Raw genomic sequence first — 72,089 nt, 5'->3', positions numbered from 1 at the left:
TTACTTAATTAGCTAGCTGACAGAAATTGGAAATGCAACACCTCGCCTAACCACCAACCACCATGTTTCTCAAAATTTCAAAGGAACTAGTCCAGTGGTTACGTGACTTGTATCTGCTCTGTGATTGGACAATACAGACTGCAATGCTGTACGTCAGGGTTCTTCAATTCTGGTCCTGGAGGGCCGAAACACTTCTGTTTTTTATTTCTACCTGGTAGTTAATTGCACTCACCTGGTGTCCCAGGTCTGAATTAGCCCCTGATTAGAATGAGAGGATGAAAAACAGAGGTGTTTCGGCCCTCCAGGACCGGAATTGAAGAACCCTGCTGTATGGGATGAGTAGTTTTTTTGCCCACAGTCTTGTACCCTTGACTCTTTTTAAATCTTTCACAGTTTTTTAAAATCCATTTCTAATCTTTTGAATGAATGGTTCACCCCGGAGATCTTTGTACCTATTCAATGTTTGGAACCACGATTCTCCAAGTGGGTAGCTGCAGCCCAATATGGCAACTGGAGTATGGGCGAGTGGGTGTGTCGAAAGGAGTGGGTGTATGGAAAGCGAATCAGACAATTGGGCAGGTTTGTTGCCACTCAAGACAGTTTGGCGTGGCTGATTGGGCTGCACGACGAAATAAGCCGGTGACCAGTGCACTGGTGTTGTATAGACGTGCCTGCCGACTTGAAGTGCTTCTTACTGGGTATCAGGGTCGTGTCGCTGGCGGTAGCTAACGTGGCCATTTATTTTTCTCTCACATGATTTTATTTCAAGTAGGATAGCAGCCTACACAATAAATAACTAATATTGGTAACCAAGGTGATAGTCACCTTGATCCATACAGTCTACTACTCAATGGGGAGGGTATGAAAGGCAACAACACCAGGACACTGTGCCCTTCGCTCACGCTTGACAAGCACTACTGTCCGGCAACGGCGTGGGAAATAGCTACCTAGTAGCCAATATCAGGGTGACAGTCACAGTAAGCATACGCATACAACGCATGAAGCAACAGTACACCCATCATAAATACTTTTAATCAAAACAAACAATCGTCAGTTTTATAACAGAAAATGTACAATTATTTGTGTAAAACTAACAGTGAAATTTGACTCAAGATTCATCCTCTCGCTTAAAAACAGAAGTACAAACTCTCGCGGTATGGTAGCTCAATGTACGGTAGTTGCCAGGTAAGAAATTGAAGAAAAACAACACCACTCAATAAAAACTGCCTAACCTACAGCAGAGCGCTTTCGACACACCCACTCCTTTCCACACGCCTACTACTTTCCTTACGACACACCCCGGTCGCCATATTGGGATGCAGCCTCCGATTACCAGCGTGTTCTTCTTTGTCTTCAGTGAGGTTTATCGGCGGTTGGCATCCAACGTTATGGTGCATTACCGCCACCTACTGTACTGGAGTGTGGGCCAGAGACAGGGAGAAACTAAATCCTACCTGCCAGCCCCGTTTCTCTTAAAAAAATAACAAAATATTTGACGTTTTACTCAATATACTCTTTAAACTAATTGCCTGTATCCCCTTCTCCCTCATACTCGATCTCATCCTCTCTCTTTCCCTCTGATACTGCCCACACTGTAGCAATACATGCTCCACGGTCTCTGTTTCCTGACAATAATCACACTTTCCTGTTGGATGCTTTCCTATCACATTTAATGTTTTATTCAACTGGCTGTGTCCCACCCTTAATCTTGTAAAAATAGCCTCCTCTCTTCTTTTTATTTATTTTTTATTTCACCTTTATTTAACCAGGTAAGCCAGTTGAGAACAAGTTCTCATTTACAACTACGACCTGGCCAAGATAAAGCAAAGCAGTGCGATAAAAACAACACAGAGTTACATATGGGGTAAAACAAAACAAAGTCAAAAATACAACAGAAAATAAATATACAGTGTGTGCAAATGTAGCAAGTTATGGAGGTAAGGCAATAAATAGGCCATAGTAAAAAATAATTACAATTAGTATTAACACTGGAATGATAGATGTGCAAGAGATGATGTGCAAATAGAGATACTGGGGTGCAAATGAGCAAATAACAATATGGGGATGAGGTAGTTGGGTGGGCTAATTTCAGATGGGCTGTGTACAGGTGCAGTGATCAGTAAGGTGCTCTGACAACTGACACTTAAAGTTAGTGAGGGAGATAAGAGTCTCCAGCTTCAGAGATTTTTGCAGTTCGTTCCAGTCATTGACAGCAGAGAACTGGAAGGAATGGCGGCCAAAGGTGGTGTTGGCTTTGGGGATGACCAGTGAGATATACCCGCTGGAGCGCATACTACGGGTGGGTGTTGCTATGGTGACCAATGAGCTAAGATAAGGCGGGGATTTGCCTAGCAGTGATTTATAGATGGCCTGGAGCCAGTGGGTTTGGCGACGAATATGTAGTGAGGACCAGCCAACAAGAGCGTACAGGTCACAGTGGTGGGTAGTATATGGGGCTTTGGTGACAAAACGGATGGCACTGTGATAGACTACATCCAATTTGCTGAGTAGAGTGTTGGAGGCTATTTTGTAAATGACATCGCCGAAGTCAAGGATCGGTAGGATAGTCAGTTTTACGAGGGCATGTTTGGCAGCATGAGTGAAGGAGGCTTTGTTGCGAAATAGGAAGCAGATTCTAGATTTAACTTTGGATTGGAGATGCTTAATGTGAGTCTGGAAGGAGAGTTTACAGTCTAACCAGACACCTAGGTATTTGTAGTTGTCCACATACTCTAGGTCAGACCCGTGGAGAGTAGTGATTCTAGTCGGGTGGGCGGGTGCCAGCAGCGTTCGATTGAAGAGCATGCATTTAGCTTTACTAGTGTTTAAGAGCAGTTGGAGGCTACGGAAGGAGTGTTGTATGGCATTGAAACTCGTTTGGAGGTTTGTTAACACAGTGTCCAATGAAGGGCCAGATGTATACAAAATGGTGTCGTCTGCGTAGAGGTGGATCTGAAAGTCACCAGCAGCAAGAGCGACATCATTGATATACACGGAGAAAAGAGTTGGCCCAAGAATTGAACCCTGTGGCACCCCCATAGAGACTGCCATAGGTCCAGACAACAGGCCCTCCGATTTGACACATTGAACTCTATCTGAGAAGTAGTTGGTGAACCAGGCGAGGCAGTCATTTGAGAAAGCAAGGCTATTTAGTCTGCCAATAAGAATGCGGTGGTTGACAGAGTCGAATGCCTTGGCCAGGTCGATGAAGACGGCTGCACAGTCCTGTCTTTTATCGATTGCGGTTATAATATCATTTAGGACCTTGAGCGTGGCTGAGGTGCACGCATGACCAGCTCGGAAACCGGATTGCATAGCGGAGAAGGTACGGTGTGATTCAAAATGGTCAGTGATCTGTTGGTTAACTTGGCTTTCAAATACTTTCGAAAGGCAGGGCAGGATGGATATAGGTTTGTAACAGTTTGGATCTAGAGTGTCACCCCCTTTGAAGAGGGGGATGACCGCAGCAGCTTTCCAATCTCTGGGGATCTCAGACGTTCCGAAAGAGATGTTGAACAGGCTAGTAATAGGGGTTGCGACAATTTCGGCGGCTATTTTTAGAAGGAAAGGGTCCAGATTGTCTAGCCCAGATGATTTGTAGGGGTCCAGATTTTGCAGCTCTTTCAGAACATCAGCTGTCTGAATTTGTGTGAAGGAGAAGCGGGGGGGGGGGCATGGGCAAGTTGCAGCGGAGGGTGCAGAGCTGGTGGCTGGGGTAGTGGTAGCCAGGTGGAAAGCATGGCCAGCCGTAGCAAAATGCTTGTTGAAATTCTTGATTATTGTAGATTTATCGGTGGTGATAGTGTTTCCCAGCCTCATTGCAGTGGGCAGCTGGGAGGAGGTGCTCTTATTCTCCATGGACTTTACAGTGTCCCAAAACTTTTTGGAGTTAGTGCTACAGGATGCACATTTCTGTTTGAAAAAGCTAGCCTTTGCTTTCCTAACTGCTTGTGTAAATTGGTTCCTAACTTCCCTGAAAAGTTGCATATCGCGGGGGCTATTCGATGCTAATGCAGTACGCCACAGGATGTTTTTGTGCTGGTCAAGGGCAGTCAAGTCTGAGGAGAACCAGGGGCTATATCTGTTCTTAGTTCTGAATTTTTTGAATGGGGCATGCTTATTTAAGATTGAGAGGAAAGCACTTTTAAAGAACAACCAGGCATCCTCTACTGACGGAATGAGATCGATATCCATCCAGGATACCTGGGCCAGGTCAATTAGGAAGGCCTGCTCTCTAAAGTGTTTTAGGGAGCGTTTGACAGTGATGAGGGGTGGTCGTTTGACCGCGGACCCGTTACGGACACAGGCAATAAGGCAGTGATCGCTGAGATCCTAGTTGAAGACAGCGGAGGTGTATTTAGAGGGTATGTTAGTCAGGATGATATCTATGAGGGTGCCCATGTTTACGGATTTAGGGTTGTACCTGGTAGGTTCCTTGATAATTTGTGTGAGATTGAGGGCATCTAGTTTGGATTGTAGGATGGCCGGGGTGTTAAGCATATCCCAGTTTAGGTCACCAAGCAGTACGAAATCTGAGGATAGATGGGGAGCAATCAATTCACATATGGTGTCCAGGGCACAGCTGGGGGCTGAGGGGGGGCTGTAGCAAGCGGCAACAGTGAGAGACTTATTTCTGGAAAGGTGGATTTTTAGAAGTAGGAGCTCAAACTGTTTGGGCACAGACCTGGATAGTATGATAGAGCTCTGCAGGCTCTCTACAGTAGATTGCAACTCCACCCCCTTTGGCAGTTCTATCTAGACGGAAAAAAGTTGTAGTTGGGTATGGACATTTCTGAATTTTTGGTGGCCTTCCTAAGCCAGGATTCAGACACTGCTAGAACATCAGGGTTGGCGGAGTGTGCTAACGCAGTGAATAACTAAAACTTAGGAAGGAGGCTTCTGATGTTAACGTTCAGAAAACCAAGGCTTTTACGGTTACAGAAGTCAACAAATGATAGCTCCTGGGGAGTAGGAGTGATACTGGGGGCTGCAGGGCCTGGGTTAGCCTCTACATCACCAGAGGAACAGAGGAGGACTAGAATAAGGATACGGCTAAAGAACTGGTCTTCTAGTGCGTTGGGTACAGAGAATAAAGGGGGCAGATTTCCGGGCATTGTAGAATAGATTCAGGGATATAATAATAATAATAATAATAAGCCATTTAGCAGACGCTTTTATAATATGGAAGGATATGAGTACAGTGGAGGTAAACCTAAGCGATGGGCAACATTGAAAGAGATAGCATCACTGGAGGCACCGATTGAGCCGGTCTCGGTGTGTATGGGGGGTGGAACAAAGGAGCTATTTGAGGCAGTTTGAGAGGGACTTGGGGTTCTACAGTGAAATTGTATAATAAGAACTAACTGGAACAGCAATAGGCAAGGCATATTGACATAGGAGAGAGGCATAAAGCAATCACAGGTGTGATTAGAGAGAGCTAAGACAACAACTGGTAATGGCGATGAAAGTTTGGGCTGAGGCTAAACAGATAAACAGGACAGGGTACCGTGTAAAGGAACAGTCCAGCAGGCATCAGCTGTGCAGCTGAGTGATCATAAGGTCCAGTGAACAGCAATATGTGAGTCCGAGAGCAGTTCGAATTGGTGCTACAGCACAGCGAGCAGGAAGTACGGCTGTTGTTTGCGTGTGCTAGCGGTCTGGGGCTAGCAGATGGATCTTCGTGGTCGTCGCAACGGGAAGCCTGTTGAAACCACAGACGATTACGTCGGCAGACCAGTCGTGATGGATCCGCGGGGCTCCGTGTCGACTCTAGGAGGTCCCGTCCGGTTGACAGAGAGGTAGATAGCCGGGAGATGTGCCTGACTCGAGGCTAGCTCAAGGCTGATTAGCCAACAACAACATCCATTTGGTTGCAGCTAGCTAGTTGCGATGATCCAGTGTTAAAGGTCCAGTGATTCAGTGATTCCGGCAGAAAATCCGATATGTTCTGGGTCGATAACGCGCTGTGCAGACAGTGCAGACTGGCCGATAATAGTCCAGGCTAGAGCTGGCTGGTAGGTAGTGCAGGCCACGGACAATGGTGAAAAACCGCTAACGGTAGCTAATAGCAAGTAGCTAGTTAGCTGGCTACTCCCGTCCGGTAGACAAAGAGGTAGATAGCCGGGATATGGGCCTGGCTCGAGGCTAGCTCAAGGCTAACTGGTGCTTGCTTCGGGGGCAGTGGTGATTAGCCTACAGCAACATCCATTCGGTTGCGGCTAGCTAGTTGCGATCCGGTGAGCTAGTTGATGTCCAGTGATTCAGTTATTCCGGCAGAAAATCCGATGTTCTGGGTGAAAACCGCCAACAGTGGCTAATAGCAAGTAGCTAGTTATCTAGTTAGCTGGCTAGCTATTTTCAACTGGAGATTCTAGATTCAGTGATTCCGGCAGAAAATCCTAAATGCTCTGGGTCGATAGCACGCTGTGCAGACTGGCCGATAATTGTCCAGGCTAAAGCTGGCTGGTAGGTAGTGCAGGCCACGGACAGTGGTGAAGACCGCTAACGGTGGCTAATAGCAATAGCTAATAGCAAGTAGTTAGTTAGCTGGCTAGTTTCAGCCGTGGGTTCTTGATAAAAGGTATGAAGAAATAATAGAATCTGTTCCACATTGGGTGAGGCGGGTTGCAGGAAAGTATATTTAGTTAAGGATGGAAAGTGAGAGAGGATGGAAAGCAAGGAAGCAAGGAAGCAAGGAATTCCCTACAAGATGATAGGCAAAGGTATTGAACAGGAATATATGATGGTGGAGGTGTGGCTGAGAGGAGGGGTGCTAGTGGTTGTGAACTACTATAATCCGTGTCAGATATTGGACATGGAAGTGCTGGAGAGGGTGGAGGGCCAGGAAAGAAGTAAGGTAATGTGGTGTGGGTATTTTAACGCCCACAACACGCTTTGGGGGTGGAAATGGGTGGATGGAAATGGCCAAGTGATGGAAAATTTGATAGAAAATAAAGATCTGGTGTGCCTGAATGATGGCAGAGGGACCAGGATTGATGTAGCCACAGGGAAAGAGTCTGCCCTGGACCTCACTTTGGTATCTAGTGCGATGGCAGGAAATGTGTGTGGGAGGTATGAGAGGAGTCGAAAGTAGGGAGTGATCATTACCCCATAGTATGCACAGTATGCTGGAGGGAGGAGGAGGTGTCAGTGGATGGAGTAGGCAGGTGGGTGTTTGGAAGGGCAAAGTGGGATCAGTTTCAGGAGCTGAGTGAGCAGGTGATGGCTTGGGTGGATATAAGAGGGGATGCGGATAGTATGAATAACTGGGTGAGAACAGCGTTAGTGGGGGCAGCTACTGAGGCTATACCTAAGAGTTCAGGGAGGAGGAGGAAAGCAGTCCCATGGTGGATGGAGGAATGTGGGGCAATGGTGAGGAGTAGGAACAGGGCATTTAGAGTACTGAAAAGGACACATAACTTCCAACATCTGATTCAGTATAAGCAGGCCCAGGCCATAGTGAGGAGAACTATCCGTCGACCTCCACAAGTCTGGTTCAGAACCAAGTCTGGTTCATCCTTGGGAGCAATTTCCAAATGCCTGAAGGTACCACGTTCATCTGTACAAACAATAGTATGCAAGTATAAACACCATGGGACCATGCAGCCGTCATACGCTCAGGAAGGAGACACGTTCAGTCTCCTAGAGATGAACGTACTTTGGTGCGAAAAGTGCAAATCAATCTCAGAACAACAGCAAAGGACCTTGTGAAGATGCTGGAGGAAACAGGTACTAAAGTATCTATATCCACAGTAAAACAAGTCCTATATCGACATAACCTGAAAGGCCGCTCAGCAAGGAAGAAGCCACTGCCTTAAAACCGCCATAAAAAAGCCAGACTACGGTTTGCAACTGCACATTGGGACAAAGATCGTACTTTTTGGAGAAATGTCCTCTGGTCTGATGAAACAAAAATAGAACTGTTTGCCATAATGACCATCGTTATGTTTGGAGGAAAAAGGGGGTTGCTTGCAAGCAGAAGAACACCATCCCAACCGTGAAACACGGGGGTGGCAGCATCATGCTGTGGGGGTGCTTTGCTGCAGGAGGGACTGGTGCACTTCACAGAATAGATGGCATCATGAGGAAGGAAAATTATGTGGATATATGAAGCAACATCTCAAGACATCAGTCAGGAAGTTAAAGCTTGGTCGCAAATGGGTCTTCCAAATGGACAATGACCCCAAGCATACTTCCAATGTTGTGGCAAAATGGCTTAAGGACAACAATGTCAAGGTATTGGAGTGGCCATCACAAAGCCCTGACCTCAATCCTATAGCAAATTTGTGGGCAGAACTGAAAAAGCGTGTGCGATCAAGGAGGCCTTCAAACCTTACTCAGTTACACCAGCTCTGCCAGGAGGAATGTGCCAAAATTCACCCAACTTATTGTGGGAAGCTTGTGGAAGGCTACCCGAAACGTTTGACCCAAGTTAAACAATTTAAAGGCAATGCTACCAAATACTAATTGAGTGTATGTAAACTTCTGACCCACTGGAAATGTGATGAAATAAATAAAAGCTTAAATAAATCACTCTCTAGTATTATTCTGACATTTCACATTCTTAAAATAAAGTGGTGATCCTAACTGACCTAAAACAGGGTATTTTCACTAGGATTAAATGTCAGGAATTGTGAAAAACTTAGTTTAAATGTATTTGGCTAAGGTGTATGTAAACTTCCGACTTCAACTGTACATGACTCCACCATCGGCTGATTGAGGTCATCACGAACCTCTTCCCATGTCAACCCTGTCATACTCTAATGTCTCCCAGCAGCTTTCACTATTAGCTTAATCCTCTGTTTTAGACTACTTTATCAGTGCTACTGATAGTTCCTGCTTTGAACGTCACCAGCTTTCTCTTTTCTTTCTATACCATATCGCTGCCCACCTGCCCCGTAATCCCCGGTCTAGATGCTCCTACCCATCTCTCCCTTGAACCTGTATCTCCCTGGACCTGGACCACCCTCACTGCCTCAGCATATGACACCCTTCTCTCCACTCTCACTTGTTGCACCTCCACTGCCTGCTTCATAGCCTCACACACACTATATGCCACACTATGAGCACCCCCACAGTTGAAGCACTTTGGTTGTACACCATCTCCACACTTCCCATACTCATGCTCCCCTCCACACCTGGCACACCTCTTTTTCTCTTTACAGACTGGTGCCACATGCCCAAACCTCTGGCATTTATAACATCTTAAAGGCTTCTGTACATAAGCCCTCACATAATAACTAATATATCCTATTGTTACTTTATTTGGCAGTACCCGGTCCTTGAAATGTAACAGAATAGACGTGCTATCTACCCTAACTCCACCCCTTGTTGCTTGCAATCTTTGTACATTCACTAGAACGCCTCCTCTCAAATTGTCCCTTACCTCTTTAGTGCTAACACTCACAGACCATCCTGTTATCACCCCTTTAATCCACTGATTCCCTGCTTGATCAGTCCAGCTGCTCGACCTTACACTTCCCTATTTGCTTCACTCAGAGCTTTTTCCCTCTGCGCCATGTCCTTACAGAACACCAACAAGCTCCCATCTCTTAACACTTTAGCATTGACAACTTCCCCAATCAACTCTTTTATCACAGCCGTCAACCTAATCGGACTCATCGCCCCAACTCCACCTTCCTCCCTAAACTTCAGAATCACTTTATGCTCCTCCTCACCTCCATGCTCCCCTTGCATCTTATCTTGCCATTCCTCTGCACATTCTACCTCCGAACTTCCGCTAGCGTTGGAAGCTAAGTTGCGCTCCTCAAACATCCTTTTCTGCCTCCATAGACCTCTCGCTCCCCTTCATACCCCTACTCCCGTTCTCTCCCGCTTTCTTTTTCTCTTTCTTACTCCCTCCTTTATTTGTACCGCTATGTTCCATACTTGCTTCACTTTCTTCTCCATCACTATATCCTACCATCTCTGACCCATTCACAGCACAGCCGTGCCGAACCACCGCCACAGAGTAAAGTTAGTTTGTTTTTCAACGATTTATCCCACCTACTCTTGTAACCTTCTCCAAACACAACCTTCCTCGACCGCGCAAGCTAGCCTGAACCTGAAGTTACGACCTTGTCAACAGCCAGACTGTCTGGTTAGCTGTGCTGTTTTTCAGACAGACAAATACCTCCTAGAAAAATCGACCCTACCAGCATGTTGCAGAAATGTGTATGCTAAAACTGAGTGGGGTGTCAGTTACGGAACCATAACTGTGGGAAGATGGGCGCGGCCCGTCGGAGCCCTATTGGCCATCATTTAATTTGAGCAAATCACACGAATGAGAGGCGTGGCTCCAAATGGAGGCAGGACCCGGGCAAGAACTTGTTGTGTGCTAGCAAAAACATTCTTCCTGACCTCAAAGGGAGAAAAAAACAATACCTTCCAGCTAGCTAATGGCTTCCCGAGAAGAAAAAAGCCTGATACACCTGTAAAATCTGTGGTCGATGTGTGTCGCCCTTTTGGTGAAAACTATCCCATAAGAAGTACAAACGCCATCTCTTTATTGTTGCCAAGACGTCGGCCTGATACGATTATACTATAGGGCACTAAAGGAGATAACTGGTCCCATCGCTGAGGTGGATGATCTCGCTAAATCAGTCTGTGAAAAGTGTTGCACACTTTTAACAAGGCACTACAAAAGTAGTGGCGAGACTTGGGAGTTTATTTCGGGAGAGAGCCAATACTGTGCCGAAAATACGACAGACGAGGTGCTCCCTCACAACGGGCATACAGGAGGAACGTAAACAGAGGTGCACAAGACATGTACGGGGAGGGTCATTTCCGACTTGAAAACTCGTTGTAGGAAAATGAGCTCAGTTGCCCACTTGGAAAATATCAGAAATTACCAATAGGAAGCTCTATGCAAAAAACGTATGTAAATTTTAACTCAGATGTTCCGAGTTGTCTTGAAAGCACCATATGGCAAGTTACACGCTCCTACGTCATATTTCAGTGTTTATGTTCCTGGTCTTTTGGATGGGCTTCAAGATTATTTCAAATTCATGAAAATGCCCTCATAAGATATACACAATTATGTTTGTGTTTGAATTTACTTCTGCCAGATGCCTTTTATTACGTTTTTGCCATTAAAAGCCTACAAAAGTTAAACTACAAGGCTACTTGCCGAGTCACTTGCATGGCGTATTAAACTGGCATACGAAATGCAGTGTATGTAAATTAACGCTCATACGCACATTTCACACTGATGTCTCCTCCCCGTGTAATTTGGGTTTTAGGGGGAAGGTGTTGTGGGAGATGATTGGTTGGTAGATTAAGCCAATGAGGGAATTCTATTAAGCTGCCCTGGGTTGAACCGGGCTATGGCCTGTCACGTGACCAGGCGAAGTCAATGAGGGAGGCGCGCCCTGCTCAAATCGAACTGTAATGAGCGCCGCTCGTTCATATTGGTCTTGTTCCCCTGCTCAGACGTTGCTGACGCATGCCAGATGTTACAACGTTTGGATTTGTATTTTACGTATCAGCTAACAACATGTTATAGCAATGTGGATTATGTGGCACGCAACCATTGGTTGATGCATGGGACAAGACCATCGTCAACAATGCAGCATGGTGCATCATTCAGAAACATCTCTTTTCCATAAAACATGTTTGAATTTTCAAAATAGTTTTCATTAGGGAGGCAGAAAGCGATCACTTTTGCATGTGAAAACACAGATTCCTACGTCACTTTTGTTTTGGGACGACTGCTGTCAGCCAGAACAGGCACCTGACTCACGCCCGGGAGGCAGCCCAGTTCGAAATAGAATACAATCAACGCTAACTCTGTTCACCGGGGGCATTAATAGAATCCCCTCACTGCCTATGCGTCGGGTAGATCCTCACAATCTTTTTTATTGGCTAACGAAGGCCAAGTTTGACACGTTGGTCCACCAGACCTTTCGGGCATTTGGGCAGAATTAGCTGGGAACGAGATTAGTGCATAGTTGGAACTTAAGGTGATCTTCTTGTCAAAAATTGTGCTGAATAGGTTTTGACTCACAATTTTCCAGACCTACAGTACCAGTCAAATGTTTGGACAAACCTATTCATTCCAGGGTTTTTCTTTATTTTTACTATTTTCTACATTGTAGAATAATAGTGAAGACATCAAAACTATGAAATAACACATATGGAATCATGTCGTAACCAAAAAAGTGTTGGCACTCTTGCCATTCTCTTAACCAGCTTCACTTGGAATGCTTTTCCAACAGTCTTGAAGGAGTTCCCACATATATTAGCACTTGTTGGCTGCTTTTCCTTCACTCTGCGTTCCGACTCATCCCAAACCATCTCAATTGGGATAGAGGTCGGGGGATTGTGCAGGCCAGGTCATCTGATGCAGCACTCCATCACTCTCCTTCTTGGTAAAATAGCCCTTACACTAGCCCTTACACAGCCTGGAGGTGTGTTGGGTCAATGTCCTGTTGAAAAACAAATGATAGTCCCACTAAGCCCAAACCAGATGGGATGGCGTATCACTGCAGAATGCTGTGGTAGCCATGCTGGTTAAGTGTGCCTTGAATTCTAAATGAATCACAGTGTCACCAGCAAAGCACCCCCACACCATAACACCACCTCCTCCATGCTTCACGATAGGAAATACACATGCAGAGATCATCCGTTCACCCACACCACGTCTCACAAAGACACGGCGGTTGGAACCAAAAATCTCTCCACCGGTCTAATGTCCATTGCTCGTGTTTCTTGGCCCAAGCAAGTATTTTCCTATTATTGGTGTCCTTTAGTAGTGGTTTCTTTGCAGCAACTCGACCATGAAGGCCTGATTCACACAGTCTCCTCTGAACAGTTGATGTTGAGATGTGTCTGTTACTTGAAATCTGTGAAGCATTTATTTGGGCTGCGATTTCTGAGGCTGGTAACTCTAATGAACTTATCCTCTGCAGCAGAGGTAACTCTCGGTCTTCCATTCCTGTGGCGGTCCTCATGACAGCCAGTTTCATCATAGCGCTTGATGGTTTTTGTGACTGAAATTGAAATGTTCCATATTGACTGCCCTTCATGTCTTAAAGTAATGATGGACGTTTCTCTTTGCTTATTTGAGCTGTTCTTGCCCTAATATGGACTTGGTCTTTTACCAAATAGGGCTATCTTCTGTATACCACCCCTACCTTGTCACAACACAACTGATTGGCTCAAACGCATTAAGGAAAGAAATTCCACAAATTAACTTTTAAGAAGACACACCTGTTAATTGAAATGCATTCCAGGTGACTACCTCATGAAGCTGGTTGAGAGAATGCCAAGAGTGTGCAAAGCTGTCATCAAGGCAAAGGGTGGCTATTTGAAGAATCTCAAATATATTTTGATTTGTTTAACACTTTTTTGGTTACTACATGATTCCATGTGTTATTTCATAGTTTTGATGTCTTCACTATTATTCTATAATGTCAAAAAAATTTAAAATAAAGAAAAACCCTTGAATGAGTAAGTGTGTCCAAACTTTTGACTGGTAGTGTATATTTTCTTTGCGGTTATACTTAAACATTTTTTTATAACAATCTACCACAGGCTGTATGGCAGTCGCAAGTAAAACAAACCTTCGCTCGACAGTGACCCAGGAATACCAGGACCCCCCCAAAATAAGACAACGCCATCTATACCAGTAGTGTTACTTTTATTCAAATTAAACTAGATTAAATCCTTCAGAACATATTTAATGATATGCTGCTTTTTAAAAATGAAACTAGGTGTAACACAGCATTGATTCATAAATATGTAGGAATGCACAACACAATGAAGCATATATATTGCTGGAATGCTTGATCAACTACGGCAGAAACCAAGTTGACTTATAGCACCAGGGTTGTTTAGGTGAACAGACACCTGGGGCGGTTGATTTGTGAGTTGCCCTTCATGCCCGCTTCCATACCCTATAATTCTGTATTTCTTTGTGACTCATTTGTATACAAGTAGGCCAGAAAAGACACATCCCTGATTGGCAGATGAGTGGCAACCCTGATTAGAAGCACCTGCTGCTCATCGTTTGTTCTTTAAAAATGCTGTTTTGAATTAAAAGAAAACTGTACCTACACACTGAAGGATGTAAAGCCGAAACGTCTGTGTACGCTATCCCTGATGCAGTGAAAATAATTTAGAACATCAAATAGTAAGCTTTATGTGAAAAAGATTTGAGTGCGAACCCATTACACCTTTTGTCAGTGGTAACCACTGTTCACATCAGAAGTGGTAAATGGGTGTTATTGAGGTATTCAACTGTTCCATTATCTTGCATTGTTCTCTGTATGTACTGTAAAATAGGTATATGGTTCTGTTGCTAAATCACACTTTAGTGCTACTTGTAACGGAAATGCATGCACAGTTAGGACGTTCTGCCCAGCACAACTCTCCAGACTCCAGTCCCTGTTTGAAAGCTGTGCTCTCTTCTTGCTGTGGGTCTTACAGGGTGTGTTTGTCAAACAGGTATTCTCCCATGGAGCCATGGGTCTCAGAGGAAGTGAGGCGGGTCAGACTGCCCAGATGGTCGCCCAGCTTCTTGATGGTGTCGTGGCTGTCGGACAGGAAGTGCTGCTCTAGGAAGTCAGACAGCTAATGAGGAAGTAAATTAGAAGTAAGATTGTATTGTAATGCCCGGTTGCAACAGACACAGCACAGCATTGATATCATACTGGTAGATGCATCCTGCAGGTATTCCTTCAACATTCGATCTGTTCCTCCTTCTCCATATTTGATCTGTTCAAATCACTAACAGACCAACATAGCTGTTATGAGCTTCAGTTATACATAGCTATCATATACATCTGATCTAATAACACTGTAAACATCCATTAAAATATGCACAGCAGTTAATCACAATGGGATAATTATCATGGACTTACATGGGGGTCAGTGTGAGTATTGGCACCACGGTGCACCTCTAGGAGGGACGTGTTGAGGGTTTTCTGAAACTCCAGGGAGAAGGTGATGGCCTCCAGGCCACTTCGCCAGTCCTCCCTGCTGGGTTTCTGAAACAGAGAGACAGACAGCGCATTTCAAGGAATCAGTTTGAGCAAGGCAAGGCCCAGAACCGCTAATCTAGATCACAGAGTAGTTATTTGGGATGCATCAAGCAAAGTTATTTGTATATTAGTGATTCTTCACAGTTCTCCTGCAATGTAGTCAAACAGGCACAGTGACTTGGGTATCACAATTGCATGTAGGGCCCTGACAAATCCGCGTTGAGGAACACGCTGACGGAATAACGGAATCCAAACATTAAAACGGAATACAGTCAATGCATTCTAGCACCTTCCACATTCCATTCCACTTTATAAGAGGTTTTAAAAATAGGTTATATTTGACTCAACATTCCATTACATACATTAAGGCATTGTTGGCAGAATAGATGGATGCAGCTCAATACATTTCTTGATAGTCCCAAAAATATTGCTATCAGGTTGTAAATCCCAGCTGGCCTGGTACCTTGTTTGCTGCCTCCATTCGGGATGCACTGATCAACAGGACTAAAGTTCCCAAAATGTAAGAGGACTCCTGTGGTATTGACATACATGCAGAAATCCAGTCGCTGCACAGCTATTTTCAGGTCTCTCCAGAGGTGTTCGATCAGGTTCAAGTCCGGGCTCTGGCTGGGCCACTCAAGGACATTCAGAGACTTGTCCCGAAGCCACTCCTGTGTTGTCTTGGCTGTGTGCTTAGGGTCATTGTCCTGTTAGAAGGTGAACCTTTGCCCCAGTCTGAGGTCCTGAGCGCTCTTGAGCAGGTTTTCATCAAGGATCTCTCTATACTTTGCTCCGTTCATCTTTCCCTAGATCCTGACTAGTCTCCCAGTCCCTGCTGCTGAAAAACATCCCCACAACATGATTCTGCCACCACCATGCTTCACCGTAGGGATGGTGCCAGGTTTCCTCCAGATGTGACGCTTTGCATTCAGGCCAAAGAGTTCAATCTTTTGTTTCATCAGACCAAAGAATCTTGTTTCTCATGGTCTGAGAGTCCTTTAGCTGCCTTTTGGCAAACTCCAAGTGGGCTGTCATGTGCCTTTTACTGAGGAGTGGCTTCCGTCTGGCCAATCTACCATAAAGGCCTGATTGGTAAAATGCTGCAAAGATGGTTGTCCTTTTGAAAGATTCTCCCATCGCCACAGAGGAACCCTGGAGCTCTGTCAGTGACCATCGGGTTCTTGGTCACCTCCCTGACCAAGGCCCTTCTCCCCCGATTGCTCAGTTTGGCCGGGCAGACAGCTATAGGAAGTGTCTTGGTGGTTCAAACTTCTTCAATTTAAGAATGATGGAGGCCACTGTGTTCTTGGGGACCTTCAATGCTGCAGAAATGTTTTGAAACTCTTCCCCAGATCTGTGCCTCGACACAATCCTGTCTCTGAGCTCTACGGACAATTCCTTCGACCTCATGGTTTGGTTTTTGTTCTGACATGTACTGTCAACTGTGGGACCTTATATAGACAGGTGTGTGCCTTTCCAAATCATGTCCAATCAATTTAATTTACCACAGGTGGACTTCAAGTTGTAGAAACATCTCAAGGATGATAATTGGAAACAGGATGCACCTGAACTAAATTTCGAGTCTCATAGCAAAGGGTCTGAATAATTATGTTAATAAGTTATTTATTTATTTTTATACATTTGCACACACACATTTCTAAAAAACGGTTTTGGCTGTCATTATGGGGTATTGTGTGTAGATTGAGGACATTTTGATTGAATCCAATTTAGAATAAGGCTTTAACGTAACAAAATGTGGAAAAAGGGAAGGGGTCTGAATACTTTCCGAATGCACTGTATATGGAAAAATACACGTTTTAAAATGTAGACCATTCGATTGGTCGAAAGAACAGACTACTTTCGTACAACCAATATATTTTTGGGTCAGGGAAAGCCCTACAGAGAAGTAACACTAAGCTAGCTAGGATAACATTAGATATTTGCATGTTATGTACTGGACGAGGGCTAGCAAGCGGTTTTCAAAACAACGGGATTACCAACTTGAGCAATAAGATCTCAGCTTGCTAGATAGCAAAGCCAACCGAATATACACCTTAGCAAACAATCATTTTGTAAACTAATGTTAGCTTCAACTAACATGACAAGTACATAGACCTATTTCTTTGTAAAACAATGTTAGACAAAGTCTATGATATTAGCCAGAAGGCTCTGCTGCTAGCTAGCTAACCAGTCAAGTCTTTTGAAGAAGCTAGCTATCTAGCATCATCTTTGTAGTGGTTATAATACATGCTGAAACACTAGTTTTCAAATTTCTAAATTTTCACAAGAGCATTGCTGTAGCGTTTAAATTATGTGAATGCCATTTAGTAATTTTAACGAATTCTATCCATATTTAACGAGATCTCCCTGTTGGCAATGCCTGACAACGCACTGGAAATGGCTCCCCTGATAAGAAGAGGGCTTGGAACATTAGAGCATGAAATTTGCATTGAGGGAATTCGACAATATTCAAAAATGTATTGAACTTAGTAGGAAATCAACTAAATGTATATATAATAAATCATGAAATTTGCCCAAGTTAACCCTATCAGTCCCTAGACCCCAGCAAAATTGGCTTTTGATTTATCTGACTTTCATTTATTTGCATGTCCAGCCCTTATATATTTTTTATTTTACCTTTATTTAACTAGGCAAGTCAGTTAAGAAAAAAGTATTATTTACAATGACGGCCTACACCGGCCAAACCCAGACGACGCTGGGCCAATTGTGCGCCGCCCTATGGGACTCCCAATCACGGCCGGTTGTGATACAGCCTGGAATCGAACCAGGGGGTCTGTAGTGACGCCTCAAGCACCGAGATGCAGTGCCTTAGACCACTGCGCAACTCGGGAGCCTCACAATGAAGTGTTTTAACATTTATTTTCAGGACAACCTGGGCTACAAGTAGAACACAAAACAATGAAAACATTTGCATTCATGAGTTTTACTTGACAAATGTCAATTTTAAAAAACAAGGTCATCCAAAGCAAAAACACGAAAAAAATGAATTTATATGAGTGCTGTATGTATTGAAATTGTTTGCTCACTGGAAAATGAATATCCAACTAGTCAGTGACAACTGTGTGGAGTTTGTGACAGCAACTAAGTGAGCTTATTACAGTATTATAGACACTATGTCCTTGGATTTCCTATGATCTTCTAACGTTTCTTGTGTAGCTTGTGAACGTCAGAGCAAAACATGTTACATGTGCGTGTTTGTGACAGTCTCAGTTTTTCATAGATAGCTACAAACTACTAAAAGAATAAACCATTCGGACTCTGTAGACGTTTTTGTAAAAATACCTGGCCCTGGGCCCCTTCGGGATCCACCCTTGTTTTACAAACACCGCTCTAGCTCAGCCCCCGTTATTTACACGAACTAATGGTTGGTACCAATGGATGCAGAAGATGTTTAAAAGGGGTTAGAAGTCAAAATCGTGCCAGCGTCACAGTGGGACTCATTTGGTTAATAAGACATGAACAGAAAGCATGTGATTCTGTGTGTTGTGTGCGGTGCGAGCATATGCCTAGTCTACGCTTTTCATAGCCATTAGCGATAACGCTAATTGTCTGCTGGCGGATGGAAAGGCTTTCCCAAAAACCTTATCAATTAAATGTTAACTACAAAGTTGCCAATGCCTACCTGGCAGAAGGATATCATGATTATTTTCATTAATCCCGTGGCCATTTGTTCTGCAAACCCTGCAATCACATGAGCACTACAGAAACACTGGTAACCAAACAATGGTCTCTGGCTGGTGGGCATTGCATTTACGTCATTTAGCAGACGCTCTTATCCAGAGCGACTTACAAATTGGTGCATTCACCTTATAGCCAGTGGGATAACCACTTTACAAAATGTTTATTTTTTTTGATATTTTTTTGGGGGGGTGGGGGTAGAAGGATTACTTTATCCTATCCCAGGTATTCCTTAAAGAGGTGGGGTTTCAAGTGTCTCCGGAAGGTGGTGAGTGACTCCGCTGTCCTAGCGTCGTGAGGGAGCTTGTTCCACCATTGGGGTGCCAGAGCAAGGCCAATGCCTACCTGGGTAACTACATTTCTTACATTTTTCTCAGATCTCAAAAGTGGTCTCCTGGTGTGATTTAAGCATTGTTGTAGACTTAGAAAAACAACAAAACTGGATGTTCTATAAAAAACATTGAGATTTTGAGATCAAACCTGAAAACATAAATTGAAAAAATGGTCCTGGGAAAACAAAAATGGAGAAAAGCGGAATTTGGGAAAAAACTTAATCAGGCCAAACATTTAACTGATTTTATAGGGCCCTATACATGGGTAAATTATGATAGTGAGGGAGAGGGCAATTCCAGGACAGTAAATTCAGCTGCCAGTCTCAGGTACAAAGGCCTTAAAAGCAAAATAGGAGTGAGCATGTTTTGTAGTTAACCGGGGAGAAATAGTGACTTACAGCGATGGTCTGAAGGAGAACGTGACCACCTCTCATATTCTGGTATTCCAGCAATTTCTCTGCTTGCACCCTCTCCTTCACGGAGCACTCCAGGAAAAAACTAGAGAAGCTGGGCAAAGCCACGTCGTCCCTGTCGAAATACATCCCCTAGGAGAGAACAGAGAAATAAAACATGAAATACACATTGGATAAAAACAGGTCAGTAACATCAACAGATCACATGTTTTTATAACATGCAGGAGCACAGAGGAGAAAATAGCCAGTGACATCAATAAGGGATCATCGTGTTGGGTTTTAATTTTTTAATTGGATCTGTATGTGATGAATAGCTTGGAAGGAATGCATTAATGAGGAGCACTGTACTGATATGGATTGTTTCACATAACAGGCTGATAAGAACACTCTCTCTTTGTTGTCTGTGAAACTGTCCTTGAACATGGCTACAGTGGATTTGTGTATTTTCGGTGCTGACTCCGCAGGTTATTATCATAGCAACTATGCCTGGCAACAAATGGAACGGATTGGCTGAAATGGAGTCTGGACCACACTCAGTCCTTTGCTCTGGTTGGGCAACAGAAGAGGTGGAGGCTTTCTGTCAGAGTATTTGAAGAAGAGCTTAGAACAATGGATCAGTTCTCTGTCGGCCCTGCGTGGTTTTTCAGTGAGCCCGTATACGAACCTTCATACTTATCATACATACATTTTGCATATAATAAATTAAGCTTGGATTGAAGATATCTTGATTCTTATTCCAATACCAGATTTGAATTACGCAATTTCTAACAATTGGTGACCTCCGACTGTGATCTGGTAGCGGAACTTCACTTCGCTGGAATTCACCCAGCCTATTGGACATCACTGTCATCGAACTGTGTTTCACAAATTGCCCGGGCTTCTATAAAAGGTAAGCAAAACACCTATTGTAATATAACTGAAGTTTTGCACATTGGCTTTATCCAAATAAATTTTGTGAAGCACCTGTTTGATGTAAGTGAACCCTATTGTACTATAAATAACAATTACAGTATACTACTTCGATTTCATAATATACTATGCAAATGTTTGATAATTGTGATGGTTAAACCCATGGGAGTACAAACTATGACTAGAGGTTCATAGGTGGCACTTTAAAGCGAATAAAGTGTGACCTATGGTTAGAGGGTGTGACTCCCATAGGATGTATTTTAAATTAACAGTGTGACCTATGGTTAGAGGGTGTGACTCCCATAGGATGTATTTTAAATAAACAGTGTGACCTATGGTTAGAGGGTGTGACTCCCATAGGATGTATTTTAAATAAACAGTGTGACCTATGGTTAGAGGGTGTGACTCCCATAGGATGTATTTTAAATAAATGGTGTGACCTATGGTTAGAGGGTGTGACTCCCATAGGATGTATTTTAAATAAATGGTGTGACCTATGGTTAGAGGGTGTGACTCCCATAGGAGGTGTTTTAAATAAGTAATGAACTATGGTTAGAGGGGTCTGACTCCCATAGAAGATATTCTACACAAGTGGTGTGACAGTACGGTTTATGACTTAAAAATCATAGGAAGCATGATAAAAGGTTAGACAGTGAGAGTGTGGTCGTATGAATGAGAGTGTGAATGATAAACCAGTATACCTTGATAGAAAACTAATTGGGAATCAAAGACGTCTGTGCCTGTCCAAACTGTATAATTTGGGGATAACTGTTGGGTTTGTGGTTGCTTAAACCATATAACCCGTTAATAACAATTAGGAACATAAAGCTAAAGTGATGAATGACTAGTGTGACTGAACTGAAACGTGTGAGCTGATATGATTGAACTGTGGCGTTTGACCCTGCAAAATACTGGTTAAACAATTAGACTGAAATATTTTGGTTTATCGTTTCAATATAAACATGCACCAGCTTTGACTAATTAGGTGGGAGTGATTTGATTTAAATAAATAGACTAAAATACTTTAAATAACCACAGAATATTGGAAACACTAAAACAGCTCCTCGAAGAAGCCTGCTCCCACCCGAGCACTGGAGAGAGAGTTGCGAGGGGAGGGGCTGGAGAGAGCGAAACTGTGGCTTTTGGAGCGAGGAAAGACTGGAGTTGGCTGGGAACACCACGGGGTGATTATTTGAGAGGTGCATGTGGGTTTCTGACGAGGGATGAGATGGGTGAGAAAGTAGAGAATATTTACATTTGCATTTTTGGTGATTTGGCAGACGCTCTTGTCCAGAGCTAAGTTGAGGGTAATTTGTAATACTGTGCAAATTGTGAAGAAGATTATAATTTGGTAATAATATATTTGATTTGAACCATAAAATAACAGAAGAGAGAGTGGAGGAATGGGAATTGGATAATGAATTACCAATATTAACTAAAGTGATTGTTTAGGTAGGTGGTAATATTGACACATGGCCAAATCATGTGTCAAAAAGGGGGATGGTTGGATTAGATATTAAATATATACGAAGGAGAGGACAAAATACTTTTAAAAAACAAACATGTATGATAGTTTATTAACCACACCTGTATGTCAGAGGTTTTGTGCCCCACAGGTGAACTAAAGGAGAAGGTGACCCACTCTATCTAACCAGGAGACTGAAGCAGGCCTGGCGGGAAGGGCCCTACCAAGTACTGCCTTTGCCAGCAGAATAGCTGAGAGATCCATTTGGGTGCATGTCACTCACTGCAAAAAGGTAAACCCAGCTACACCTGACGAACAAACACAGAGTTAGGAGAAAGATCCGATCACCACAAGGGCTCGGGGGTTGGCTCCTTAACGAAGATTCCCTTACCCTGTCTGACCATCCCTGTGTGAGTTCGATAGAAGGTAAAGCAATGGGTTGGCCTCTGGCATCTGACATGTTCTCAGGGCGAGGGTGGGGATTCACAGGTCTCCCGACGGTAGGTAGCTGTCTGATTGTGGGGGCCATATTCCTAACACACACGGACCCTCCTGTTTCAGCCAGAAGTGGTAGTTAACCTAACACAAGTTGAAAAGGCATAGGAGACAGCTAGACGTAGGGAAAGGGGAAATACTAGGGACTTTAGGGAAGGACATCACCAATCTCCATACACAGTTTAGGGACAGGTGGAGTATTGTGAAAGTAGGGAATTATCAGAAATGGCAGTGCGACCCATATGAGGGTAGGTACTGTCTGAAAGTCTGAATTATGCTAAAACAGATTACAGACCTGACAAGTGAGATATCTTCTTCAGCTGGGGCACCCTATAGAGTAAACCTCTCTGAGGGAGGTAGTGAGACAGTGCAAACTATAGACCTGAAGGAAGTAGTACAGATGGAGACGGAGTAAATAGATTTTAACCTGTGGTTGGAATGGATTCAGTATACGGTCTAAAGAGGACTGTTATGCCTGTAGGACAGCCAAACCAGGGTTAACAACTACTCCGTTCCCATTGACAGGCTTTGACTCTCTGTCAGGTTTATCCTCCATGCAAGCCACCTGGGAATGTGGTGAAAGAGTCTTATGGTAACTTGCACTATCTGTTTCCCCCGATAAACAAAGTCATCCCGACCTGGGTTGCCTCAGTTTGAAGTCACAGGGGATTCTAATTATTTTTCTAGGACTAGTAAGACAGGATACAGGGTAGGGCCTCTTAGCTCCTGCTCCCACACAGAGAATGTCACAACTAAAAGAGACCATGACTAATCTCTCCTCTTTGTTGCAGCCAGAGGATTTTAGGACCCAAAACCAGACCCGTGCTGACATCTGATGGATGTGTGGTGATAACTGATTGTGAACTCAACTACATATGTAAACAATCAAACGTGTCAGAGACTGGTGAGTTGTCACGTAGAAAGTAGGACCTCCTCCCGGGATCCTTTGATGAAAGGATATATATTGATGGGATCCACAATCAGATCGCAGCTGGGTTTGAATCAAGTATTTTCTGGTGGTCAACAATTAATAAAAATGTAGATTGGATAAATTATATTTAATATAACCAGCAAAAGATTTATAAACCACACTCGTGATGCAATAAAGGGATTAGCTGAGCAGACAGCGGCAACTAGCTTAATGACATGGCAGAATAGAATAGCTTTAGATATGCTTTTGGCTGAGCGTGACGGGGTTTGTGTTCTGTTTGGATATATGTGCTGTACTTTCATCTCCAACAATATAGCACCGGACGGGCCCGTGACCAAAGCGCTTGAGTGACCATCACCATGCTGGCGAACGAACTGGCTGAGAACTCTGGTATTGATAGCTCCATAAACAGTTGGTTTGATAACATATTTGGTAAATGGAAAACTATTGTTGTAACTATTCTGGGTGAAGTTATAGCTTCTATGGGTATACTTGTTCTTTGTGGATGTTGTCTTATTTCCTGTGTCTGAGGGTTGGTGAGAAAAGGAGATGGAGAAGGTGGTTTACAAACAGATGGTGAGATACGGCCCAATCCCGGACTCCGACCTAAGGAATGAAGGATATGACCTACCAGCCTTGGTGGAGTGACACTCTAGAGGGTGTCTAAAGGGGGCCAAAATGTACTTCCCTGTTGGTGTTTTATGTTTTAATAATCTTATGTTTTGTGTTCTATTAATCCTGTGTTTTATGCTTTATTAATCAAGTTAACCATTGAGAATGTTTGTCTTTCCTTATGTGAAGGTTTGAAGTGCCTGGGTGACTTGTGGCCAACCGTTTGCGAAGTTGGGTGTCGATGGAAGGACTTTTATTATCAAATTGTCTATTAATAAAAGTGTTTATTTTTGTTTGTATTGTATTTTAATGAGTGACACCCTAGAGGGCGTCAAAAGGGGGAATGGTTGGGTTTTATTTTTTAATTGGATCTGTATGTGATGAATAGCTTGGAAGGAATGCATTAATGAGGAGCACTGTACTGATATGGATTGTTTCACATAACAGGCTGATAAGAACACTCTCTCTTTGTTGTCTGTGAAACTGTCCTTGAACATGGCTACAGTGGATTTGTGTATTTTCGGTGCTGACTACGCAGGTTATTATCATAGCAACTATGCCTGGCAACAAATGGAACGGATTGGCTGAAATGGAGTCTGGACCACACTCAGTCCTTTGCTCTGGTTGGCCAACAGAAGAGGTGGAGGCTTTCTGTCAGAGTATTTGAAGAAGAGCTTAGAACAATGGATCAGTTCTCTGTCGGCCCTGCGTGGTTTTTCAGTGAGCCCGTATACGAACCTTCATACTTATCATACATACATTTTGCATATAATAAATTAAGCTTGGATTGAAGATCTCTTGATTCTTATTCCAATACCAGATTTGAATTACGCAATTTCTAACAATCGCTTTCACCTGGATTCACCTGGTCAGTCTGTCATGGAAAGAGCAGGTGTTCTTAATATTTTGTATATACATATTATATAGATCATACCAGGGAGAGGTATGTGTAGGATGCAGTCAGCTTGATGTTCACCAGCTTGTTGATGTTCACCTCACTCTCTGGGTGGAAGTTGTGATTTACCTGCGACTGCATCTCTGAAATGGCAAAATAGACATGAAATTAACTAAAAGATAAATAGGTCACTGGTATGAAATATATATTGACTAATTTAATAAACCATATGTTCACCCACACCATTACTAGTAACTAGCAACTTTCTTTTCTGCAATGAAACAAAGGCATCGATTTTAAATAATAAGCGTAGTCTTTGGAGTTATGAAATCATAGCTAATATAACTCATGTCTACATGAAGCGGAGTCCGTGCAGCTGTATGTATAGCCTACTCATTGTAAATGTTGCAATTACACTAGGCAGCCCTAGTATTTATATATCATATCAGGGTTTCCGGCAGCATTTTAATTTAATGGGCATTTGAGGAATTTACTGGACCCATAACCCAATTAGGGTCGCACCCACGGTGCTCAGAATGACAGAAATCACATTATGGTTATTCATCTTAACAGAACATGCAACTCAAGGATGCAACGGTGTGTGTCCTTCTTACCGAATTCCGATGCGCACTTTGACGATAGAATAACTGCCACATTTACTTTTCCTCAGCCAACAAGACGAGTAACGAACAGCAAAATCACTAGCCTATGTCAATCTAATATCCCCTATAGTAGAAAAGTTGACATTCTATTGGTCAGCTTGTCGTTTTGTGCGAGAAAGAAATGGCCTATTCCAAACAGACTCTGGGACAGTTGTGGGACGATAAAAGCAATAAGGCTGATGCAATAGATCAGAACGATTAGCTTAAAATGTTCATCAATTTATTTCTTCACGTTATAAGCGCAGCAATGAGCACAGGCTGTAGGCTACGTGCAAATGTTTGTTCCATAATACAATTGGCGGGAAAACACCAGGCAAAAGCGCACCAACACATTGTCAAAAGCGCACCGCACTGCGAGTGGTTTCATGTGACAGAGATGAAAATATCCGTTAGAAATGTTGAAAGAGGGGAGATCTAAAGATGCAACAACTAGCGTGGGTTGCTAATATGACTATTACATGCACTTGAATGGGAAGCACACTTCAATTACCAGTTGATAAATAAATAGTAGGCCTAGCCCTTTTTAATTGTTAATTGTTTTTTTTCAATTTGCCTAAAATGACATACCCAAATCTAACTGCCTGTAGCTCAGGACCTGAAGCAAGGATATCCATATTCTTGATACCATTTGAAAGGAAACACTTTGAAGTTTGTGGAAATGTGAAACTAATGTAGGAGAATATAACACATTAGATCAGGTAAAAGAAAAAAGTGTTTTCTATTTATTTTTTTGTTCCGTCATATTTGAAATGCAAGAGAAAGGCCACAATATAATATTGCAGTTTAGGCGGAATTTAGATTTTGGCCACTAGATGGCAGCAGTGTGTGTGCAAAGTTTCAGATTGATTCAGTGAAGCATTGCAATACTGGACTATTTTGTATCAAGTCTGCCAAAATGTGCCGAATTGGTCAAATTATACATTTATGTACACAACTATAGAGAACATAGAAAAGTGATATGGTAATAGAAAATGTACGTTTACACACTCCCAGGAATGACATACATGGTGGTCTCTGTAGCTCAGCTGGTAGAGCACGGCGCTTGTAACGCCAAGGTAGTGGGTTCGATCCCCGGGACCACCCATACACAAAAATGTATGCACGCATGACTGTAAGTCGCTTTGGATAAAAGCGTCTGCTAAATGGCATATAATAATAATAATCTCTGGGACCCTTAGGATGACAAATCAGAGCAAGATTACTGAATGTAAATACATTATTTACCTTCAGAGGTGAATGTATCAAACCAGTTGCCGTGATAAGTTTTTGTTGTTGTGCACTCTCCTCAAACAATAGCATGGTATTTTTTCACTGTAATAGCTACTGTAAATTGGACAGTGCAGTTAGATTAACAAGAATGTAAACTTTCTGCCCATATAAGACATGTCTATGTCCTGGAAGGTTAGCTGTTACTTAAAACAGTCATGCTAATCACATTAGCGCACGTTAGCTCAACTGTCCCATACACATGACACCGATCCCATAGAGGTTAACACGTGATTGCATTTAGAATTGTTACCTAATGATTGGGCTTATAACAGCACGTTTCACTCCAGCAGCAACTAATGAGCTGTTTGAGAAGTTGTAGCAGCAGCTCTTGCGCTGTCTGACAGACTGTCCGCTCTATATGCTGTGCTCGTGTGATAAACATAACGATTAATGAAAATACACATCCACCAATTGAATTCCACTAAATGATGCAAATTGACCAATAGACCAGCTAAATGTATTTCCATCAACTGTTTTTTTCTTCTTCTTTTTTTCGGACAATTGGCTGGCGATTTATTTAAATCGGCTTTTCCCCAAAAAAATGTGGCCAAAAGACTGCTATTACCGGCTAATGGAAACCCTGCATATCATGTGTCGTGGGGTAAGGGGAGATCAAATTAAAAGGTTTTATTCAGCTAAGGTGGCAGACACAGCTGTCTAACGCAAGCCATACTCAATAGGTGGCAGAGTTTGTGAGCAGAGTTGAGAGGTTAGAAATGCCGCTCATCGCTCATGGAGCAGTGCGCAAGGGTGCTCCACGTCCTTTCCAACCGCTCCGCGCTCACAGGTTTAAAAAAAATGAAGCTCAAAATTCGCTCCATTCAATAAAATCACAATTGAACCAACACCCAACTATTATTGTGACTACCTGGACCTACCATTTGGTTTTTAAGTATTGAAACCAAACCATATGATTTGAATGAAAAGTATTTTAATAAACATGAAAAGTTGAATGTAAGAAGTGCTCATCATTTCAAATAGGCTACATGTCATATTAAATAGCATATAAACACTAAGTAGGTCAGGAGCCACACAGGGAGGCAGAGAAAAAAAGAAGGAATTATTTAGGCTATATTATTTCAATTATTTCAAGGCCATAGCCTACAAAGAAATACATTTGCGAGTGCGACACACTAGGCTGGTAGGGACATAAAGGGCTCAGTATTTAAACATTTTGTTGTATTAAATCATTATAGTCTATAAATTGTGCATATAGGCTGTGACTTACTAAGAATTAAATAGAAATTAAACTAAAAATGACTTATGAATTCATTTTTAGAAACACGAGTTTGGCCAGTCTGTGGCTTCAGGCTCATGCAATGGTGCCTTGAGAGCAGCGGAGAATATCCTCGCCACACTTGCAGAGCCACTGGGAATGCTAAACACCCTTTTGGCCACTATTGCCAGGCTGGGCAGAGATGTAGAGTAGTTTTTTTATTTTTAGGTAGGCCTAAAAAGGTTTTTAGGCTAAATAACCCAATCAAAACAGAAAGCTCCTTGAACGTGGGAATATGCCAGGCCAATTGGGCCAAAATCAATGATGGCCTATTGTATAGATAGAACAAAAATGAATGAAACGTTAAGAGCTCTGATTTGTCTATAAATAATTTGCTACAATGACACACTTAGTTATCTACCCACCTCATTCCTTTATTTTAGCATGTGCATGTAGTAAAAGTACACCATCATGCTTTTGGGATACATGTCTTTTCACATTCCACAATGATTTTTTAGTTGTGGACACTAGATCACTGCACTACCTCTCTTGGTCCTCATCTTTGTAAGTCACCTTGATGTTGCACCTGTGTGTTTTATCAGTTTCTTTATGAAAACATTTAGCGAACTCCATGACAGTAGCTAAAGCAAGGGGCTATAGCAGCACACAAGTAGACTACAAATGCATGCTGGGCCGGGCATGCCCTGAGCCATGAAGTGAGCGCTACTGGAGCGAAATTGGAAAGGGTGAGAAGACCAACGTTCCAGCCTTTGGGAATCTCGCTCCATGCTACAGTGAAATTGGGCACACTCCGCTCCAGCTTCGCTCACATACTCTGATAGGTGGATCGCGGTCCGTATTCTGACCCAGAACGGACCGCGGGTCCAGACAAAAAAAAGGAACAAATGTGGTAGTGCAGGGCAGTTTTTATTTTGTTATGTCATTCACTGACAGACAGAACTGATTATAACCGGTCAGAAATGTCCAGCTGATCCACTAACCAATATTAGCTAGGTAGGTAAGTTAGGCTAAGCAGCTATCTAAATCGTGTGGTTCTCATTGCCAAGTCAAATACCCAGGGGCCTATTGATGTTGGGGTATTTTTTTTTGGGGGGGGGTTACTCAAGTATATCAATACACAAGACATGGCAGGAAATGTGCTTTAAAGTTGCTAAATGTTCTCTCAGCCCCATGGCAAAATGTGAAACTGCAGGAAATTAGTTTTGAAACGGCATAAAAATAAAATCAGCCAACAAGATGTGTTAATAGTGAACAGTTTGGGGTCGCATTGTTGCGAGGTGGGGGTTTCTTACTACACTGATAAATTAAAATATCCATCTGGACCTTTGCCATCTAGCTAACCCAAAGGCCGGCAGATGGCCACATTGAGTCGTTTCATCTTACCGTCCACAGAGAATGCATGCAGCTAGCTATACATGTATCAACGTGGACCGGTTCGTATTGAAAAATAATTCTCCATTCAGGCTGCAAATCCGACGATTTCCTCGTTAATGGCGAGAAGGCAGAAAAAAAGCGGGAAATAAGCCTACCATTCCACCACCATGGATAATGGGTTATGCCTAGGAATGCTAGTCCCGGATGTTGCTATTGCGTTCAGCCAATCAGGTTGCAGGAACCTGTTTACCCCAGGCTGAATGTGGGGCGCAAAATCAGGATTTAGCATGGTGGTGGAAAATCGTGTTTCGCAAAGAAAATACGCATATTTCCCGCATTCTTGCCATTAAATCGAGTTAAGGAGGAAGTCGACGCATTTGCAGTCTCTATGGAGAACGAAAACCGGTACACGGGGGATGTGAGTGTATAGCCGGCTGCATCTATTCCCTTTGGACGGTTAGATTAAACGTCTCGATATCTGCCGGCCTTTGGGCTACCACTTAGCTAGAATAAGAGTGACCGGGCCTTCTAAAATAGTACTTAAGTACCCCTGGTCTAACATATCTCGAATCCTGGACTTAACAAATAAAGGCATGCCCATACATTGCAAAGTTTGGCAGGTTGGCACTTGCCAAGCAGTCTAAGTAATGCGCGACAGTGAGTGTAGTGACCTACAGTACAGTAACGGTAGCTCGCTAACAGACAAAAACGAGGAATGCAGATCAAGACAAACTAGCTTTCTAACTGGCTAGGTCACCAACACGGGTGTACTTCTCTGATAAGGAACGTTAGAGATAGTCGTTAGCTACCTAGCTAGCTTGTTGGTGTTACCCAAATCAATATTAGCTATCCACAGTAAACAACTTAAATAATGTCTCACAGCTAACGTTAGCTTGTAAACCTCCAGCTAATTGCATTGACGTATCAAATACTGAAGTACCAGAATGTTGTACTTACTTTCTCCCTTTTGTTTCTAATCACTACCAGAGCAGCTAGTTAGTTGACCTGAGAAACAGCGCTTTCCTCTTCGATTAGGTTTTACGGCGGTTGGCATCCAATAAATGTTGCATTACCGCCAACTACTAGACTGGAGTATAACTCCCTTATACTTTGCTTAATTTTTTTTATTTTAAATACCATACCATCTAACACTACACTAAAAAAAAGAAAAAAGAACTATAATAATAATAATAACTACCATACTCCACTATTTATTCCTACTTCATGCTATCAGTTACTTGTCAACAACACTTAAGATGTACTTCTGGGTCACATTATGTCATACATTTTCCTAATAAAAGTAATTAACCTGTATTTATTAATGATGTATGAAAAATAATTGTCTAAACATGAACAATTATTCATATTTTTTCATATTTAGGTGACATTTGCATAAATGTTTGGTTTTAAAACATGTTCCGAGGTCAAATAAATGCCCCCAATGCAAATCACTGTATATCAGTGGAGGCTGCTGGCGGGAGGACTGCTCATAATATAGGCTGGAACAGAGTGTTCTGTCTGGAAAGAACACTCCGTTCCAGCCATTATTATGAGCCGTCCTCCCCTCAGCAGCCTCCACTGCTGTATTGCCATTACATATTGGCTTATAGAGAAAAAACTATTATTTGTGCCAATGTAAAAGTGGGCTGGAGTGTACTCGGTAAGGTCTGTAGAATCTATATATGGTGTCATTTCATGGGGCTCTGAATAATATGGAGTGTTGCTGGCCTGGTCAAACAGCTTAAAAATGGGTGCCTGGACACTATATGGTACAAATATAGCACTGTACAGGAAAAACAATCCATTGTGTGTATATAAAACCTGTGTCCAGTCTACTCACTTGAGTCCCTAGAATACAAAACAGATGGGTTTGAACAAAAAGCTAGGTCATAAGAAGTGTTGCTGGACTTTTACTGTGTTCAAACAACTTAAAGTGAGGTGCCTGGACACTACAGTGCCTTCAGAATGTATTCATACCCCTTGACTTATTCAACATTTTGTTGTGTTACAGCCTGAATTCAAAATGGATTAAATAAATAAAAAATTCACCCATCTACACACAATACCCCATAATGAAAAAATGGAAACATGTTTTTATACATTTTTGTAAATGTATTGAAAATGAAATACAGAAATATCTACCAGTCAAAAGTTTTGACATACTTACTCATTCAAGGGTTTTTCTTTATTTTTACTATTTTTTACATTGTAGAATAATAGTAAAAACATCAAAACTATTAAATAACACACATGGAATCATGTAGTAACCAAAAACGTGTTAAACAAATCAAAATATATTTTATATTTGAGATTCTTCAAATAGCCACCCTTTGACTTGATGACAGCTTTGCACACTCTTGGCATTCTCTCAACCAGCTTCATGAGGTAGTCACCTGGAATGCTTTTCAATTAACAGGTGTGCCTTCTTAAAAGTTAATTTGTGGAATTTATTTCCTTCTTAATGCGTTTGAGACAATCAGTTGTGTTGTGACAAGGTAGGGGGGTATACAGAAGATAGCCCTATTTGGTAAAAGACCAAGTCCATATTATGGCAAGAACAGCTCAAATAAGCAAAGAGAAACGACAGTCCATCATTACTTTAAGACATGAAGGTCAGTCAATATGCAGTCGCAAAAACCATCAAGCGCTATGATGAAACTGGCTCTCATGAGGACCGCCACAGGAATGGAAGACCCAGAGTTACCTCTGCTGCAGAGGACAAGTTCATTAGAGTCATCAGCCTCAGAAATTGCAGGCCAAATAAATGCTTCACAGAGTTCAAGTAACAGACACATCTCAACATCAACTGTTCAGAGGGGACTGTGTGAATCAGGTCTTCATGGTCGAATTGCTGCAAAGAAACCACTACTAAAGGACACCAATATGAAGAAGAGACCTGCTTTGGCCAAGGAACACGACCAATGGACATTAGATCGGTGGAAATGTGTCCTTTGGTCTGGAGTCCAAATTTGAGATTTTTGGTTCAAACCGCTGTGTCTTTGTGAGATGCGGTGTGGGTGAACGGATTATCTCCGCATGTGTAGTTCCCACCGTAAAGCATGGAGGAGGAGGCGTTATGGTGTGGGGGTGCTTTGCTGGTGACACTGTCTGTGATTTATTTAGAATTCAAGGCACACTTAACCAGCATGGCTACCACGGCATTCTGCAGAGCTACGCCATCCCATCTGGTTTGGGTTTAGTGGGACTATCATTTGTTTTTCTACAGGACAATGACCCAACACACCTCCAGGCTGTGTAAGGGCTATTTGACCAAGAAGGAGAGTGATGGAGTGCTGCATCAGATGACCTGGCCTCCACAATCCCCGACCTCAACCCAATTGAGATGGTTTGGGATGAGTCGGACGGCAGAGTGAAGGAAAAGCAGCCAACAAGTGCTCAGCATATGTGGGAACTCCTACAAGACTGTTGGAAAAGCATTCCAGGTGAAGCTGGTTGAGAGAATGCCAAGAGTGTGCAAAGCTGTCATCAAGGCAAAGGGTGACTATTTGAAGAATCTCAAATATAAAATATATTTTGATTTGTTTAACACTTCTTTGGTTACTACATGATGTGTTATTTCATAGTTTTGATGTCTTCACTATTATTCTACAATGTAAAAATAAAGAAAATCCCTTGAATGAGTAGGTGTGTCCAAACCTTTGACTGGTACTGTAAGTATTCACACTCCTGAGTCAATACTTTGTAGAAGCACCATTGGCGGCGTCTTTTTGAGTAAGTCTCTAAGAGCTTTGAACACCTGGATTGTACAATATTTGCCAAATATTATTTTTAGAATTCTTCAAGCTCTGTCAAGTTGATTGTTGATATTGCTAGACAGACGTTTTCAAATCTTGCCATATATTTTCTAGCCGATTTAGGTCAAAACTGTAACTAGGCCATCCAGGAACATTATGCAACTCCAGTGTAGATTTGGCCTTGTGTTTTAGGTTGTTGTCTTGCTGAAAGGTGAATTTGAAAACGATTCCTTTCAGAAAATAAAATTCCCAGTGTCTGGTGGAAAGCAGACTGAACCAGGTTTTTGTCTAGGATCTTGCCTGTGCTTAGCTCCATTCCCTTTCTTTTTTATCCTGCAAAACTCCCCAGTCCTTAACGATTACAAGCATACACATAACGTGATGCAGCCACCACTATGCTTGAAAATATGAAGAGTGGTACTCAGTAATTTGTTGTATTGGATTTCCCCCAAATATAACGCTTCACTATGCTTGAAAATATGAAGAGTGGTACTCAGTAATTTGTTGTATTGGATTTCCCCCAAATATAACGCTTTGTATTCAGGACAAAAAGTGAATTGCTTTGCCACAGGATGTACAGTGGGGAAAAAAAGTATTTAGTCAGCCACCAATTGTGCAAGTTCTCCCACTTAAAAAGATGAGAGAGGCCTGTAATTTTCATCATAGGTACACGTCAACTATGACGGACAAATTGAGAATTTTTTTCTTGAAAGAAACAAGATGTTATGTTTTTAGACTCACGTTTCTATCCGTCACCTCTTCCCCTAAGGCTTCAATCACGCCCGAGCATTCCATCCCGGGCGTGACGGGCGGCGACGGCAGCAGCTCATACAACCCCTGTCTCCCCAACAACTCGGCGAAGTTCAGACCACACGCCTTGACCCGCACCAGCACCTCTGCGCTCTTCAGGCTTTCCCTTTTTCATCTGGAGCTTCACTTTGTCATAGCCTCCATAGCCCGTTAGGAACAAAGCACGATAGGTGAAAACTTCCTCCTCGGGAGCCACAGGCGCTTTGTCCGGGGTCGCCGCCGCAGGCTCGTCTACTGGCTCTTCCGCGGGGGATGGCTCACCCTCTTGGGCTGCCTCCGATGGAGGTTCCTCAGTAGGTGGGTTCTCTGTCTTCTCCTCTGTGGGTTCTTGCTGCTGTTGTACCGGTGCCTCTTCGCCAGACATGATCGGGATCACGAAAATAGCCTATTTTTCTCAATGCGCTTTTCTTTTTTTATAGTTCTGTTTCTAAGGTTTACCTGATAGCCTAAAAAAATACCTTACAGAAGAAGTTGCAGTACAATTATATAATTTTCGTAAACTAGCCTATTGCAGTGCACAATTCCACTGTAAAAATATAGATAGCCTATTACAACAGGTTAAACCAGGAGGTGATTTTCGTGCGTACACCCTAGCCAGGAAAGTGACAGACCTCTACTTCGCAATGGAGAGCAGTGCGCAGTCAGACGGGATGTGGCCACTGTTAAATGCCGGAAAGTGGATTTTTTGTCAGAGGAGGGGAGCGAAAGAAAGAGGTCGTCGGAGCTCGCTTAGCAACAGGTGGCGTTGCCATCAAGGTGCATGGGGCTCACAGGCCTATGTCAACAGTGATATAGAAAGGATGATGACCAAAATATAGCCTAGAGATAGAACAAGAAGACCAATTTTCAACAAGCTTAAACATTTTGGTCTACTTTTGCAATCTATTATTGATCTCAAGACATTCGGTTCTCTGGAAACAACAAGAGGCCTACTGCAGAAACAGGCACATTTTCAATGACATTGTGTAAAAAGACAATTAGAACCAGTGTGGAACCATTGACATAATGAAACCCGTAGTCAGGAAAGTTGTTGTGTTGTCCCAGTCTGTGAAACAGGAAGTCACTATATGGGTGATAAAGATGTGGCCAAGGGGGCATGGCAGGAAATGCCTGAGTTAATAGAGAGCTGCCATCTTTCACTTCCATCTCCTCTGGTTTGTAGGGGTCTGATTGAGGGGCAAAATATCCACCACAAAACACCAGAACATTGCCAAAAAGAGTTGAACCAGCTCACCTGCTTTTACACTATGGTTTGACTATTATATGTTCAATGTTCATTTTGAAAATATATTTTAAAAAGGAATAGTTTCACCATATTAAAACGAGAGTTCAGTTCACATAACAGGGTTGACCTTAAAATGAGGGACAGACATAAATTAATCATTAATCACACGAAATAAACAATAATCTTCAGAAATGACTTTGTCAAAGCAAGAACATAACTAGGGGGTTTGCAATGATGGTGAAAACTTGGGAGACGTTTTGGGATTAAGTGGGTCAAAATTAAAAAGGCACTCGCTGTCTTTGTTGCAGGTGCATGGTAACAATTGAATAACATGAGAGAAGAAATAAGAAAACCTCACACTGCTCTTGCTAGTATCACTTCTCTTTATTATTAAGCTTGCTTTTGGGCTTAAAATTAGTAACAGTTCTTTGTTGGGTTTCTAAGCCAGAAACAGTATTTTGGGAAAACACATGTTTAAGTTTAATTTTGCGAAATAATTTAAACAGATCTACTTTCGTATCAAAGGGTTTGTCTGTACATATAGGTACAAAAGAGAGGCCCATAGATAAGACTGAGACTTGTGCGTCAGTGAGCTCTTTTTTGGAGAGGTTAATCACCGCGTGCTGCTGTAGCTCCGTGTCCACCGCCTGTGGGTAAAAATATTCCTAGATGTCTGAAAAATATGACGAGTGACATGTCAGAATGCAGATGTTTGGCACTTTAGCAAATAAAATCGGATTTATTGAATTTATTTATTGACGACAACATACACTATATATAAAGAAGTATGTGGACACCCCTTCAAAGTCGTGGCTTCGGCTATTTCAGCCACACCCGTTGCTGACAGGTGTATAAAATCGAGCACACAGCCATGCAATCTCCATAGACAAACATTGACAGTAGAATGGCCTTACTGAACAGCTCAGCGACTTTCAACGTGGCACCGTCATAGGATGCCACCTTACCAACAAGTCAGTTCGGCAAATTTCTGCCCTGCTAGAGCTGCCCCGGTCAACTGTAAGTGCTGTTATTGTGAAGTGGAAATGTCTAGGGGCAACAAAGGCTCAGCAGTGAAGTGGTAGGCCACACAAGCTCACAGAACACGACCGCTGAGTGCTGAAGCGCAGAAATTGTCCTCGGTTGCAACACTCACTACCGAGTTCCAAACTGCCTCTGGAAGCAACATCAGAACAAGAACTGTTCCTCTGGAGCTTCATGAAATGGGTTTCCATGGCCGAGCAGCCGCACACAAGCCTAAGATCACCATGCCAAGCGTTGGCTGGAGTGCTGTAAAGCTCGCCGCCATTGGAAATGAGTTCTCTGGAGTGATGAATACATGTAGTGAATATTGTGTACATTGCTTTGTGCATTGTCTTGTGCTGCCACCTGCAGCTGAATGGATGTCATGGCATTCTCTTTGTGCAGGATGCGCACCAACAAGTCAATGGAAAGAATGGCCTTTGGAAGAAAATAGCTCCATGTAGCTTATCGCCTCTCCTCGAGTGTGATATTACAATGTCTGTCTACACGAGATGGAAAGTATTCTTATCCCTTTTCTCAAAACACATTTAACTCATGTATGTCCTGGCCTCTATGGTGTAAGCTACAATGTGGGACCCAAGTCTGACAGTCCAAGTCTGACAGTCCAGGCTTGTTCTGTAATAGGCCCATATGAAAATGTATGCACGTACTACTGTAAATCGCTTTGGATGAAACCGTCTGCTAAATGGCATATAGACAAGTTTTTGAGCCGTTTCCGCTCTACTTCCTGAACCCCTCCCGTCGATGCAATCCACTTCCGTTCTGCCGGGCTGGGTTTGTTTTGCTAGCTAGCTCCGTTGTGCCGACAAAGCACTGATATCGCAGTGACAAAGAGGATATAAAAATTACAATTACAACATGAAGAAAAGTGGTTCGGGAACGACGTGTGCGGTAGTTGGTTGCAAAAACTCGAGAAAGCACCTGAACGAGTGGTTAGATAGAGAGTGCTACAACCACAAACCAGCTACGAAGAGGCAATGTCCATGCGCTCCATTGTTTACATTTTTTCGCAAGCCTGATACCGACTCGGAATCAAGGACCTGGCTGAAGGCATTGAATCTAAAGAAACCACCCCTCAACGTTTTTGTTTGTTCCTATCACTTTGTTGACCAAAAACCTACCAAGGATAATCCTTTCCCAGAGTTGTGGTTGGGATACAATCGCCCTCCCCAGCCAAAGAGGCTTCAACTCACCCAGCGGACCACTGCCTCCCCCCAGATAAAGAAACGCAGACTTGAATCTGAGGGTAAGTTCAGCAACTTTAGCTATGAAGCTGACAATACTGTTAATTATGAAGAAGTTGTCATACATTAACATTGCTACCGGTATTTTGCTAAGGCAGTTGATTGTTTTGGAGATGGGACAAACAATGCCCACGATAGCTACATCATTAATTGTGTGTGTGTGCCTGCCTGCGTGTGCCTTAGTCTACATCATAAATACAATGCAAGGTGGCAGGCTGTTGTGATGATGATTGTGTGTGTGCGTGTGAGTGCAATGTTGTAGTACACATTTTTCCATTGTGATGTTTGTAGTGAGAGGACTCTATGCCTGCATTAATTTTGCTCCATCCATGTTTTCTCTTCCCCTTTTTAGATGCTCCAGAAACCTGTCAGCCTGTCTGTGAGGCCGAGCCTGCTACACCAAAATTTCGAGATGCCCAGACCCAATGGGAGGATCCGTCACATATTGATCACATTTACTGTTCAACAACACAGTCTGTTAAAGTAGACAAGGCCACACAGTGCGAGGCAGAAATGGGTCCTACTGTGACCAGCACCACGGTCATTGATGATGCTAGGTCCCGGCTGTATACAGGAGTGCTTATGGTTCAATTCTTCACCCTGGTGACGGTGTTGTTGCCTTTCAGTAAGCCATCAATTACCCTTCCTGTTGTTGACCAAATAATTATGACGTTGATGAAACTAAAACTAAACCTAAAATTAGGAGATATTGCTCACCGCTTCAATGTGTCTACATCCATGGCAAGCATTGTGATTAGTCACTGGATTGACGTGATGGGTGAACAGTTCAAAGTCCTGATCCCCTGGCTTCCAAGAGAGACCATTCGTGCCACCATGCCCTTGTAGTTTCAGAGGAACTACCCTCGAACCACCTGCATCATTGACTGTGCCGAAAGTGCCATGCAGAGAGCCACAAACCACGACTCAAGGAGTGACACTTTCAGCCAGTATAAATCACGCAACACTGTGAAATATCTCGTCGCTGTGGCCCCTAATGGGCTAATCATGTTTATATCTGATGCCTATGCTAGCAGAAGCAGCGATAAGTTTATCACCATGGACAGTGGGTTCCTAGACTATCTGAGGGCTGGTGATGAGGTCATGGCGGACCGTGGGTTCACCATTCGAGACTTGCTTGATGAGAGAAGGGTCAGTTTGAACATCCCTGCTTTCACCTACAGGCGCAATCAGTTGACCAATGAGGAGACGACACGCACCAGGCGAGTAGCCAATGTCCGCATACATGTGGAAAGAGCAATCCAGAGACTGAAGGTGTTTAAGATTTTATCCCAGAATGTTCCCATCAGCATGGCCCCGAAACTGGACAACATCTTAACCATCTGTGCTGGCCTAGTTAACCTGAAGAGTCCACTGATCAGTGAGGTTTAGAATCTTGCCCTGTGTCCCTGTCTACCAACACCCAGCCATGTTGTTCATTAAATACAGATAAACACAACAAATACTGCATGCATTGTATTTTTTAATATTATATATGAATATTTTCATAGTGATGTAATTGTGTGGGCTGCTTTTGTATTTTACTTTTTAATACCTGTTAAGATTAAACACGCAATCTTTCTTGTTGAAGCCATTTGTTTAGTTTCCTCAAAACAATTAATTAATCCAGTGTTATTTATGTACAGTATGAGCTTACTATGAATTATGAACCGTGTTAAAATAAATTGTAGCACTCTAAGGATTGAAATTACATCAAACTTTATTTTCACTCAAACAGTAGGCACACTGATATATTGCACAGCATAAAGAGATCATGTAAACAATGGACATCTGTTGGCTCCTGTGGGCATGACCTAAATAAGGCCGTTTATTTTGGTTTTAAAATGCTGAGATATGTACTGCAGAACTGTAACCTTCCCTCAACAAAATCATCAACAATTTTCGGGAGCATGTGGGCAAAGTAGAATGTGCGCAGCCTTATGATATGCCCCTGGACAAAGCCTTGGTCGTAGGGTACTTCCGATTTCTAGGTGCTCAGTTTTGTTCCAGATCACCAACTTTGAGTGCTGAAGCCCTGTGCAGTGCATCCCAATTTGTACCTGCATGTAGTAGCCTTTTGGACCATTGCAGGCAATATGGTAATCTATCTCCGTTTGCCACAGTTGTGATTTCGCAGTTATTTGTTGCCAAAAATTCTGCAAGTGACTTGTTTCCCATCACAGGTGATTTGATCTCCAACAGAATGTCGTTGTTTATCACTCCATCGGGAGATGCTGCAAGCGACGGTTCCTTTTCGCACACCACTAAGCCTTTGGTTTCAATGCTGTTGCCCAGAGTTTCCAAATAGTCCCTTGCAAGTTCCTCCCCATCCGCTCCTTGACGGGTTGCGGCATTGCCACGGAAGGATGGGTGTAAGTGTTCTGACAAAAACTTGTCAGGCGCCGTGGTTGAGCGAATGGGCACCTTTCTAGCTGTGCTCGCTGTCAAAGTAGTAGAACCGTGTTCCCAAACTAGCGTCGACATCGCTGTGTTTACACCGGCAGACGTTGTGCAAACAACTTCCGGCGGAAATGAAATGCATTTGTGTAGAGTTATGGCGCCACCCGGGATACAGCGCGTAAACTTGTCTATATAATATAATACAAAGTAGGATTTGAGTTGGACGCTCAATATTCTTGTATGCCCTCTCTCACCAGAAGATGGCGATAGAAACCTGGTCATTGTATCAATGCAAGACCAGTGCAGACGTGTTGCGTCTGACCATGATCTCAGAACACGGAACTAAATCTCTGCAGATGTTTGGAGAGATTGCCCTGTAGACCAGAGGTGTCATGAAGGGAGCACTGATGAAGATAATTGTGTAGATATTAATTTTATAATCACAGAATACTAAACCTCTACTGGATTCAGTATGCCACTCCTTTTTCACGGCATGGCATTTGTGTTAACCACAACGAGCACCAACCACTACTGCCAAGTACGGTAAGGTTTAGTCAACTCTTAAAAAGAGAAATCGCCAGGAGATTACAGTATGAGAGAGAGAGGTGAGAGAGATAAGTGTGTGTGTCTGAGAAAGAGAGTGTGTGTGTCTGAGAGAGAGAGCGAGAGATAGCATAGGGGTATGTGTTCTTGTAAAGGGGGGATTTATTTCACAAACAGGGGGGAAAAAACTATTCTACAGATTTGATCGAAGGTGTTGTTGATGGATGATTATGACATAATCCCAAACAGTTGGCATGCAAATAAACATTAGCTCCTCAGTCCTTCCCATTGGGTGTTAGTGGCTGATGGGCGGATCTAAAGAGGAAAGTGAAAACACAAACTCAAACTCTGTCAGCATCCAGCCGTGGCAAGCAGGCACATTGTGGAGTAGGTTATGCAGCCGCGCTAAAGAGTTATTAAAGTTCTGAGTCTGACAGTCAAAGCTTCCGGAAGGCATACACACGGAGGAATACAACTGAAAACAGGGAGGAAAATCTCACCTCACCGGTATCTGCTTTCTACACTTTGACTTTGGGACTATTCTGGAGTGTAGCTAAATGAAAATGAGGCGACGTATCATAACCACATAGACCGCACTATGGAGAGCAAGGGCAGCCACTGTAAAATCGTGGTGGTCGGCGACACGCGATGTGGCAAAACGGCATTACTTCATGTCTTCGCCAAAGACTCGTACCCAGAGGTAAGTTATGGCGGTTGTATTACGAAGTTTGTACGATTGTAATAAATAAGTCATTATTTTAATTTAAAAAAATATTTGTGTAGCCTACGCGCCATGCGCGCATCAGCCTTCTCCATAAATGATGTTATAACAATTAAAGGATTCTAAAGTTTTTAGGCTTGAGATCCTGTCTATAGCCTAGGATCAATAGCCTCAATCTATGGCACATCTTTTTAATTAATGACACAAATTTTGCCTTAGCCCTATACATTCTAGCTGGTCATGTGTGCTTTAGAATTGGCTCAGAATTAATCTGATGCATGCCATATGCACATAGCCTACATGTGATATGTGATAGAGGAATAGGTCTAGACCAGACTTTATCCGCCGAGATGAGTAGGAATGGAACATGGTATCATTTTGAATCATTGGGCAGATATAGGTTTTCATTGTGCCATTTGAAATGTTTCTTTTCAGAATTATGTCCCTACTGTCTTCGAGAACTACACGGCCAGTTTCGAGATCGAGAAACAGAGGATTGAGCTGAACATGTGGGACACATCAGGTAAGGACTGTGGCTTCAAGCGGGACTAATTTAATAAATAAATGTTGACACTTGGACTCGAAGATGTCACAACTTGCACAAGTAATGTGGGCAGTGAGCCAAGTCTCTTTTAGTCTGGGAGGCTCCGTTCAAGGTGCAGAAATTGGCAAAGATGGGACAGTTTTTAGCATTCAGCAAAATCCAGGCACGTTCAAATTAATTATATTTATTCGGATTATAATTCTGGATTTTCCCAACAAATTACGCACAGCAATTTGTGGTTTTTGCCCACAAAACTACGCACACAAATTACATATTTTCGAGGGAGGCTACCTTTCTTGGACATTTTTTGTTACTTCCTTTGACAGTTGAGTACATATTGAATGTCTAGCCTTTAGGCCTCCTGCACAGTTGACCTGGTATTTTATTGCACCAATTTGTCTTTTTGCGGGATTGCCGCTTTCACGTGCAATCGGAGTTATCAGAAAGCCTAGTTCTCAGTGGGAAATTTCACTTGAATCCCAGCTAACAACAAACGTTCCCACAACTTTAGAGAACGTTCCCTTAAGAGTCTCATTAGGTCATTAACTAACGTTTTCATAGGAATGTTCCCGTGATGTGCAAGGAATTTTTCCAAGAGACCATTCCCTTAATGTAAAATAGAATTTACCCAGAACGGGTAACCATGTTCTCAGAACTGAAGGTATTAATGTTCTAGACACGTTTCATGCGAACGTTGCAAGAACATCAATGTGTCCAGTTTTCTGTGGGTTAGGAGAATATTCCATTAACGTCCTACCAAACATACACAGAACATGGTTACCATGTTCTCAGAAAATAAGATATTAATGTCATAGACATGTTTTATGGGAGCGTTTCAAGAAAATTAATTTGTCCAGTTTTGGGAGGGTTAAAATAATATTCCATCAATGTCCCACCAAACCTACACAGAATATAGTTGCCATGTTCTCAGAACATAATATATGTTTCATGGGAATGTGTCCAAAACGTTTGTGTCCCCCCCAAAAAAATCATTACACATCATGTTACTGTTGCCAAGCCAATCAAGGCCCTGATAGGTGAACCATTGATCCATTCACAGCTCTTTGTCTGTTGGCAAGGTTAGGGATACTCACACACACAGTGCTTTTAAGACACAGTGTTTTCAATTTACATATTTGACACACTTTGACATACATGATTACATTGTGCTTGTTCAATTAATAAGTAATTATTATTCAACATGACCTCACCTGGGATTTGGACTCACAACCTCTCGGTTCATGATATTCTGATATTCATGTTACGCCAACATGTCTGTGTAAGGTATCAGTAATTAATCTGACTATTCTCTCATTGATTTTATTTACTTATTTCAGCAATTTAATGGCTTTCTGTATAGTTGTCCAATGTTGGTGGGGCAAATTAACCTGTTTTAATGATAGTCCTGAATCACTATGATCAATAAAATATACAGAGCAAAAATATAAACGCAACATGCAACAATTTCAAAGATTTTACTGAGTTACAGTTCATATAAGGAAATCAGTCAATTGAAAGAAATTCATTAGGCCGTAATCAATGGATTTCACATGACTGGGCAGGGGTGCAGCCATGGTTGGGCATAGGCCCACCCACTGGGGAGCCAGCCCCAGCGAATCAGAATTAGTTTTCCCCCACAAAATAGCTTTATTACAGACATAAATACTCATCAGCACCCTCACCCCTCCTCAGACGATCCTGCAGGTGAAGAAGCCGGATGTGGAGGTCCTGGGCTGGCGTGGTTACACGTGGTCTGCGGTTGTGAGGCCGGTTGGACGTACTGCCAAATTCTCTAAAACTACGTTGGAGGCGGCTTATGATAGAGAAATGAACATTAAATTATCTGGCAACAGCTCTGATGGACATTCTTGCAGTCAGCATGCCAATTGCACGCCCCCTCACAACTTGAGACATCTGTGGCATTGTGTTGTGTGAAACAACTGCACATTTTAAAGTGGCCTTTTATTGTCCACAGCGCAAGGTGCACCTGTGTAATGATCATGCTGTTTAATCAGCTTCTTGATTTGTCACACCTGTCAGGTGGATGGATTATCTTGGCAAAGGAGAAATGCTCACTAACAAGGATGTAAACAAATGAGTGCACAACATTTGAGAGAAATAAGCTTTTTGTGCGTATGGAACATTTCTGTTTTTTTTTCTCCAGCTCATGAAACATGGAACCATCACTTTATATGTTGCATTTATATTTTTGTTCAGTGAATTTTCTTGAGTGTACTTTTAACAGAGCTGAGATTTACTTCAAAGTGCATTCACTCTATTGCTTACACCTATCAAGTTGTTTCAGAAGTGCCTAGGGAGGAGGGGTTAGGGTTTCTTCTGGACAGGGCCTAACTATACTGGTCCAATAAGAACATACTGTAGAGATATCCCTTATTGGGACAGTGGTTAGGTTGTTTGTCATTGGTGCTAGTGGCCTGGGTTCGAGACCCGCTAGAGCAGTTACCCTACTGTCCCATTCTTAGCAATATGTTTTAATGTCATTATTTGGCAACAGTTACACACTTGTCTGATTTCATTAAAATGAGTTTCTCATTGAAAGACGGGTAACATTACAAAAACGTTCTCTCTCCATAGAATAGTTAGCTGGGATGACCCTCCAAGTCAGATCAGATAACATTTTGTTACCCACATTGTGAAGTTTCACCACTGACCTTTTCAACCAAAAGATGACAACAAATCTGTTTTTGACAATTACAACCTCATCAATATGGATAATGTAGCTAGTCTGACCATATTGTCAATGTTAAGCAAGCTATCTAACTTTATTATTAGCAATGTTAGCAAGCTTTATCAAGCTAGCTAAAATCTTATTGGTTGAAGAATTGTTCCGACCAAAAAGCACATGAATGAAGGGAAGTTGTATTTCCAACATCACAACTGTGAAATAGGAAGTTCCGACTAGCACCTGAACGTGGCACTAGTCCCTGTGACTGTCCCATCTTTTTCCTCTTATGTAACAACAACGCCTCTAAACATGTTTTCACACTCACTAGAGTGACAAGACGTTGACAATGAAGACAGACAGACCAGCTAAAGCCTTAAGACCAAGAAGCTTGTGTGCTTGTTTAGATACTGCTTGGTGGTAATGGTTGTTGTTAAAATGCAGTTAGAGAACTCACTGAAATGGGTGTTGCTGAAATGTCTAACTGCATTTCAACAACAACCATTTCAACCACCCAGGTGCTATTCGGCTGGCTTTTAAACCACTGTTGTGGATAACAAGTTATCTCAGACAACTGTCTAAATGTTTTCTCCTACCAGTGATCCTATACTGAACTATACTTGCCCCAAGCCTAAAAGAAAATGGCCTCAATTGGTTTAAATCACAACTTCAGAAGATGGCCCTGGCAACTCCAGACATTTCTTTGGGGGCCCTAGGGAGCCGCCTATACAAAACAAATCAATGGGAAACAGATGAGAGGCCGACTTGGTGAAAGTGAAAGCAGATGTGGCTAAGTGGATTTCTCCCACCTATACAGAAGGAAGGTACTATATGACCCACATCTGACCCTACCTAGCCTCCAATTAGTTGTATAAATTGTTTGTTGTTCGGAAGAGGCAGGTCCTAATCTGGGTATATCTCATTGGACAGGTGTATTTGCTTCCACTCACACTACAATAGCATCAGTCCCCTGGCACCTGTCTTTTGTTGCTAACTGGCTAAATGAGGGTTAGAGACTCGGCGCATGTAGACAGGGCAGTGTGTGTGTGTGTGCATGTGTGTGTGTGTGGAACATTGTTTCTGCTATTTTCTGCTAGGAAGCGCTTTGCCTCTTTGTGTGTGTGTTGTTAGGTATCATAACAATAGGATTTGAAAGATAAACAGGATTTGTGAGATCATGTTTGTGTGTGTGACCCTGTGAGGTATAGACATACTACCTGCAATACCCAGGAGTGTTTATTTCTATCCCTGCACTGTTTGTTAGCAATAGATTCTTTGTTTTGTGTGTGTGTGCTCACACACAGGCATGTGTGAGAGACAGCCAGCCAGGCAAATGTGAATGGAAGTGGATAGATGTGCTAGCCTGTCACGCTAATGTGTTAGCTTTGCATGGCAGCAGGTGAGCAGATGAACAAAAGCAGTGAGTGTTAACAATGACTGAGGTCGAGAATTAATGAATGAGGATAGCTCCCCTGTCCTGCTCTCGCTCTCTCTCGTTGTCTCTTTCACTCTCTCCCCCCCTATCCCTCTCATAGCTCATTAGCCAGAGAGGCAGCTGCGGGCTGGGTGTAGCTGATAGGGCGGGGACTAGTGGAGTTGAGGAATAGAGTAGAGGAGAAAGAGGAGGAGTAGTGGCGTGAAGACCGAGGAGAGGAGGAGGAATCGCGGAAGAGAATTCAGTGGAGGAGTAGCAGAGAAGTAGAGAGGAGAAGAGTGGAGGAGTGGAGAGGAGGAGGGAGACTAAGTAAAGACAGAGATGAGAGGAGAGGAGAAGTCAAGCAGAGAGACTAGGGGTTGGGAAGTGAAGGAGACTGACACAAGGAGGGGAGGCTAGAGTGGCCAGCCACTCCACTGGAGCCCGAGCTAGTCGCCTGCTTGCTGACAGAAACAGTGGCAGTAATTAACCATACACTTATCCCCACGCTCGCTCAATGACCAAACACTTGCCCCCTGTCTCTTTCACTCACTCTCACTCTCAGTCTCACTCTCTCTCTCTCTCTCTCTCTCTCTCTCTCTCTCTCTCTCTCTCTCTCTCTCTCTCTCTCTCTCTCTCTCTCTCTCTCTCTCTCTCTCTCTCTCTCTCTCTCTCTCACTACCACCCACCCTCTTTTTCATCACCTTCTCCCTCTCTCCCTCTCTCTCCTCTTTTGATTGCACTCATGCACTCTCTCCCTTCATCCTACTCTTTTCTCCACCTCCTGATTGGTCTCTCTATCTTTCTCTCTCTCTTTTTATCCCCCTCTCTCTCTCTTTTTATCCCCCTCTCTCTCCTCTCGCTCAGTCAAAACAAGGTCAGGACTCCCACTCTGTTGCGCTAATGCCTCTTATGATCATTGCGCTTGATTAGCCTAGCATCTCTGCTAACCCCTCTCCCCTCTTGATCCTCTATCCTCACAGCGGTATAGATAGCAGAGATAGCTGATCCACACTCTCTCTATCACGGCACATCAGCCATATAAGGCTCAACATAATCTGTTTATGCAGTGTGACAAAAGAGCAACACATAAAAAAACACAGGCGGATGAACTGCCGAATGAGTGGGGGGATTTGGAAGGGAGAGAGATAGAATTTGTGTGTATGTGTTGTTGTTGTTTTGGGAGGGAGGCTCTGGGATTTTCTCCTAAATCTGTTACACTCTAGTGTTTGGTTGTATTTCAAAAGCAGCACATAGAATTCAATCATCAGTTTGTCTCTCATCAGATGCCCCAAAATAACAGTATACAATACCAGAATAAGTAATTAAGTTAAGTATCAGAAGAGGTAAAGCATGTACTAGCGCAATGCTTACAATTCTCTTTTCCTAAAAGTGTTAGCTCTAGCTTTCAGCTGTTCTCAATTAAGGCCAGGGTATTCAAATCTGACCGTCAAGATCTGGTAGTTAATGTATTGGTTAATGCCATTAAATAACCAGAGAGTACACTAACCGGACTGTCCCAGGTCTGAATCCGTCCCTGTAGATGGAAATATGAAAAATAGTAGCAGTGCTGTGGAGCTTCAGGCCTGTATAAGTCTGCTCTAGGCCAAACCTAATGCATCAAACAACTTGCCTGCCTCAAAGTCAACCGTGTGAAAGGTAAGAGTCCATAGAAACCTGCTCAACCTGCAGTGTCATACACACACAAAACAGCGTAACACCAGGAAGGAACTCGACAGGGAGTCTGTCCCTCAGGCAAGTTCCTGCTCAGGAAGACATTGGCACAGGTTTGATCTCAGCACTCAGCTCAGTGAAACCTCTCTAGAGACCTGATTTTATTCTCTCTCTCTCTCTCTCTCTCTCTCTCTCTCTCTCTCTCTCTCTCTCTCTCTCTCTCTCTCTCTCTCTCTCACAACCACACAGTTTAGACTGTAGATCTCCACCTCCATGCTCCCTGTTGCATTTCTCTCAGATTGAAATGGAGTCCCACTCTGGTATTGCCACAACAGGCTCTCATTAATTCATGAGGAGATTTTATGACCTCTATCAGATGTTGGCTTCTTGAAAGCCTGCCCAGATGAGATGAGAGAGAAGGACACCTAGCTTGGGTTCATGCTCAAGTCTAAAAGTGAGTGAGAGTAGGTAGAGTTAAAAGCAACAGAATGATAAATGAAACTCAAAAGCGCTATGTAGTTGGTGTGTGTGTGTGTGTGTCTGGTTGGCTTGATCTACTCCTGGTCGTGGTGCCCATTAAAAACACAGGGAACATTGAAAATCAATGGCCTAGATGCTTCTCCGCCTCATCCCCATGGGAAACGCATCCATCTCCTCCATACTCACTCACTTTCACTGATAGACCTCAGACTGTTTAGTAACCCATTCCTAGAATGCTAGAACACACACACACACACACACACACACACCACGCCAAAGAGGGTCATGCAAGGCTCCATTAATCTACCCCCTAAGCCAATTCTATCCCTCATTTATAATTCAAGATATTTGCTATGACCGCACAAGTCTATCCTCACAATAGCCAGCCATTATTGAGTGGGGAGCGACCCCATGTCTTCCATGATGTTGTCCAACTGGAAATGAAGTGTCCCTGTTTCAAAGTTCCTCTTTCCTGTGTTCAGTGTGAATTACCTCTATACTGTATGACTGTAGGACTAGGGATGTAGTGGAGGGTATTTATTTAAAGGTGAATCATTGAGAACACATTATATTTTACAAACAGTGCTTTTACAAGCACTGTGTACTCTCAGTGTTGCAAATAGCGTTTATGCACCTACTACGCTAGTAGTAGTAGTACTGTAAGTAGCACTTATGTGGAGCGCCACCGTATCTTGATCGTCGTTCACCATTTACCTTTATATTTACCAGTACTTCCCAGAGTAGGGCCTTGTAACATGACGTCTTATCAGCTGTAAACTGTATCATCTGGATATTTTTAAACGTTCAATTCAATAGAACGACGGAAACTGCAATGACAGGTAAAACATTTTGTATTGCTCAAGTGCAAAATCATAATTGTGATTACCCAATAATATATAATGTCATGTTGCTCAACGATGTGTCCTCATTTAGAGCAATCCACACCCCTGACTGACTATCAGGCCTCAGCAGTGCCTGTACTTGCGGTGCCGGCTCTCTATTTACTGGCCTTTGGTGCTGTTCACTTTGGCCTGAGTGGTATTCACAGCAGCAACAGCATCAGGGTGTTCTTCAGGCGGGTCGACTGTCCATGTCCATCTCCTGAATGATCTCTGGCCTGGTGAAGCATTGGCCTGGTGAAGCATTGGAAGCATCTGTGATTTCTCCTGGCTAATGTGAATGTAAACCGGTATGGTTATTTATGCAGTGGCGATTTTAGCATGTAAATCTTGGTGGGAAAAAATAAATAGAAAATATTTGTTGCATGCCAGCAAAACCACTACACAACACAACTCTAAACAATACATTCATTGGACTATAACTGTGATTTCCAACTTGTTGTGTACTGTTTATGTCCAATAATGTTTTGTCTATCATTTCTGTTCATAATTGATCTTCATATTACAAGGATCGAAAAGGATTTGCCAGTAGATTCATGATGATGACTGCTAGCTAAGATTTTGAAAGTATGATGTTGACATGATCAGTCCAATCAAAGCTACGGTAGATATAACGTGATTTTATCTGTCCAATTTATCTTCTTTTTATTTTATTTTATTATTTTACCACTTTTTTGTGGTATCCAATTGTCCCTTCGCCTCTCCCGTACGCACTCGGGAGAGGCGAAGTTCGAGAGCCGTGCGTCCTCAGGAAGCTGGAAGCCAGTCGCACCAATGTGTCGGAGGGAACACCATACACCTGGCGACCGTGTCAGCATGCACTGCGCCCGGCCCGCCACAGGAGTCGCTAGTGTGCGATGGGACATGAATACCCCTGCCGGCCAAACCCTCCCCTAACCTGGACGACGCTGGGCCAATTGTGCGCCACCCCATGGGTCTCCCGGTCGCGGCCGGCTGCGACAGAGCCTGGACTCAAACCAGGATCTCTAGTGGCACAGCTAGCACTGCGATGCAGTGCCTTAAACCACTGCGCTACTCGGGAGGCCTGGATGGGCACTTCTAATGTAACTCTATGGCAGCACCCAAGGGGCTTGAATTTTCGAGGTCTCTCCGTAGAGTTTGCGGTGACGTAGTGTCCCCATGAGTGACAGAACACTGAGTCAATCAAGGCACAACTAGAAAACATTACCAACCCCTACGCTCCATATTTTCCGTTGGCTGCCCCACCACCACAGAAAGCACTGAGCTAGGCTGAAACACCTGCATTTTGGAGCTGCCTTACTCAAGAAAGCAAAAAAGAGACCATGTTTGTATGCGGCTTTATTAACTCAATTATTATTATTTAATTTTTTTGCTAAACAGTTGTGGAGCCCACATCATTTTCCCTCTCCTCTTTCGGCCGGTGAGGCGGTAGAGAAGCCTGCAGAACCTCTCCCTGAGGGGGGCGGTGCGGGCCACGAGCAAGGCCCAAAAGTGTCTCACTCCCCGGGTCAGAAAGCTCATAATGAGCTAGGTCATCGCAAGCACCAGCACCAGTGTAGATACTACCATGACCTGGTAGTATATGAGGAGCTGTAGGTCACGGGGGCGTTTGCCAAAGTTGTCTGAAAAAGCATGTCGGACGTGAGACCCGCCCCAGTTAAGGGACAGGGACTGCGCATCAAACATATTGCCAAATGTATCCATAGAAATAAATAAATAAATAAATTATAATGAATTAATGAATAAAATGAAGAGCGGGTTACAGAGTTGTTGATTGTCCACTGTCAACATTCTAGAACTCTTGTAACATACTGGGTCCATATAATATTATGTTTCATGACAGTCCCACTATCAACATTCTGGTAGTTGTGATGTCATAATCGATTCTTCTATTACATCATGTTGGGTCCATATCTTGTGTATGTTTGACAGTGAACAGTAAACCCAATTCACTTTTACAAAGCACAGCTAGCCAACTAGTAGTTTGACTTGTAATTTGTACTGCCTACTTTTGAAAGACGATTTCTTTAATCAAAATGGCACAGCTCTCCCAGAAGGGTGGGCTGTGCATCATGAAGATGTTATTGTTGGCTGTTATTTTCTGTCTCCTATCGTTTGTTGCTGCAAATGTGTTGGTGTCTTCAGAGCACAAGACTTTGATGCCAGTGAAGGACCACCCTATTCTGAACAACCCTGATGCTACAAAAGAGACCAATTTTAAGTCATTGCTGGAACAACTTGTGAGTTTACGGGTGAAAGACGATTCTTCTCCAGGTAACGTGGGCCAGTTGACAAAAGGATATTCCTCAAAAAATGTCAAAGACCCCCCGGACTTTGTAGAGTCCCTGCCCCTGAATTATGTTACAGAGCACAAGCCGTTGATGCCAGTGAAGGACCTCTCTGTTCAGAACAACCCTGATGCTACAGAAGAGACCAATTTTAAGACATTGCTGGAAGAACTTGAGAGTTTATGGGAGAAAGACGAGTATTCTCCAAGTAACGTGGGCCAGTTGACAAAAGGATATTCCTCAAAAAATGTCAAAGACCCCCCGGACTTTGTAGAGTCCCTGCCCCTGAATTATGTTCCAGAGCACAAGCCGTTGATGCCAGTGAAGGACCACTCTGTTCAGAACAACCCTGATGCAACAAAACAAAACCTGATTTTGGGGCCCGTTTTCTATAGCTTCATCGTACTAGTGGTTCTCTATGAGGCTGTGAGAATCTCCAAGGAGGCTAGAAGGCGATCTGATGCTATTGCCACTGCCAGGTTGAAGAAAAGGGAACCAGCCACCGCTGAGGCATCCAACTACGAGGCAACCGAGAAGCCCTGCTACACACAGTCTTGGCTCACTGAGGTTTGCGTCAATTAAGACTGAGGACTACTTCTTAAACCAAGTGATATTGAATAAAAGCTGCAGATATTAAATCTCCAAATGAGATCACATGGAGACTGCCACCTTTGAAGACTTCCATTGTCTGTTTGTAATTGAATGTCTTCAGAATAGTAATAAAAATACATTGCATTTAAAACATATGTTTCAAGTTATTTTGGGGGTATTTTGATTTGTTGTTGTACTGTTGTGTTGTAAATGCAATAGGCAACATTATTTAATTGATAAAATAATATATTTTTCAGAGAAAAAAAATAGTTAAACATTAAAGAGATTCTTCTGTACTTTTGTATACTTTTTTGCCAGTAGTTCTGAAAGTAGCACTCACGAGCCAAAAGTGTTCCCCGAGAATTGCGTACTACGTCACATATGTGCAGATACAGTGCCTTCAGAATGTATTCATACCCCTTGACTTAATCCACATTTTGTTGTGTTACAGCCTGAATTCAAAATGGATTAAATAGATTTTTTCTCACCCATCTACACAACATACAGAAATATCTAATTTGCATAAGTATTCACACCCCTGAGTCAATACATGTTATAATCACCTTTGGCAGCAATTACAGGTGTGAGTCTTTCTAGGTAAGCCTCTAGAGCATGAACCTGCAGGATTGGGTCACCGCTTTGATGTTAGCGGAGAACGACAGGGTGTTGTCCAGGGTCACACCAAGGTTCTTTGCACTCTGGGAGGAGGACACAATGGAGTTGTCAACCGTGATGGCGAGATCATGGGAGGAAGAGCAGCTCCGTCTTGCCGAGGTTCAGCTTGAGGTGGTGATCCGACATCCACACTGATATGTCTGCCAGACATGCAGAGATGCGATTCGCTACCTGGTTATCAGGTGTTGTATAGTGGCTTTGCTGGCATGCATTTTAAAAAATGATTTGAGTTTGCCCCACCAAGATTTACATGATAAAATCGCCACTGCTTGTTTTTACCATATGTTCCTGGTTTCAAGGAGCACCAAAAACTACACTAACCATGAGCCTTAGCGTTTCTGCCGCCACAGAAACAGACCATTTTTACAGTCTATGGTCTGTTCGGTCAAAGATTGTCTATTATATTGACAAGATATTCGAGTGGCCGCTCTAACAATGGAAATACATGTCCTCAAAGATGGAAGGCAGGCGGGAGGAGTCGAGATCAGGTCCAATGAGAGGGCAGATAAGTGTGTGAACAACAGGCCATAGACATAGATAGAGGACTCATCTTTGTATCTGTTCCATTAAAGAGTATGTGACCGCATAGGCAGCGCCATTGAGGCTATCTCCATTTTAAAGAAGTCAATTTTCTTCTTCTTCATTTGTAACAACCTAACTATTACAAAACTTCTATTAGATCAAATAAGCCTCACGTAGCAAATTATCAATTACATTTTTTGCTGGGCGTGGACAGATTTTGGGTGGACTAAAACCTCTCGCTTTGCCTCTTCCTCTCTAGTTCGGTTCTAAGCGACAAGTTACCATGACACGGAACTACCGCAAGAGTTTGGAATTAAGTACTAATAATGTTGGGTGAACATTTGCTTGTATGCGTGTGCTTACTGTGTCACCCTGATATTGGCTACACTAAACGTGTAAAAACTGTAAAATGCAGTGCAGTCATGGACTCCGGAGCGATGGTTACAGCAAAGATATTTATAACTAACCCAAGATAGTTAATCAGTGTCGTTTACAGTGGGAGCAAATTAAGCATAGTGGGCTTAACAAGCATGGAGGTGGGCAAAGCCAAGCATGAGCTAGCAATATCCTATTGGCACGTTGTAGCATATTTCTGTTAGGGAACGCCTCCTCTCTGAAACGCAATTCGACCTTGCACTCCTTCTAAACAATGTTTTTCTTGTATTTTATTTTACTTTGGCAAGGCAGCAAGTCTATAAAACATAATGCACTGTGTTCGTAACAGATTCTAGTTTTGGGAACAGAAACATATATTGAGATCAGATGTTTCATTGTTGAGAAAATTAGCAGAATGTCGGCACAGTTTCACCTAGTTCCATCCTCTCCCACTACCCTCGACTACCATATTCTGTGGTGAGAAAACGTTCTAAACGGATGCTTCAGCTTTATAGCCCCTGTGACATGTCTGTGGTTACAGTCTGGGACAAAATACTGGACCATGGCTGTGTTGTTCGTCTCGGGCCTAACAACACCCGTGGCAATATATCCTCCAAACACCGGCTTCTCAGGCATTATTACTTAATTAGCTAGCTGACAGAAATTGGAAATGCAACACCTCGCCTAACCACCAACCACCATGTTTCTCAAAATTTCAAAGGAACTAGTCCAGTGGTTACGTGACTTGTATCTGCTCTGTGATTGGACAATACAGACTGCAATGCTGTACGGCAGGGTTCTTCAATTCTGGTCCTGGAGGGCCGAAACACTTCTGTTTTTTATTTCTACCTGGTAGTTAATTGCACTCACCTGGTGTCCCAGGTCTGAATTAGCCCCTGATTAGAATGAGAGGATGAAAAACAGAGGTGTTTCGGCCCTCCAGGACCGGAATTGAAGAACCCTGCTGTATGGGATGAGTAGTTTTTTTGCCCACAGTCTTGTACCCTTGACTCTTTTTAAATCTTTCACAGTTTTTTAAAATCCATTTCTAATCTTTTGAATGAATGGTTCACCCCGGAGATCTTTGTACCTATTCAATGTTTGGAACCACGATTCTCCAAGTGGGTAGCTGCAGCCCAATATGGCAACTGGAGTATGGGCGAGTGGGTGTGTCGAAAGGAGTGGGTGTATGGAAAGCGAATCAGACAATTGGGCAGGTTTGTTGCCACTCAAGACAGTTTGGCGTGGCTGATTGGGCTGCACGACGAAATAAGCCGGTGACCAGTGCACTGGTGTTGTATAGACGTGCCTGCCGACTTGAAGTGCTTCTTACTGGGTATCAGGGTCGTGTCGCTGGCGGTAGCTAACGTGGCCATTTATTTTTCTCTCACATGATTTTATTTCAAGTAGGATAGCAGCCTACACAATAAATAACTAATATTGGTAACCAAGGTGATAGTCACCTTGATCCATACAGTCTACTACTCAATGGGGAGGGCATGAAAGGCAACAACACCAGGACACTGTGCCCTTCGCTCACGCTTGACAAGCACTACTGTCCGGCAACGGCGTGGGAAATAGCTACCTAGTAGCCAATATCAGGGTGACAGTCACAGTAAGCATACGCATACAACGCATGAAGCAACAGTACACCCATCATAAATACTTTTAATCAAAACAAACAATCGTCAGTTTTATAACAGAAAATGTACAATTATTTGTGTAAAACTAACAGTGAAATTTGACTCAAGATTCATCCTCTCGCTTAAAAACAGAAGTACAAACTCTCGCGGTATGGTAGCTCAATGTACGGTAGTTGCCAGGTAAGAAATTGAAGAAAAACAACACCACTCAATAAAAACTGCCTAACCTACAGCAGAGCGCTTTCGACACACCCACTCCTTTCCACACGCCTACTACTTTCCTTACGACACACCCCGGTCGCCATATTGGGATGCAGCCTCCGATTACCAGCGTGTTCTTCTTTGTCTTCAGTGAGGTTTATCGGCGGTTGGCATCCAACGTTATGGTGCATTACCGCCACCTACTGTACTGGAGTGTGGGCCAGAGACAGGGAGAAACTAAATCCTACCTGCCAGCCCCGTTTCTCTTAAAAAATAACAAAATATTTGACGTTTTACTCAATATACTCTTTAAACTAATTGCCTGTATCCCCTTCTCCCTCATACTCGATCTCATCCTCTCTCTTTCCCTCTGATACTGCCCACACTGTAGCAATACATGCTCCATGGTCTCTGTTTCCTGACAATAATCACACTTTCCTGTTGGATGCTTTCCTATCACATTTAATGTTTTATTCAACTGGCTGTGTCCCACCCTTAATCTTGTAAAAATAGCCTCCTCTCTTCTTTTTATAAATTTTTTATTTCACCTTTATTTAACCAGGTAAGCCAGTTGAGAACAAGTTCTCATTTACAACTACGACCTGGCCAAGATAAAGCAAAGCAGTGCGATAAAAACAACACAGAGTTACATATGGGGTAAAACAAAACAAAGTCAAAAATACAACAGAAAATAAATATACAGTGTGTGCAAATGTAGCAAGTTATGGAGGTAAGGCAATAAATAGGCCATAGTAAAAAATAATTACAATTAGTATTAACACTGGAATGATAGATGTGCAAGAGATGATGTGCAAATAGAGATACTGGGGTGCAAATGAGCAAATAACAATATGGGGATGAGGTAGTTGGGTGGGCTAATTTCAGATGGGCTGTGTACAGGTGCAGTGATCAGTAAGGTGCTCTGACAACTGACACTTAAAGTTAGTGAGGGAGATAAGAGTCTCCAGCTTCAGAGATTTTTGCAGTTCGTTCCAGTCATTGACAGCAGAGAACTGGAAGGAATGGCGGCCAAAGGTGGTGTTGGCTTTGGGGATGACCAGTGAGATATACCCGCTGGAGCGCATACTACGGGTGGGTGTTGCTATGGTGACCAATGAGCTAAGATAAGGCGGGGATTTGCCTAGCAGTGATTTATAGATGGCCTGGAGCCAGTGGGTTTGGCGACGAATATGTAGTGAGGACCAGCCAACAAGAGCGTACAGGTCACAGTGGTGGGTAGTATATGGGGCTTTGGTGACAAAACGGATGGCACTGTGATAGACTACATCCAATTTTCTGAGTAGAGTGTTGGAGGCTATTTTGTAAATGACATCGCCGAAGTCAAGGATCGGTAGGATAGTCAGTTTTACGAGGGCATGTTTGGCAGCATGAGTGAAGGAGGCTTTGTTGCGAAATAGGAAGCAGATTCTAGATTTAACTTTGGATTGGAGATGCTTAATGTGAGTCTGGAAGGAGAGTTTACAGTCTAACCAGACACCTAGGTATTTGTAGTTGTCCACATACTCTAGGTCAGACCCGTGGAGAGTAGTGATTCTAGTCGGGTGGGCGGGTGCCAGCAGCGTTCGATTGAAGAGCATGCATTTAGCTTTACTAGTGTTTAAGAGCAGTTGGAGGCTACGGAAGGAGTGTTGTATGGCATTGAAACTCGTTTGGAGGTTTGTTAACACAGTGTCCAATGAAGGGCCAGATGTATACAAAATGGTGTCGTCTGCGTAGAGGTGGATCTGAAAGTCACCAGCAGCAAGAGCGACATCATTGATATACACGGAGAAAAGAGTTGGCCCAAGAATTGAACCCTGTGGCACCCCCATAGAGACTGCCATAAGTCCAGACAACAGGCCCTCCGATTTGACACATTGAACTCTATCTGAGAAGTAGTTGGTGAACCAGGCGAGGCAGTCATTTGAGAAAGCAAGGCTATTTAGTCTGCCAATAAGAATGCGGTGGTTGACAGAGTCGAATGCCTTGGCCAGGTCGATGAAGACGGCTGCACAGTCCTGTCTTTTATCGATCGCGGTTATAATATCGTTTAGGACCTTGAGCGTGGCTGAGGTGCACGCATGACCAGCTCGGAAACCGGATTGCATAGCGGAGAAGGTACGGTGTGATTCAAAATGGTCAGTGATCTGTTGGTTAACTTGGCTTTCAAATACTTTCGAAAGGCAGGGCAGGATGGATATAGGTTTGTAACAGTTTGGATCTAGAGTGTCACCCCCTTTGAAGAGGGGGATGACCGCGGCAGCTTTCCAATCTCTGGGGATCTCAGACGTTCCGAAAGAGATGTTGAACAGGCTAGTAATAGGGGTTGCGACAATTTCGGCGGCTATTTTTAGAAAGAAAGGGTCCAGATTGTCTAGCCCAGATGATTTGTAGGGGTCCAGATTTTGCAGCTCTTTCAGAACATCAGCTGTCTGAATTTGTGTGAAGGAGAAGCGGGGGGGGGGGGGGCATGGGCAAGTTGCAGCGGAGGGTGCAGAGCTGGTGGCTGGGGTAGTGGTAGCCAGGTGGAAAGCATGGCCAGCCGTAGCAAAATGCTTGTTGAAATTCTTGATTATTGTAGATTTATCGGTGGTGATAGTGTTTCCCAGCCTCATTGCAGTGGGCAGCTGGGAGGAGGTGCTCTTATTCTCCATGGACTTTACAGTGTCCCAAAACTTTTTGGAGTTAGTGCTACAGGATGCACATTTCTGTTTGAAAAAGCTAGCCTTTGCTTTCCTAACTGCTTGTGTAAATTGGTTCCTAACTTCCCTGAAAAGTTGCATATCGCGGGGGCTATTCGATGCTAATGCAGTACGCCACAGGATGTTTTTGTGCTGGTCAAGGGCAGTCAAGTCTGAGGAGAACCAGGGGCTATATCTGTTCTTAGTTCTGTATTTTTTGAATGGGGCATGCTTATTTAAGATTGAGAGGAAAGCACTTTTAAAGAACAACCAGGCATCCTCTACTGACGGAATGAGATCGATATCCATCCAGGATACCTGGGCCAGGTCAATTAGGAAGGCCTGCTCTCTAAAGTGTTTTAGGGAGCGTTTGACAGTGATGAGGGGTGGTCGTTTGACCGCGGACCCGTTACGGACACAGGCAATAAGGCAGTGATCGCTGAGATCCTAGTTGAAGACAGCGGAGGTGTATTTAGAGGGTATGTTAGTCAGGATGATATCTATGAGGGTGCCCATGTTTACGGATTTAGGGTTGTACCTGGTAGGTTCCTTGATAATTTGTGTGAGATTGAGGGCATCTAGTTTGGATTGTAGGATGGCCGGGGTGTTAAGCATATCCCAGTTTAGGTCACCAAGCAGTACGAAATCTGAGGATAGATGGGGAGCAATCAATTCACATATGGTGTCCAGGGCACAGCTGGGGGCTGAGGGGGGGCTGTAGCAAGCGGCAACAGTGAGAGACTTATTTCTGGAAAGGTGGATTTTTAGAAGTAGGAGCTCAAACTGTTTGGGCACAGACCTGGATAGTATGATAGAGCTCTGCAGGCTCTCTACAGTAGATTGCAACTCCACCCCCTTTGGCAGTTCTATCTAGACGGAAAAAAATATGGACATTTCTGAATTTGGGTATGGACATTGGGTATGGACATTTCTGAATTTTTGGTGGCCTTCCTAAGCCAGGATTCAGACACTGCTAGAACATCAGGGTTGGCGGAGTGTGCTAACGCAGTGAATAACTAAAACTTAGGAAGGAGGCTTCTGATGTTAACGTTCAGAAAACCAAGGCTTTTACGGTTACAGAAGTCAACAAATGATAGCTCCTGGGGAGTAGGAGTGATACTGGGGGCTGCAGGGCCTGGGTTAGCCTCTACATCACCAGAGGAACAGAGGAGGACTAGAATAAGGATACGGCTAAAGGCTTTAAGAACTGGTCTTCTAGTGCGTTGGGTACAGAGAATAAAGGGGGCAGATTTCCGGGCATTGTAGAATAGATTCAGGGATATAATAATAATAATAATAAGCCATTTAGCAGACGCTTTTATAATATGGAAGGATATGAGTACAGTGGAGGTAAACCTAAGCGATGGGCAACATTGAAAGAGATAGCATCACTGGAGGCACCGATTGAGCCGGTCTCGGTGTGTATGGGGGGTGGAACAAAGGAGCTATTTGAGGCAGTTTGAGAGGGACTTGGGGTTCTACAGTGAAATTGTATAATAAGAACTAACTGGAACAGCAATAGGCAAGGCATATTGACATAGGAGAGAGGCATAAAGCAATCACAGGTGTGATTAGAGAGAGCTAAGACAACAACTGGTAATGGCGATGAAAGTTTGGGCTGAGGCTAAACAGATAAACAGGACAGGGTACCGTGTAAAGGAACAGTCCAGCAGGCATCAGCTGTGCAGCTGAGTGATCATAAGGTCCAGTGAACAGCAATATGTGAGTCCGAGAGCAGTTCGAATTGGTGCTACAGCACAGCGAGCAGGAAGTACGGCTGTTGTTTGCGTGTGCTAGCGGTCTGGGGCTAGCAGATGGATCTTCGTGGTCGTCGCAACGGGAAGCCTGTTGAAACCACAGACGATTACGTCGGCAGACCAGTCGTGATGGATCCGCGGGGCTCCGTGTCGACTCTAGGAGGTCCCGTCCGGTTGACAGAGAGGTAGATAGCCGGGAGATGTGCCTGACTCGAGGCTAGCTCAAGGCTGATTAGCCAACAACAACATCCATTTGGTTGCAGCTAGCTAGTTGCGATGATCCAGTGTTAAAGGTCCAGTGATTCAGTGATTCCGGCAGAAAATCCGATATGTTCTGGGTCGATAACGCGCTGTGCAGACAGTGCAGACTGGCCGATAATAGTCCAGGCTAGAGCTGGCTGGTAGGTAGTGCAGGCCACGGACAATGGTGAAAAACCGCTAACGGTAGCTAATAGCAAGTAGCTAGTTAGCTGGCTACTCCCGTCCGGTAGACAAAGAGGTAGATAGCCGGGATATGGGCCTGGCTCGAGGCTAGCTCAAGGCTAACTGGTGCTTGCTTCGGGGGCAGTGGTGATTAGCCTACAGCAACATCCATTCGGTTGCGGCTAGCTAGTTGCGATCCGGTGAGCTAGTTGATGTCCAGTGATTCAGTTATTCCGGCAGAAAATCCGATGTTCTGGGTGAAAACCGCCAACAGTGGCTAATAGCAAGTAGCTAGTTATCTAGTTAGCTGGCTAGCTATTTTCAACTGGAGATTCTAGATTCAGTGATTCCGGCAGAAAATCCTAAATGCTCTGGGTCGATAGCACGCTGTGCAGACTGGCCGATAATTGTCCAGGCTAAAGCTGGCTGGTAGGTAGTGCAGGCCACGGACAGTGGTGAAGACCGCTAACGGTGGCTAATAGCAATAGCTAATAGCAAGTAGCTAGTTAGCTGGCTAGTTTCAGCCGTGGGTTCTTGATAAAAGGTATGAAGAAATAATAGAATCTGTTCCACATTGGGTGAGGCGGGTTGCAGGAAAGTATATTTAGTTAAGGATGGAAAGTGAGAGAGGATGGAAAGCAAGGAAGCAAGGAAGCAAGGAATTCCCTACAAGATGATAGGCAAAGGTATTGAACAGGAATATATGATGGTGGAGGTGTGGCTGAGAGGAGGGGTGCTAGTGGTTGTGAACTACTATAATCCGTGTCAGATATTGGACATGGAAGTGCTGGAGAGGGTGGAGGGCCAGGAAAGAAGTAAGGTAATGTGGTGTGGGTATTTTAACGCCCACAACACGCTTTGGGGGTGGAAATGGGTGGATGGAAATGGCCAAGTGATGGAAAATTTGATAGAAAATAAAGATCTGGTGTGCCTGAATGATGGCAGAGGGACCAGGATTGATGTAGCCACAGGGAAAGAGTCTGCCCTGGACCTCACTTTGGTATCTAGTGCGATGGCAGGAAATGTGTGTGGGAGGTATGAGAGGAGTCGAAAGTAGGGAGTGATCATTACCCCATAGTATGCACAGTATGCTGGAGGGAGGAGGAGGTGTCAGTGGATGGAGTAGGCAGGTGGGTGTTTGGAAGGGCAAAGTGGGATCAGTTTCAGGAGCTGAGTGAGCAGGTGATGGCTTGGGTGGATATAAGAGGGGATGCGGATAGTATGAATAACTGGGTGAGAACAGCGTTAGTGGGGGCAGCTACTGAGGCTATACCTAAGAGTTCAGGGAGGAGGAGGAAAGCAGTCCCATGGTGGATGGAGGAATGTGGGGCAATGGTGAGGAGTAGGAACAGGGCATTTAGAGTACTGAAAAGGACACATAACTTCCAACATCTGATTCAGTATAAGCAGGCCCAGGCCATAGTGAGGAGAACTATCCGTCGACCTCCACAAGTCTGGTTCAGAACCAAGTCTGGTTCATCCTTGGGAGCAATTTCCAAATGCCTGAAGGTACCACGTTCATCTGTACAAACAATAGTATGCAAGTATAAACACCATGGGACCATGCAGCCGTCATACGCTCAGGAAGGAGACGCGTTCAGTCTCCTAGAGATGAACGTACTTTGGTGCGAAAAGTGCAAATCAATCTCAGAACAACAGCAAAGGACCTTGTGAAGATGCTGGAGGAAACAGGTACTAAAGTATCTATATCCACAGTAAAACAAGTCCTATATCGACATAACCTGAAAGGCCGCTCAGCAAGGAAGAAGCCACTGCCTTAAAACCGCCATAAAAAAGCCAGACTACGGTTTGCAACTGCACATTGGGACAAAGATCGTACTTTTTGGAGAAATGTCCTCTGGTCTGATGAAACAAAAATAGAACTGTTTGCCATAATGACCATCGTTATGTTTGGAGGAAAAAGGGGGTTGCTTGCAAGCAGAAGAACACCATCCCAACCGTGAAACACGGGGGTGGCAGCATCATGCTGTGGGGGTGCTTTGCTGCAGGAGGGACTGGTGCACTTCACAGAATAGATGGCATCATGAGGAAGGAAAATTATGTGGATATATGAAGCAACATCTCAAGACATCAGTCAGGAAGTTAAAGCTTGGTCGCAAATGGGTCTTCCAAATGGACAATGACCCCAAGCATACTTCCAATGTTGTGGCAAAATGGCTTAAGGACAACAATGTCAAGGTATTGGAGTGGCCATCACAAAGCCCTGACCTCAATCCTATAGCAAATTTGTGGGCAGAACTGAAAAGGCGTGTGCGATCAAGGAGGCCTTCAAACCTTACTCAGTTACACCAGCTCTGCCAGGAGGAATGTGCCAAAATTCACCCAACTTATTGTGGGAAGCTTGTGGAAGGCTACCCGAAACGTTTGACCCAAGTTAAACAATTTAAAGGCAATGCTACCAAATACTAATTGAGTGTATGTAAACTTCTGACCCACTGGAAATGTGATGAAATAAATAAAAGCTTAAATAAATCACTCTCTAGTATTATTCTGACATTTCACATTCTTAAAATAAAGTGGTGATCCTAACTGACCTAAAACAGGGTATTTTCACTAGGATTAAATGTCAGGAATTGTGAAAAACTTAGTTTAAATGTATTTGGCTAAGGTGTATGTAAACTTCCGACTTCAACTGTACATGACTCCACCATCGGCTGATTGAGGTCATCACGAACCTCTTCCCATGTCAACCCTGTCATACTCAAATGTCTCCCAGCAGCTTTCACTATTAGCTTAATCCTCTGTTTTAGACTACTTTATCAGTGCTACTGATAGTTCCTGCTTTGAACGTCACCAGCTTTCTCTTTTCTTTCTATACCATATCGCTGCCCACCTGCCCCGTAATCCCCGGTCTAGATGCTCCTACCCATCTCTCCCTTGAACCTGTATCTCCCTGGACCTGGACCACCCTCACTGCCTCAGCATATGACACCCTTCTCTCCACTCTCACTTGTTGCACCTCCACTGCCTGCTTCATAGCCTCACACACACTATATGCCACACTATGAGCACCCCCACAGTTGAAGCACTTTGGTTGTACACCATCTCCACACTTCCCATACTCATGCTCCCCTCCACACCTGGCACACCTCTTTTTCTCTTTACAGACTGGTGCCACATGCCCAAACCTCTGGCATTTATAACATCTTAAAGGCTTCTGTACATAAGCCCTCACATAATAACTAATATATCCTATTGTTACTTTATTTGGCAGTACCCGGTCCTTGAAATGTAACAGAATAGACGTGCTATCTACCCTAACTCCACCCCTTGTTGCTTGCAATCTTTGTACATTCACTAGAACGCCTCCTCTCAAATTGTCCCTTACCTCTTTAGTGCTAACACTCACAGACCATCCTGTTATCACCCCTTTAATCCACTGATTCCCTGCTTGATCAGTCCAGCTGCTCGACCTTACACTTCCCTATTTGCTTCACTCAGAGCTTTTTCCCTCTGCGCCATGTCCTTACAGAACACCAACAAGCTCCCATCTCTTAACACTTTAGCATTGACAACTTCCCCAATCAACTCTTTTATCACAGCCGTCAACCTAATCGGACTCATCGCCCCAACTCCACCTTCCTCCCTAAACTTCAGAATCACTTTATGCTCCTCCTCACCTCCATGCTCCCCTTGCATCTTATCTTGCCATTCCTCTGCACATTCTACCTCCGAACTTCCGCTAGCGTTGGAAGCTAAGTTGCGCTCCTCAAACATCCTTTTCTGCCTCCATAGACCTCTCGCTCCCCTTCATACCCCTACTCCCGTTCTCTCCCGCTTTCTTTTTCTCTTTCTTACTCCCTCCTTTATTTGTACCGCTATGTTCCATACTTGCTTCACTTTCTTCTCCATCACTATATCCTACCATCTCTGACCCATTCACAGCACAGCCGTGCCGAACCACCGCCACAGAGTAAAGTTAGTTTGTTTTTCAACGATTTATCCCACCTACTCTTGTAACCTTCTCCAAACACAACCTTCCTCGACCGCGCAAGCTAGCCTGAACCTGAAGTTACGACCTTGTCAACAGCCAGACTGTCTGGTTAGCTGTGCTGTTTTTCAGACAGACAAATACCTCCTAGAAAAATCGACCCTACCAGCATGTTGCAGAAATGTGTATGCTAAAACTGAGTGGGGTGTCAGTTACGGAACCATAACTGTGGGAAGATGGGCGCGGCCCGTCGGAGCCCTATTGGCCATCATTTAATTTGAGCAAATCACACGAATGAGAGGCGTGGCTCCAAATGGAGGCAGGACCCGGGCAAGAACTTGTTGTGTGCTAGCAAAAACATTCTTCCTGACCTCAAAGGGAGAAAAAAACAATACCTTCCAGCTAGCTAATGGCTTCCCGAGAAGAAAAAAGCCTGATACACCTGTAAAATCTGTGGTCGATGTGTGTCGCCCTTTTGGTGAAAACTATCCCATAAGAAGTACAAACGCCATCTCTTTATTGTTGCCAAGACGTCGGCCTGATACGATTATACTATAGGGCACTAAAGGAGATAACTGGTCCCATCGCTGAGGTGGATGATCTCGCTAAATCAGTCTGTGAAAAGTGTTGCACACTTTTAACAAGGCACTACAAAAGTAGTGGCGAGACTTGGGAGTTTATTTCGGGAGAGAGCCAATACTGTGCCGAAAATACGACAGACAGCTCCCTCACAACGAGCATACAGGAGGAACGTAAACAGAGGTGCACAAGACATGTACGGGGGAGGGTCATTTCCGACTTGAAAACTCGTTGTAGGAAAATGAGCTCAGTTGCCCACTTGGAAAATATCAGAAATTACCAATAGGAAGCTCTATGCAAAAAACGTATGTAAATTTTAACTCAGATGTTCCGAGTTGTCTTGAAAGCATCATATGGCAAGTTACACGCTCCTACGTCATATTTCAGTGTTTATGTTCCTGGTCTTTTGGATGGGCTTCAAGATTATTTCAAATTCATGAAAATGCCCTCATAAGATATACACAATTATGTTTGTGTTTGAATTTACTTCTGCCAGATGCCTTTTATTACGTTTTTGCCATTAAAAGCCTACAAAAGTTAAACTACAAGGCTACTTGCCGAGTCACTTGCATGGCGTATTAAACTGGCATACGAAATGCAGTGTATGTAAATTAACGCTCATACGCACATTTCACACTGATGTCTCCTCCCCGTGTAATTTGGGTTTTAGGGGGAAGGTGTTGTGGGAGATGATTGGTTGGTAGATTAAGCCAATGAGGGAATTCTATTAAGCTGCCCTGGGTTGAACCGGGCTATGGCCTGTCACGTGACCAGGCGAAGTCAATGAGGGAGGCGCGCCCTGCTCAAATCGAACTGTAATGAGCGCCGCTCGTTCATATTGGTCGTGTTCCCCTGCTCAGACGTTGCTGACGCATGCCAGATGTTACAACGTTTGGATTTGTATTTTACGTATCAGCTAACAACATGTTATAGCAATGTGGATTATGTGGCACGCAACCATTGGTTGATGCATGGGACAAGACCATCGTCAACAATGCAGCATGGTGCATCATTCAGAAACATCTCTTTTCCATAAAACATGTTTGAATTTTCAAAATAGTTTTCATTAGGGAGGCAGAAAGCGATCACTTTTGCATGTGAAAACACAGATTCCTACGTCACTTTTGTTTTGGGACGACTGCTGTCAGCCAGAACAGGCACCTGACTCACGCCCGGGAGGCAGCCCGGTTCGAAATAGAATACAATCAACGCTAACTCTGTTCACCGGGGGCATTAATAGAATCCCCTCACTGCCTATGCGTCGGGTAGATCCTCACAATCTTTTTTATTGGCTAACGAAGGCCAAGTTTGACACGTTGGTCCACCAGACCTTTCGGGCATTTGGGCAGAATTAGCTGGGAACGAGATTAGTGCATAGTTGGAACTTAAGGTGATCTTCTTGTCAAAAATTGTGCTGAATAGGTTTTGACTCACAATTTTCCAGACCTACAGTACCAGTCAAATGTTTGGACAAACCTATTCATTCCAGGGTTTTTCTTTATTTTTACTATTTTCTACATTGTAGAATAATAGTGAAGACATCAAAACTATGAAATAACACATATGGAATCATGTCGTAACCAAAAAAGTGTTGGCACTCTTGCCATTCTCTTAACCAGCTTCACTTGGAATGCTTTTCCAACAGTCTTGAAGGAGTTCCCACATATATTAGCACTTGTTGGCTGCTTTTCCTTCACTCTGCGTTCCGACTCATCCCAAACCATCTCAATTGGGATAGAGGTCGGGGGATTGTGCAGGCCAGGTCATCTGATGCAGCACTCCATCACTCTCCTTCTTGGTAAAATAGCCCTTACACTAGCCCTTACACAGCCTGGAGGTGTGTTGGGTCAATGTCCTGTTGAAAAACAAATGATAGTCCCACTAAGCCCAAACCAGATGGGATGGCGTATCACTGCAGAATGCTGTGGTAGCCATGCTGGTTAAGTGTGCCTTGAATTCTAAATGAATCACAGTGTCACCAGCAAAGCACCCCCACACCATAACACCACCTCCTCCATGCTTCACGATAGGAAATACACATGCAGAGATCATCCGTTCACCCACACCACGTCTCACAAAGACACGGCGGTTGGAACCAAAAATCTCTCCACCGGTCTAATGTCCATTGCTCGTGTTTCTTGGCCCAAGCAAGTATTTTCCTATTATTGGTGTCCTTTAGTAGTGGTTTCTTTGCAGCAACTCGACCATGAAGGCCTGATTCACACAGTCTCCTCTGAACAGTTGATGTTGAGATGTGTCTGTTACTTGAAATCTGTGAAGCATTTATTTGGGCTGCGATTTCTGAGGCTGGTAACTCTAATGAACTTATCCTCTGCAGCAGAGGTAACTCTCGGTCTTCCATTCCTGTGGCGGTCCTCATGACAGCCAGTTTCATCATAGCGCTTGATGTTTTTTGTGACTGAAATTGAAATGTTCCATATTGACTGCCCTTCATGTCTTAAAGTAATGATGGACGTTTCTCTTTGCTTATTTGAGCTGTTCTTGCCCTAATATGGACTTGGTCTTTTACCAAATAGGGCTATCTTCTGTATACCACCCCTACCTTGTCACAACACAACTGATTGGCTCAAACGCATTAAGGAAAGAAATTCCACAAATTAACTTTTAAGAAGACACACCTGTTAATTGAAATGCATTCCAGGTGACTACCTCATGAAGCTGGTTGAGAGAATGCCAAGAGTGTGCAAAGCTGTCATCAAGGCAAAGGGTGGCTATTTGAAGAATCTCAAATATATTTTGATTTGTTTAACACTTTTTTGGTTACTACATGATTCCATGTGTTATTTCATAGTTTTGATGTCTTCACTATTATTCTATAATGTCAAAAAAATTTAAAATAAAGAAAAACCCTTGAATGAGTAAGTGTGTCCAAACTTTTGACTGGTAGTGTATATTTTCTTTGCGGTTATACTTAAACATTTTTTATAACAATCTACCACAGGCTGTATGGCAGTCGCAAGTAAAACAAACCTTCGCTCGACAGTGACCCAGGAATACCAGGACCCCCCCAAAATAAGACAACGCCATCTATACCAGTAGTGTTACTTTTATTCAAATTCAACTAGATTAAATCCTTCAGAACATATTTAATGATATGCTGCTTTTTAAAAATGAAACTAGGTGTAACACAGCATTGATTCATAAATATGTAGGAATGCACAACACAATGAAGCATATATATTGCTGGAATGCTTGATCAACTACGGCAGAAACCAAGTTGACTTATAGCACCAGGGTTGTTTAGGTGAACAGACACCTGGGGCGGTTGATTTGTGAGTTGCCCTTCATGCCCGCTCCCATACCCTATAATTCTGTATTTCTTTGTGACTCATTTGTATACAAGTAGGCCAGAAAAGCCACATCCCTGATTGGCAGATGAGTGGCAACCCTGATTAGAAGCACCTGCTGCTCATCGTTTGTTCTTTAAAAATGCTGTTTTGAATTAAAAGAAAACTGTACCTACACACTGAAGGATGTAAAGCCGAAACGTCTGTGTACGCTATCCCTGATGCAGTGAAAATAATTTAGAACATCAAATAGTAAGCTTTATGTGAAAAAGATTTGAGTGCGAACCCATTACACCTTTTGTCAGTGGTAACCACTGTTCACATCAGAAGTGGTAAATGGGTGTTATTGAGGTATTCAACTGTTCCATTATCTTGCATTGTTCTCTGTACGTATTGTAAAAGAGGTATGTGGTTCTGTTGCTAAATCACACTTTAGTGCTACTTGTAACGGAAATGCATACACAGTTAGGACGTTCTGCCCAGCACAACTCTCCAGACTCCAGTCCCTGTTTGAAAGCTGTGCTCTCTTCTTGCTGTGGGTCTTACAGGGTGTGTTTGTCAAACAGGTATTCTCCCATGGAGCCATGGGTCTCAGAGGAAGTGAGGCGGGTCAGGCTGCCCAGATGGTCGCCCAGCTTCTTGATGGTGTCGTGGCTGTCGGACAGGAAGTGCTGCTCTAGGAAGTCAGACAGCTAATGAGGAAGTAAATTAAAAGTAAGATTGTATTGTAATGCCCGGTTGCAACAGACACAGCACAGCATTGATATCATACTGGTAGATGCATCCTGCAGGTATTCCTTCAACATTTGATCTGTTCCTCCTTCTCCATATTTGATCTGTTCAAATCACTAACAGACCAACATAGCTGTTATGAGCTTCAGTTATACATAGCTATCATATACATCTGATCTAATAACACTGTAAACATCCATTAAAATATGCACAGCAGTTAATCACAATGGGATAATTATCATGGACTTACATGGGGGTCAGTGTGAGTATTGGCACCACGGTGCACCTCGAGGAGGGACGTGTTGAGGGTTTTCTGAAACTCCAGGGAGAAGGTGATGGCCGCCAGGCCACTTCGCCAGTCCTCCCTGCTGGGTTTCTGAAACAGAGAGACAGACAGCGCATTTCAAGGAATCAGTTTGAGCAAGGCAAGGCCCAGAACCGCTAATCTAGATCACAGAGTAGTTATTTGGGATGCATCAAGCAAAGTTATTTGTATATTAGTGATTCTTCACAGTTCTCCTGCAATGTAGTCAAACAGGCACAGTGACTTGGGTATCACAATTGCATGTAGGGCCCTGACAAATCCGCGTTGAGGAACACGCTGACGAAATAACGGAATCCAAACATTAAAACGGAATACAGTCAATGCATTCTAGCACCTTCCACATTCCATTCCACTTCATAAGAGGTTTTAAAAATAGGTTATATTTGACTCAACATTCCATTACATACATTAAGGCATTGTTGGCAGAATAGATGGATGCAGCTCAATACATTTCTTGATAGTCCCAAAAATATTGCTATCAGGTTGTAAATCCCAGCTGGCCTGGTACCTTGTTTGCTGCCTCCATTTGGGATGCACTGATCAACAGGACTAAAGTTCCCAAAATGTAAGAGGACTCCTGTGGTATTGACATACATGCAGAAATCCAGTCGCTGCACAGCTATTTTCAGGTCTCTCCAGAGATGTTCGATCAGGTTCAAGTCCGGGCTCTGGCTGGGCCACTCAAGGACATTCAGAGACTTGTCCCGAAGCCACTCCTGTGTTGTCTTGGCTGTGTGCTTAGGGTCATTGTCCTGTTAGAAGGTGAACCTTTGCCCCAGTCTGAGGTCCTGAGCGCTCTTGAGCAGGTTTTCATCAAGGATCTCTCTGTACTTTGCTCGGTTAATCTTTCCCTAGATCCTGACTAGTCTCCCAGTCCCTGCTGCTGAAACACATCCCCACAACATGATTCTGCCACCACCATGCTTCACCGTAGGGATGGTGCCAGGTTTCCTCCAGATGTGACGCTTTGCATTCAGGCCAAAGAGTTCAATCTTGGTTTCATCAGACCAAAGAATCTTGTTTCTCATGGTCTGAGAGTCCTTTAGCTGCCTTTTGGCAAACTCCAAGTGGGCTGTCATGTGCCTTTTACTGAGGAGTGGCTTCCGTCTGGCCAATCTACCATAAAGGCCTGATTGGTAAAATGCTGCAAAGATGGTTGTCCTTTTGAAAGATTCTCCCATCGCCACAGAGGAACCCTGGAGCTCTGTCAGTGACCATCGGGTTCTTGGTCACCTCCCTGACCAAGGCCCTTCTCCCCCGATTGCTCAGTTTGGCCGGGCGGACAGCTATAGGAAGAGTCTTGGTGGTTCAAACTTCTTCCATTTAAGAATGATGGAGGCCACTGTGTTCTTGGGGACCTTCAATGCTGCAGAAATGTTTTGAAACCCTTCCCCAGATCTGTGCCTCGACAAAATCCTGTCTCGGAGCTCTACGGACAATTCCTTCGACCTCATGGTTTGGTTTTTGTTCTGACATGTACTGTCAACTGTGGGACCTGATATAGACAGGTGTGTGCCTTTCCAAATCATGTCCAATCAATTTAATTTACCACAGGTGGACTTCAAGTTGTAGAAACATCTCAAGGATGATAATTGGAAACAGGATGCACCTGAACTAAATTTCGAGTCTCATAGCAAAGGGTCTGAATAATTATGTTAATAAGGTATTTATTTATTTTTATACATTTGCACACATTTCTAAAAAACGGTTTTGGCTTTGTCATTATGGGGTATTGTGTGTAGATTGAGGACATTTTGATTAAATCCATTTTAGAATAAGGCTTTAACGTAACAAAATGTGGAAAAAGGGAAGGGGTCTGAATACTTTCCGAATGCACTGTATATGGAAAAATACACGTTTTAAAATGTAGACCAATCGATTGGTCGAAAGAACAGACTACTTTCGTACAACCAATATATTTTTGGGTCAGGGAAAGCCCTACAGAGAAGTAACACTAAGCTAGCTAGGATAACATTAGATATTTGCATGTTATGTACTGGATGAGGGCTAGCAAGCGGTTTTCAAAACAACGGGATTACCAACTTGAGCAATAAGATCTCAGCTTGCTAGATAGCAAAGCCAACCGAATATACACCTTAGCAAACAATCATTTTGTAAACTAATGTTAGCTTCAACTAACATGACAAGTACATAGACCTATTTCTTTGTAAAACAATGTTAGACAAAGTCTATGATATTAGCCAGAAGGCTCTGCTGCTAGCTAGCTAACCAGTCAAGTCTTTTGAAGAAGCTAGCTATCTAGCATCATCTTTGTAGTGGTTATAATATATGCTGAAACACTAGTTTTCAAATTTCTAAATTTTCACAAGAGCATTGCTGTAGCGTTTAAATTCTGTGAATGCCATTTAGTAATTTTAACGAATTCTATCCATATTTAACGAGATCTCCCTGTTGGCAATGCCTGACAACGCACTGGAAATGGCTCCCCTGATAAGAAGAGGGCTTGGAACATTAGAGCGTGAAATTTGCATTGAGGGATCTCGACAATATTCAAAAATGTATTGAACTTAGTAGGAAATCAACTAAATGTATATATAATAAATCATTAAATTTGCCCAAGTTAACCCTATCAGTCCCGAGACCCCAGCAAAATTGGCTTTTGATTTATCTGACTTTCATTTATTTGCATGTCCAGCCCTTATATATTTTTTATTTTACCTTTATTTAACTAGGCAAGTCAGTTAAGAAAAAAGTATTATTTACAATGACGGCCTACACCGGCCAAACCCGGACGACGCTGGCCAATTGTGCGCCGCCCTATGGGACTCCCAATCACGGCCGGTTGTGATACAGCCTGGAATCGAACCAGGGGGTCTGTAGTGACGCCTCAAGCACCGAGATGCAGTGCCTTAGACCACTGCGCCACTCGGGAGCCTCACAATGAAGTGTTTTAACATTTATTTTCAGGACAACCTGGGCTACAAGTAGAACACAAAACAATGACAAACATTTGCATTCATGAGTTTTAATTGACAAATGTCAATTTAAAAAAACAAGGTCCGCCAAAGCAAAAACACGAAAAAAATGAATTTATTTGAGTGCTGTATGTATTGAAATTGTTTGCTCACTGGAAAATGAATATCCAACTAGTCAGTGACAACTGTGTGGAGTTTGTGACAGCAACTAAGTGAGCTTATTACAGTATTATAGACACTATGTCCTTGGATTTCCTATGATCTTCTAACGTTTCTTGTGTAGCTTGTGAACGTCAGAGCAAAACATGTTACATGTGCGTGTTTGTGACAGTCTCAGTTTTTCATAGATAGCTACAAACTACTAAAAGAATAAACCATTCGGACTCTGTAGACGTTTTTGTAAAAATACCTGGCC

General features: G+C 43.3%; 1 protein-coding gene and 1 pseudogene across 2 annotated transcripts in view; both read right to left on the bottom strand.

Annotated features, from left to right (window-relative positions):
• Positions 1 to 13,902: 13,902 nt before the first annotated feature.
• Positions 13,903 to 30,316, bottom strand: LOC311126331 (ferritin, lower subunit-like). Its single transcript, XM_084200335.1, has 5 exons — positions 30,232 to 30,316; positions 24,772 to 24,875; positions 19,411 to 19,557; positions 14,862 to 14,987; positions 13,903 to 14,571 (listed from the first exon to the last, which is right to left on the bottom strand). Exons 2-5 carry the CDS (start codon positions 24,871 to 24,873, stop codon positions 14,422 to 14,424), a joined length of 525 nt encoding a protein of 174 aa, XP_084056461.1. The 5' UTR covers positions 24,874 to 24,875; positions 30,232 to 30,316; the 3' UTR covers positions 13,903 to 14,421.
• Positions 30,317 to 67,424: 37,108 nt separating this feature from the next.
• Positions 67,425 to 72,089, bottom strand: part of LOC311126328 (ferritin, lower subunit-like) — a 10,610-nt pseudogene continuing 5,945 nt past the window's right edge. Inside the window, exons 4-5 of the transcript in view lie at positions 68,664 to 68,789; positions 67,425 to 68,373 (exon numbers count right to left, since the gene is read on the bottom strand). The product of the transcript in view is annotated as a ferritin, lower subunit-like (transcript). The remainder of the gene's footprint in view (positions 68,374 to 68,663; positions 68,790 to 72,089) is intronic.

The sequence above is a fragment of the Coregonus lavaretus genome, assembly GCF_964263955.1.
Source record: "Coregonus lavaretus genome assembly, contig: HAP1_SCAFFOLD_316, whole genome shotgun sequence".
Taxonomy (NCBI): Eukaryota; Metazoa; Chordata; class Actinopteri; order Salmoniformes; family Salmonidae; genus Coregonus; species Coregonus lavaretus.
The sequence above is the reverse complement of the archived record's forward strand: the minus strand, read 5'-3'. Positions and strand labels throughout refer to the sequence as shown.

Bases quoted from the DNA above. Each gene is read 5' to 3' on its own strand.
- LOC311126331 (XM_084200335.1), bottom strand. From the start codon at position 24,873: ATGCAGTCGCAGGTAAATCACAACTTCCACCCAGAGAGTGAGGTGAAC. The intron at 19,558-24,771 runs GTATGATCTATA...GTTCTCTCCTAG, and splicing joins CCTACACATACCTCTCCCTG to GGGATGTATTTCGACAGGGA. The intron at 14,988-19,410 runs GTAAGTCACTAT...TCTCTGTTTCAG, and splicing joins TTCTCCTTCAGACCATCGCT to AAACCCAGCAGGGAGGACTG.